The 72,089-nt window shown below is 38.7% G+C and overlaps 1 long non-coding RNA gene across 1 annotated transcript; it reads right to left on the bottom strand.

Moving 5' to 3' along the window:
- Positions 1 to 63,202: 63,202 nt before the first annotated feature.
- Positions 63,203 to 68,933, bottom strand: LOC122429383. The gene is made up of 3 exons (XR_006265967.1): positions 68,869 to 68,933; positions 67,958 to 68,063; positions 63,203 to 63,258 (listed from the first exon to the last, which is right to left on the bottom strand). It is a non-coding gene; the product is annotated as an uncharacterized LOC122429383 (long non-coding RNA).
- Between the last annotated feature and the right edge of the window lie 3,156 nt (positions 68,934 to 72,089).

Raw genomic sequence — 72,089 nt, 5'->3', positions numbered from 1 at the left:
CAAAACATACCTTCAGGCAAATGTTCAACTTCTGACCTAAGCATTAACTAACCCTGCAGCTCAAATCCTTACTGAATGCACCTACAACTTTTTCCAGTTACAATGAGGAAATCTTCCACTTAGCAATAATGATCACGAGAGATTTAATTTGGGATTTGGGTGAGTGAAGCCAGAGATCCCTGAAGAAATATGGGATGACAGTTCTAAGAAATGGAAAATGCAAGATTGGTGAACAAATGTGCATCCTGCTTACCACGCAGAAAGGAGACTCCCTGGATGCCTGTAAGGATGGTTACCAAAATAATAGCTGGCAATGCACAGTCAGATTCTATTATAGTGTGCTAAAGCACATTCAATTTCTGGGTCCCCAAGAAGCCTTTTCTTTCATTGTTTCTACACTACAGGTTATTTCTGAAGCTTTCATGCTATCCTATTAGAGAGAAAAGTGTATGCTTCATGAATACTGTGTGTTTAATTCACCTTTGAACCCTTCATGGTGTTGAGGGTGTTATTCTACACATGATGCTCAATAAATCTTGTTGAATATGGAATAAGTGTGTAAAATCTATATATATCAGACATAGTACATTTTCTGAAGATCATGTGGTAGAGTTCAAAACAAAACCAAACAAAACTGAGGAAGGGAAAGAATGGGAGAGAAATCTACAAATGTTGTTCTGCTATAGATTCTACAATAACATAGTTGAAGGATCTTGAACAAATCACTTCAAAATTCCAGAACTTAATTTCAACATCTGTTACTTGCAAAAGTTGAGTTAGATACTAACTTCCCTTATGGCTGTAGCCGTCTATGATTGTCTTCTATCCTTGAAATCAACAAGGATACCCATGGGATATTTTTGGAAGACGTTTTAGAAAAATTAGAATTCTGCTTCATTTTTGTCTCTAAGAAAGCCTAAGCCAGACTCTTCAGCCATTTTTTCGTTCTCAAGCTCATTTTATGATGCTGGCTTCAGATGAAAAACAATTGCTCTGCCCTTTAAAATTTATTTTCAAAGAGCTCCAAGGTATATTTCCTTCTATTTCGTCTATGGACATAATGATCTAGTCAAACAACACTCCAACCCAGTTCCAGCTACTCAAGAGGTCAGAGGAAGTACAATCAAACAACCTCTTAATGGGAAATTCCAAGAAATAAAACCAGTTTCTTGAGCTGCTGAGATAAAGTTAAGGTTGAATTGCATTTCCTCATTTCTGCTCAGAAATAGAAGAGAAAAGCTACCCTGGAAGTCAGGAGACAGGTGTTCCAGGAATTTCGATAGATGCCTGACAGGCCTGCATTCATCATTCAGTCCACCATGAGAAATGGTGATTGGAAACTGATGTTATCAAACTACTTAATCTCACTCTCATCACACTGCCTTTCCCTGAACCCTGCTACACAATGTTCCGGAATAGACAGTCATGCATTTGCCTCTGATGGCAGTTTCTGATTATCAGCAACCAGGACCAGCCTGAATCTACTTGTGGAGAAGTTTGTCTTTAATGTTAAAGTTACTTTATTTTGGTCATTCATTTATTCACTTACTTCGACATTTATTTATTCATTCTTTCAACAAACATTCATTGGCCACCTTTTCTAGCCAGGCATGGGTCTGTTCCCTGGAATCTAAACACAAGTCACACATTTGTTGATTGAATAATGAGTGAGTGAGTGAATGAATGGATGAATGAGTGAGAAACATAGTTTCTCATTTACAGTTTCTTCAGGGCACTCCCAATCCAGTGGGGAGAATAGAGCAGTAAATAGATCATACTAATTCTTCATGGTAAGTGCTATGGTAGAGACGGACCATGTGTAATGGAGCCCACAAAGGGAACACTGATGCTCGCTGAGAGGCTCACAGAGACTTCTCCAAGTGGAGAGATTTTGTACACAGTTGTCCTTAGCAGCCAGCCTCTAGGAATGGTAATCTAGCCCAGAAAGTGTGATACCCTCAGCTGGTAAGCGGTTCAACTTTGAAGTGAATGAGATCACCAGGAATGAGAGGAGGAGGACCGGATGGGGAGTCAGAGAAAGGCATGAGATTCATTGCAGCAGACACCTTGGGATGTTAGTCTCCGTGCCTAATGAAATCTCTTTGGGTGTTTCTAATGTTCAAGTGAAAAAGACGGATATAACCTAAATGACTACCCATCAGTGGTAAAGCTGGGGGAAGTTTCAGAGTTGCAGCGTTATTCATAACAGACAATCAAGTCTGAAATTATGACAGTGGAATTTCAAATATGAAGCAAAAAGTGAGAAAGGATTTTCAAGGGAATGAGTTTTCTCTGCTGACTATGATATTATACCTGTTTTTGCCTCTGCTTGCGAGTCAAGCCTGGATCATCCACTGAATCTATAAACATTTTGTGTGTGTATTTTAAAAAATTAATTGTTTCCTGGTAAATATGTATATATATAATATATATACACACATATACTTGCTATTTTTGATATTATTATTAATAAAGCTCTTAGTAAGTCAGGCACTCTGACAGGTAATTTACATATCAATACATTGTCTCATTTAATTCTCAAAACAAAGATTTAGGATAAAGGAGCAAGAAGCAGAATGGAATCATTTAGTTAGACTTATATAGGAAAACATTTAAAAATAATGCTTTAGGAAATGGAATATATATTAAAACTATTAGGTAAAAAGGCATGATGCATAATAGTTTATAAAAACTATAAGTTTATTAATATGACTGAAAGAACATGGGTACATTTTCTTAAAATGAATGAATTTATTATTGAAGAGACTGGAGTAACCAGCAAGTAGCTGGTATTCTTCTATCATGTCATGATAATAATTCTGATGGCTTTCTTATTATATTGCAAATATAGGCTCCATGCCATTTGAAAAAAATCCTACTCTAATGCTCGACCAAGATAATTTTTGTCATCTTAAAAGGATAAATCAAATAAGTGAATTTTCATTTGGAAGTCCATCTGGTAGGTTGGAGAAGAAACCAGGTAAGGATTTGGAGGTTCCTTGTCCTTCTGTGGCCACTCCCCCAGGTGACCTTGTGCAAGTCCCTTACTCTGTTTGCATAGAGTCCTCTGAAAAATGAAGATTGAGGTCCTATAATCCTCAAAGGAGAGCTCTCAAGGACAAGGAAACAGTACCTGACATTTCCTGCTCCTCATTCCACTCCCACTCTTGCCCCTCCTCCCTTTAACCAGGCCCTCCATGTCAGTCATATGGTGGGGGAGCTTTCCAGCTGAAGGCAGTCTCCCTGCTGAGTACAATAATCATAGACAATCTTAATTTATTGAGCCTATGCTATGGTCCAGGTACTGTACTTAATGATTTACCTACATCGAATCATGTAATCCTTACAAAAACCCTATGAACTGCAGATGTTATCATCTGCGGTATACAGAAAAAGAAACTGGGCACAGGGCACTTAGGTAACTTGCACAAAATTATGCTATCTTTAAAAGGCCAAGGTGGGCTTCAATCTCAAGCTGTTCAGTCCATCTTCTACCTTTTAATATTACCCAAATTGGTTTCTACTAGGGTGAACTGCTCTAATAGTATTCAGAAGATCTTGCAGCATTTCTGATCATTTTAGAATTTTCATACCCTATTGTGAATTCCTTTGTGAAATCAAATATATTTTATTTACCTACTTTCTCAGTTCATGTGTCTCAGCACAGCATCTGACACATGGAAGGGCCTTATGATAGTTGAATGAATTGTAACCATGTTCATTAGGAACATGATTTAACTTCAGAGACTTCACTTAAAGCAGATGTTTGAAATCTAAGCCCCTCCAAGGTCAATGAATGGGTCTCAGTATTTCCATGACTTCCTCACTTTCAAGAATTGTAGACAATATATCATGGGCATTTTTTGTTTTTCTTCACATAGGGATAGACTCCATAATCTTCAACAGGATTTAAAGGAGTTGCTGTTCCCCCAAAATTTGAAGTTTAACTGGAAGCATCATTGGCTACTGGAAAAAAATTTTTTTTGATACCTGACTTGACTACAAATAGAATTGTGTTGATTGTTATTACAGGAGTTAGTGACTAAATCATCTTGCTCTTAGCAGTATTGAAGCATAACAAAATGCCAACTTTAATTGCACATAGAGAATGTTATTTGTTTCTATAATCTTTATTACTAAAATAGAAGTATTAAAATATTATAACACTAAGTTGCAATAAATAAAAGTCAGTCAATGGCACTTAGTTAAATGATCTTTTTTCAGAAATATTGTGTTTTTTATGTGGGCCAATTTCCATGAAATTTTTTTTGGAGGGTCTATGCTAGTGATTAATTACAAGGAATAAATGAAATTGATCAAGTAACAATGTACATTAGTCTTTTAGTTGAGTAAAAGCTCAAGAATAACTCTGAGATTACCTGTTCCCTGGACATAACCTCTGTAGTATATAATCTTTGTTGATATCACTTAGCAATGGTCCTGTGGTGTTGGAGAAGACTCTTGAGAGTCCCTTGGACTGCAAGGAGATCCAACCAGTCCATCCTAAAGGAGATCAATCCTGAATATTCACTGGAAGAACTGATGCTGAGTCTGAAACTCCAATAATTTGGCCACCTCATGCGAAAAACTGAGTCATTGGAAAAGACCCTGATGCTGGGAAAGATTGAGGGCAGGAGGAGAAGGGACAACAGAGGATGAGATGGTTCGATGGCATCACCAACTCAATGGACATGAGTTTGAATAAATTCTGGGAGTTGGTGATGGACAGGGAGGCCTGACATACTGCAGTCCATGGGGTTGCAAAGAATCAGACACGACTGAGCAACTGAACTGAACTGAACAATGGTTCTTTTTTGGTGCTATATACCCTTCTTACGGGCTTCCCTCATAGCTAAGTCGGTAATGAATCCACCTGCAATGCAGGAGACCCTGGTTCAGGGAAGATCCGCTGGAGAAGGGAAAGGTTACCCACTCCAGTATTCTGGCCTGGAGAATTCCATGTACTGTATAGTCCATGGGGTCGCAAGGAGTTGGACACAACTGAGCAACCTTTAGAGACCTTTCTTATAGTGATTTGTTTCTCATTTGAAAGGTACTATATTTGTTTTCTCAAATTGGAGACTTTAAGTGCCTAATGATAGATGAAAGATTCAGAAGCACCCATTAATTTAAATTCAACATACATTTACTGATCACTTCTTGTTTGCCTAGGACTTTGCAGAGATTCTTGGCAGTATTTAAACAGCAGAAGATACAGCTTTGCCCTAAAGAAACTTATATTTCAGTGTAGTTTACGAGTGTCTTAAATATTAGGCTCAGTGGTTTAAAGTTGATGTATAGGCAAGAAATATCTCTGGTGAAAACTTGAGCAGGGGAAGATAATGATAAAAATGGAAAGCTTAATATGTCATATTTCTAAAAGCTGAATGAAAATGTGATGAAGCTGGATGAATGAAAGTTATTGTAGAAGGCTTTTGTGTTACCTACCAAAACTTGATAAATATGGGGTGTCTCTCTGGAAGTAGAAATAAAGATTAAGAAATGGAAGTAAGAAAATGCCTGGGGAAGATTTGGAGTCTTAGAGGACTGTTACTCCTATCAGTCATGAAGCTGCCCAGACTCACAGCTCTTTCCAGGAGAAGTGTCTTGCTCATGCTTTTACATGAAAGAATAGCCCTGGTGTTTATTACCATATGCATCTCACCCCTTCCTTTCTGGAAGTAGTTAATTCATCTAATAATATACTTCTTCCAGCAGATCAGTCAATTTATATCAAGGTTATGGATTGATCTGGTATGAAAGGATAGGCTAAATCAATCAAATTCTCTCTCTCTGGAATTTAAAATGCCAGAAGAAAACAGTTAGGTGGAAAAAGTGAAACTAGAAAGATACATCTAAGATCAAAACAAGTAGAATAGGAGTCATATTAGAATATTAGTCATATTAGAGTCAGGGGCGTATTAGTTAGATAAATTTTGGCCACGATTATAATGGCATTAATAAATATTTATTTCTTTTGTATCAGAAGAGAACTAGCAATCCAAAGCTAGTATTTAGTGAATTTCAGAGGAAGTAAGACATGGAAAGAAACAAGACATTATAAGGATTTATTACTGATGTCACCATTGCATAAGGTCTGGACTTCACTGGGACCACCTGAGGAACTTACAGAATACCTTTCAGAATTGTCTAGCTGAAGAATGAGAGGTGGGAGAATTTATGTCCATTTCTCATAATTTCAGGATTACACTCAGGGTGATAACTTTAGATTCTTAGGAGTAGAATGTATCCTGCCAAAGTAAATTCCCACATGTCCTAGGTGTTGGGGAGACTGCAGGAGAGGAACCAAAGACATGTGGAGCATTCTTGATAGGAAGCATTGTCAGAAAGAGTTGAGTTTAAACCAATATGAAGCTACCCATGGGCAGCTGTCACGGCTGGACTCACAAGTATGCTGAGATGATGAAGGCTGGGGCATGGACAGAACTGATAGAGTCTACCCTCTCACTGTCCATCTTTGTTCATGCTTGCATACAGTCCCATCCATCAGTGAGTCTCCAAGGTCGAGGCTGGCTGCAGACATTTAATAAACAAAGGGGAGTGAAGCAAATTATAATCTCATTGCTGATCCCACAAGATTACTGGCCCAAAGGACTTAATTGATATTAAAAATCTCTTTCTTCCACCACACATTCTAGATTTTCCTTACTCTTGCCTGACATTCTAGTTGATAGGCTGCTTGCTTGGTGGGCTGACAAAGGCCTTCATTTCTGAGTTGTTTGAGTCCACAGTTTGCCTTTCCTTTATTAGATCACGGCTGCTGAAATTGTCCATTCACCATAGTGATCAAGCATATGAAGAGCAATTCTCAGCCACAGACATCATGGCCCTTCTCCAGAACCCTGAGGATGTGGCCTGACTCACTTAAAACTGGCAGCTTCATGAGCCACTCAATAATTAGGTCAAAGCAATGTTCCCAGGCAAGGCATATGCTACTTTCAAAATCCAAAAGGCCCAAAGTATAGAGCACACAGAAATGATGCTCATTTGTACTCCAGACTTTTGGATCCCTACAAACTACTGCTAATGTGTCAAGTCCTTACAATTTGGAGGGACTTATCTCCCACTGTGCTGGCATGTATGTGTCTGGCATCTATATATGTGGATACTAGAGTATCTGGAGTATTTGCCACTTTCTGTCCACTAGGTCCAATTAGCATCATCATTAGGCATCAATATAGGAACTAGCATGATGTTCTAAGACATGTCAAGATGATTAAGGTCCCTGAATATTATATTGTGGCAGAGAGCAAGAGAGTTAATCTAGTGCTTGGACCAGAGAATGAATCTGTACAGCTGTTGTCTCTTTGCAAACGGGAACAGTTTCTGGTAGATAGAAAAGAACACATTTGACAGACTAATAGGTGCATATCAAGAGTCAATTATAGTAAAAACATCACATGCAGGACAGGAGCTGCTATTGAGGCTCCCAAGTAATAAAGTTTACGGTGATTCATAATTAATTGCTTCTGGTTATGATCTCTATGGGTATTTCAGGGTTTCACTAGGGGAACTGAGGACCACCTTCCCGTCAACTTTATATTTGAGAATGGCACTAATCTTTACAATTTTTCAAAAGATGAATACTTACTTCACTATATTTACTACTATTTATTTACTATATTTACTATGAATACTGTGTTTTACTATAATGGTAAGATGGGGTTTGTAGAGACTGTTTTACGAGTTTCCATTAGCCCTTTTTACCATAAAGCTTCTAAACTCACATTTTGCTAGCTACTAGTATATGCATTTCAATTATGCATTTGGAAAATAACTACAGGGTGTACATAGCCATATATCTCATTCCTTTCCCCAAGTCTAACTCCTTGAAGATCAGCTGTTTGTTTCTATTTAATAGTCAAGTACAAAAATAATTTTGACTGAGAAAACATAAGCTTTTTTCTCCTGGGACATGGACTAGGCTTCCTTGCTTAGGGCTTATTGAACTCTGATTTCAGTTTTTCATCTGGAGACAGTAAGGTTATGCAGGGATAGATGGCAAGCAATATCTTTTGAAGCATTTGCCTTGTTCATGTACTTGCATAATCTGTTAATAAAGGGTGAGGCTTGTCTCCAGCTAGGATTGGAGTGTTTCTGTTGGTTCAGAGGTCACAAGCGAGCACAGGTGTGCTCAAATTCATTTGTCCAAATGTCCCCATTCCTGGTCTCACCATCTCATTTATTTCTTTTACTATCAGCCTCATCTCTGACAGAAGTGACCCATTGTAGCTACAAACCTGTATTGTTTGTGTCCCCTGCAATTACACTCTTACAAAAAAAAAAAAAAATCTGATCATGATTTTGAATGCCCTCTGACCTATGGATTCAGGAGGTGAGTGTTGCTTTAATCACACACATGGAAGCCTTTTGTTTTATCCCTATACCGTAAGTTGGTTGTTTACTTTCTTTAAAATATCCACAGTAGTTAATAAAAGCTAAGGGCACCAAGAGCTGGATTCTGCATGGACCACATGAGAAGGGTCCAGAATGTCTATCAGAAGTGTCTACATTAAAGGAGAAAGCAGGAAAACGCATCCAATGTTACCCATTCCCAACTGGTTGACAGTTTTCTCTGAGGATATAAACACACATGCACCTCCCAGTTATACATACACTGTCTGAGCAAGTTCCTTCTGGCATTCAAATTATAAGAGAAACCAAGTGGTGGAAAGTGAGCACACACCAAATATACTTAATACAGAATACGGCCAGTTTGAAATGAGTCAAAGCCCTCATGAAACTTTCCACAGCAGCTGCAGCTGACGGCAAAGATAAAGAGATGTGAGGCTGGACATCAGGGGTGTCTGACACCTCAGGCAAGGCAATCCCGCAGTCTCAAGATTCAGGATCCTTTTGTCTCCTTACTTTCTATTCCTAAACTGACGCTCTCATCCTATGGTTAAAAAAAAAGAAAAGAAAAGAAAAAAAATGTCTCCCATTGTATTTTCAATTCAAAGCAACAAGACTGCAAAGAAGAAGGAGAGGACACACTTCTTCCTTTTAGAGCAAATAAAAAGTTGCACTCACCATTGTCTGGAACTTAGTTACGTGACCACATTTAGCCACCATAGAGGCTAGAAACTATAATCTTATATGTTCCGAGCAGCTGGATACTTTGTTAGAAATAAGGAATTCTATTCATAGAAAGGGATTTCCAGGTGGTGCTAGCGTAAAGAACCCGCCTGTCAATGCAGGAGGTGCAAGAGATGTGGGTTCAACCCCTGGATCGGGAAGATCCCCTGGAGGAGGGCACGGCAACCCACTCTAGTATTCTTTCCTGGAGAACCCCATGGACAGAGTTTCGTGGCGGGTTATGGTCCATAAGGTCGCAAAGAGTCAGACATGACTGAAGTGACTTAGCACACATACACATTCAAAGAAACAGTAGTTTTCAACTCATGTCTTAGGTAAAATTTTAGAAACATGTATGATGGTGTTTTTGTTTGACACAGTGACTGGAAAGTCTTATCACTTAATTGGAAGATCTAAGGAGGTTGGGTGAACTGCAATGTCCAGAAGAGCCTTACACAATAAACAGTTGGCTTGTATTCTTCACAGATTTTAAAATTCCTAAAGGATGCTCAGGTAGGTGGGAAAACAAATTGTAACTTTCTAAGTGTAGAGATTAACTCCATTTTCTGTATAAATGTGCAACTGTAGCATACACTGACTTTTTTAGAGGTGTAGGGAATCAAGGGAGAATTGTATATGGTTAGGTTGCATCTTCAGTCAGAAATGTTCACTATTTCCCAAAAAAAAATCATCTGCAACAGGGCTGCTCATGGCATCTGCGTCCTTGATATAAGACAATATGAGACATTGTGTCAGTCACCCTCTGCATCACAGTCATCCTGGTTTAAGGATAATCATCTTACTGCTTTATTTCAAGTGTAGCTATGCCTGAGGTTTCCCATATTAAATTATATATTTTAAATAAAGAATGTAAATTATTTTATTTTAAGTCATTTTTATTTTCTCCTTTTCTTGATATAGGTACTTGATATAGGTAACATTTTTCAAAGTAATTATTGGCTCTTTGCAAAGTACTTATATAATAAGGTATATTTATAAATTTCAGGATAGTAAAGGTGACATTGTAAAGCATTTAGAGTAACAAATGAGTGTTTCGTCTGATAGGGTTGAAAGCTACTATCTCCACAGAAGGAGAGAAGGGAAACTGGGGAATAACATGTTCTTTCACAGAGGAATGTGACAAGTCAAATCAGGGAGACTAGGATGATGCATAAATTGAGACATCAGAAAATATGTTTAAGCAGAAACTTTGAGACAAAAAAAATATATACAGTTTAAGTATACAAGAAGTCAGTTAATTGTACAAAAAGAATGGAATAGATACATGGCACATGCTAAAGTGAAACACTGTACCGTGTATTCTTAAAGGAGAATTCCTCAGGCTGTATCAGTTTTCAGGTCCACTTTCCTGTGTGACTGCCCTACTCTAATCCCCACTTTCACAATAGTTACTTCTCACTTGTTTACTGTTCCTTTGCTGTCTGATATCTCTACTTTTCCTGGGTTCTTGGGCACTCGAGCTTACTCAAGTATGCATGCAACAAAAAGAACATATTATCAGTGAAGATGGAGAAGGGGAAGAAGTGGAAAGAGCCTCAAGTTTTGCCAAATTGAAGAGTGGGAACATGGCAAGAGTGCTAAGAAAATGATGCTGCTGACGGCCGAAATGATGAGTGGTTTGAATTACTGGGAAAGGTGAGATGCTAAACTTTGATGCCAATCTCTATCTTATTTAAATTTTAATTACTTGCCCTTACTTATTTCTTAGCTCATCACTCACCACTCTTGTTTTCTCTACCTCTCTTTTTAGTATTTACCTATAAAGTTCCCTTTTACATTTTATTCTAAATGCTCCACAATTACAGAAGTGGTGTTAATTTCTAAAGCTTTATCTTTCTGATCAGCCTTGTATGTGAGATCAAATTAATTAATTCTAATTGCACTAAACACTATATACACCAGAACATGAGGAAGACAGACACTGAAACATTTCTTTTCATCAAAGTTCTGTTGATGTGAAATTGTTTTAATAAAAGTAAAAAGAAGCATAAATCTTCACCTGGCATGGTGGAGAGGACAGATACTCTGATTAACTTTTTCATTAAAATACAAATTCCATATTACCAATGGAAAAAGGGTTCAGAATGAGGAAAGGAGTATGTCAAGGTTGTATATTGTCACCTTGCTTATTTAATTTCTATGCAGAGTACATCATGTGAAATGTTAGGCTGGATGAATCACAAGTTGGAATCAAGATTGCCAGGAGAAATATCAAAACCTCAGATATTCAGATAACACCACCCTTATGGCAGAAAGTGAAGAAGAACTAAAGAGTCTCTTGATGAAAGTGAAAGAGGAGAGTGAAAAAGCTGGCTTAAAACTCAACATTCAAAAAACAAAGATCATGGCATTCAGTCACATCACAACACATAGACGGGGAAATAATGGAAATAGTGACAGACTTTATTTTTGGGGGGCTCCAAGATCACTATGGGTGGTGACTGCAGTCCTGAAATTAAAAGACACTTGCTCCTTGGAAGAAAAGCTATAGCAAACCTAGACAGCATATTAAAAAGCAGAGACATCACTTTGTTGCTAAAGTCCATATAGTCAAAGCTATGGTTTTTCCAGTAGTCATATATGGGTATGGATGTGAGAGTTGGACCATAAAGAAGGTTGAGTGCTGAAGAATTGATACTTTCAAATTGTGGTGCTGGAGAAGACTTTTGAGAGCCCCCTAAACAGCAAGGAGATCAAGCCAGTCAATTCTAAAGGAAATCAACCCTGAATATTCATTGGAAGGGCTGGTGCTGAAGCTAAAGCTCCAAAACTTTGGCCATCTGACGTGAAGAGCCAACTCATTGGAAGAGACCATGGTTCTGGGAAAGACTGAGGGCAGGAGGAGAAGGGGATGACAGAGGATGAGATGGTTGGCTGGCATCATTTACTCAAAGGACATGAGTTTGAGCAAGCTCTGGGAGATGGTGAAGGAGAGGGAAGCCTGGAGTGTTGCAGTCCCTGGGGTTGCAAAGAGTTGGACACGACTGAGTGACTGAACACCTGAGCACAAGGCACCATAGGATCTCAGATAAAATGATTTTGCCTGAAAATTTGGGCAATAAAGAGCAAATACGTAAAATGAATTTTAGAGCAAACATTCACAGCATAAAGAGGAAATGAAAAAAAAAGGCAATACGCATAGAATAAGAAGCATAGAATCAAAATCTTGTTTACACTTGGGCAAGGAAAAAAGAAATTAGACTATGTGAGGATAGATGGGAGTTAGGACAGAAGGGAGACAATCAAAAGTATGAAAATGAAGTTTGATATAAAGCTAGACTAAGACAATCACTATATTCTCAGCTAAAAAATTTGAACTTAGTACATATATTCATCTATTGCTATTGATAATAAGGCTAATATATATCACATAGAAAGGAACTTTATCAAGTAATAATACAATTTTTGTAGCAATCTAAGCAACACACTCGAGACTGGTGAGTTTGAGGTGCCAATATGATATTCAAATGAAAATAACTAGTTGGCAGCTGGAAGTATAGAGTTTGGGCAATGGAGTGAGATCAGAACTGAATAATAATACTGGCCAAGTATTGGAATTTGGATCCTGTTTGAAGTTATGTTAAGAATACGTTGAACAAGCCAAGAAGAGGGCAAATGACAGCACATTGGGTAACACCAAAATACAAGGTATGGGTTAAGGAAGAGACGACAATGAAAGACATCGCAACTAATTGTAAACCAGGATGAACTGGGGTCTGGAAGCTGAAATAAGAAAGATATCCAGGAAGGGAGCTGTTACTAAGCCAAATTCTACAGAGAACCTCAGGTAAGGATTAAAATCCATTCTTTGCATGGGGGATCTCAAATCTTTCCCTCATCCAGAGATTAATTAAAATTTTAGGAATAACTCAAAACCAGAAAACATATGAATAACATGTATCTATCTATAATAAGTATCATGTGTGCATGCTTAGTTGTGTCTGACTCTTTGGGACCCCATGGACTGTAGCCCCCCAGGCTTCTCTGTCCATGGGACTTTTCAGACAAGAATACTGGAGTGGACTGCCATTCCCTTCTCCAGGAGATCTTCTCAGCCCAGGGACTGAACCTTTGTCTCCTGCATTGCAGACACATTCGTTACACCTGAGCCACCAGGGAAACCCTTACCTGAAAATATCCCTTTATGGAGTTTAAAGTAGGACCAATGCTCTAAATTCACTTCCAGCATCCCACCCTTGCAGGTTAATTCTCTCAAGCATAGATTGGTGCACTATGGCATTTGGAAGTGGGATAGCAAAAAGGCTGAGTGCATAGGCTTTGCTTTAATAAGCAACTTGGTTTCAAATATGGCTTTACCACTTAAATGATTAGAGCAACCATTGGAAGTTGCTTGACCCTCTGAGATTCAATTTCCTGATCCATAAAAGAGAAAATATACTAATTTCATAGGGTTGTAGATGAGAACGAAATGAGATAATTGTATATAAAGCACTTACTCTGGCACATAAAGAGGGTTCAATAAATAAGAGCTATTATTATTATACTGGGCTGCTATGTGATGAGAACCCTGCTGTTGCTTGACTTTTCGTTTACCATGCAACACTGGGGAGTTTTTGGCAGCAACCACTAAGCAGTTTGTTGGCACACAACCTTTCAATTATCTGCACTACTGATCCCCTCCATTAGCATGGATAAGAGAAAGTGTATGACATAGATAAGCCAGAGGGATGGAAAAACAACATCGGCAACAACAACAACAAAACAGTCCAGCCATATATCTATATAAATTCCTATTAGGAATTTAGGAAAGCTTTCTCATACCTACAGATTTATAGCTTTGAAGAGAGGAATCCAAGTTCCTCTGCGCACCAGTTCTTTAACTTGCTCATAATGAATGTTAGCTCTTCTTTGTCGTTGCTTTATTTTTACACAACAAATCTCCATTTAAAGAAATACACCAAGAGGTTTTTTTCTTTGTGTTGTAATGACTCACCTCTGATTCTGTTTTCAATGCTGTGCCTCTGTCTAGCTATGCTAAGAGCTCCTCAAGTTATCTGAGAGTCAATGGAATAGTAATAAAAAGTTCCACCTTGACACTGGATCCTCTGCCTTTGAAATATGGAGATGACTTTTTTCCCACAAGGCTAAAGAGGTTTTACTTAGAGGTGGTATAAATTTATCGGTTTTATTTTTGGCCACTGGAGGGCTCTCATATTTTTCCACTAATGAAATAGAGACCTTGAGCATGACTAAAAACTAGAAATCAGAGATGAAAGTTAAAAGTAACTGTTCCTGTGGTTTGTGCCCAAGTCTAAATGCAGACAAATTTGAGTGCAGGTTAGTCTAATGCTGTAGAGTGGTGATCTGGCTGCATGCGGCGAATGTTGTATCACTGACATGACTTAGATCTCCAACTTTAGGAAAAAGTGGACTGTCTTCTTCATTTCTTTTATTTTAGTGATTATTGTCTTTTTCCCTTTCTGGTTAATAATCTCCCAGAACCCTGTCCTTTCAATGGAGGTCCTATTAAATAATGCTGACCCTTGGTTCTTTTTTTTAACTTTCCCCCTTTTTTTTTATTATTCCTAAACCCTGTCTACCACTCTAAAGTCTCTCTTCATCAATGACCTTCCCTAACAATTATGCTTCATGGATTCTTTAATGAACTCCCCACCCCTTGCCACACACACAACCATTTGTGCTGACCTCAATGCTTCTCCAGGAGATGGTGAAGAATAGGAGAGCCAGGCATGTAGCAGTCCATGGGGTCACGTAGAGTCGGACATGCCTTAGTGACTGAACAACAATAATGCTTCCAGATCTATTTAGGTCAACCACATAGTGCCACGTACTTGTGCTGAGACATCATATTTTCCAGAAATGCTCACATTTGTACACAAAGGCAGGCAGCCAGCATTTTGGAATATGTGGGTTGCCATTCCTTTCTCCAGGGGATCTTCCCTAACCAGGGATCAAACCTGGGTCTCCTGCAATGCAGGCAGATTCTTTACTGGCTGAGTCACTGAGGAAGACCATTTTTGGACTATGGCACCCAAATTAGTATGGTGACCTAAGGTCTGATCTTAGCTGTTACGAATATACAAGGAATAGGTAAGAAATGATAGCAAATATCTTTGGAAGTGGTGATATCCATACTCAGGAAAGTATTGAAATTGAAAGTCTATCTGATTTGAAATGGTATGCCAAAGAAGTAGATACAGGTAGGGACAAAGTCTGGCTGTTTGGTGAGATAGCTGGAAACGTCCATTACATCAATCAGTCAAGCAGCCTGGAATTTCAAGAGACAACTGGAGGTAAATCGGGGAAGATCTTTGGTATGTCTGAAGAAAACTGAAGTTTAGAAGATACACGAATATCCAGAGATTCACCTGAGACTGTCAGATACCCAGCCCCTGAGAAATTCTAGATCACACATGTGGGAATAACCTATTGAATTCATTACTAAGCTTATTTAAGAGACACCCAGGAAACATAGGTTGGAAGTCTCCAGAACCAGTAGATAAGTCTGACACATTCCTTGTTGATGACTAGTTATGGGTTGTTGTTGTTGTTGTTTTTGTTTCTGTTTTGCTTGTTTGTGCGTTTTTTATGAACTCAAACATTTGAAATTCCTGTTAATTCCATTCTACTTTATTGATTTTGAATTTTAGTGCATACATGAAATGGTGGCAATTTTGGCTCCAGAGACCCTTTTGTGATTTTGTTGCTGTTTGCCTACCAGAGATATGGTTTATGAAATGTTCTGCCCTTTCAGTGTAAAGTTGTATTGTTTCAAAACTCCTTTTATTTTACTTATGAACATACACTGTGACCATTGCCAATCTGTAAACCATACACAGAAATGGCTTTAAAAAATTGTTATTCTTTAGTTTTTTAATTGGAAAAAAATTTAATTGAAGTTATAGTTGATTTAAAATCTGTCAGTTTTAGGTGTTTAGTAAAGTGACTCACATGTATGTATATGAATATATATTCTTTTTTCAAATTCCTTTCTATTACAAGGTATTGAATATAGTCCCCTGTGCTATACTATAGATTTTTCCTGTTTATCTATTTTATATATAATAGTATGTATATATTACTCTCAAACTCCAAATTTATCCCTCCCTCACCTTTTCCCATTTGGTAACCATAAGTTTGTTTTCTATTTGTTTATAAGTCTATTTCTGCTTTACAAATAAGTTCATTTGTATCATTTGTTAGATTCCACATACATGTGATACCATATATTTGTCTTCCTTTGCCTGACTGACTTCATTTTGTATGATAGTCTCCAGGTCCATCCATGTTGTTGCAAATGACATTATTTTATCCTTTTTATGGCTGAGTAATCTTCACAATCCAGATAATCACAATGGTGTGATCACTCACCTAGAACCAGACATCCTGGAATGTGAAGTCAAGTGGGCCTTAGGAAGCATCACTACAAACAATGGTAGTGGAGGTGATGGAATTCCAGTTGAGCTGTTTCAAATCCTGAAAAATGATGCTGTGAAAGTGCTTGCACTCAATATGTCAGCAAATTTGGAAAACTAAGCAGTGGCCACAGGACTGGAAAAGGTCAGTTTTCATTCCAATCCCAAAGAAAGGCAATGCCAAAGAATGCTCAAACTACTGCACAATTTCACTCATCTCACATGCTAGTGAAGTAATGCTCAAAATTCCCCAAGCCAGGCTTCAGCAATATGTGAACTGTGAGCTTCCAGATGTTCAAGATGGTTTTAGAAAAGGCAGGGGAACCAGAAATCAAATTGCCAACATCTGCTGGATCGCTGAAAAGGCAAGAGTTCCAGAAAAAAAAAAAAAATCTATTTCTGCTTTATTGACTATGCCAAAGTCTTTGGCTGTGTCGATCAAAATAAACTGTGGGAAATTCTGAAAGAGATGGGAACACCAGACCACCTGACCTGCCTCTTGAGAAAGCTGTATGCAGGTCAGGAAGCAACAGTTAGAACTGGACATGGAACAACAGATTGGTTCCAAATAGGAAAAAGGGTATGTAAAGGCTGTATATTGTCACCCTGCTTATTTAACTTATGTGCAGGGTACATCATGGGAAACACTGAGCTGGATGAAACACAAGCTGGAATCAAGATTTCCAGGAGAAATATCAATAACCCCAGATATGCAGATGACACCACCCTTAATGGCAGAAAGCAAAGAATAACTAAAGAGCCTCTTGATGAAAATGAAAGAGGAGAGTCAAAGAGTTGGTTTAAAGCTCAACATTCAGAAAACTAAGATCATGACATCCGGTTCCATCACTTCATGGGAAATAGATGGGGAAACAGTGCCAGACTTTATTTTTTGGGGCTCCAAAATCACTGCAGATGGTGATTGCAGCCATGAAATTGAAAGACGCTTACTTCTTTGAAGGAAAGTTTTGACCAACCTAGATAGCATATTAAAAAGCAGACATTACTTTGCCAACAAAGGTCCGTCTAGTCAAGGCTATGGTTTTTCCAACAGTCATGTATGGATGTGAGAGTTGGACTATAAAAAAGCTGAATACTGAAGAACTGATGCTTTTGAACTGTGGTGTTGGAGAAGACTCTTGAGTCCCTTGGACTGCAAGGAGATTCAACCAGTCCATCCTAAAGGAAATCAATCCTGAATATTCATTGGAAGGACTGATGTTGAAGCTGAAACTCCAATGCTTTGGCCACATGATGCAAAGAATGACTCATTGGAAGAGACCCTGATGCTGGGAAAGATTGAGGGCAGGAGGAGAAGGGGATGACAGAGAATGAGATGGTTAGATGGCATCACTGACTCAATGGAGATGAGTTTGGGTAAACTCTGCAAGTTTGTGATGGACAGGAAGGCCTTGCATGCTGTGGTCCATGGGGTCACAAAGAGTTGGACAAGACTGAACAATTGACTGACTGAACTGAACTGAATATTCCATTGTGTCATACACCAATTAACAATAATGTAGCACATTGGCTCATTAGTGGTGACAAATGTACCATACTAGTGTAAAATAAAAATAATAAGGCAAACTGGCAGTGGGATATATGAGAATTCTCAGTGCTATCTTCTCAACTTTTCTGTGACTCTAAAACTGTTTTAAAATAAAAATAAAGACAAAAAAGTGACCAGACATTCATCTACTATAAGCCTGCTGTGAATTACATCTAGAGGGTAAATGATGGTGGGATTTATGTTAGAATGGCAGAGATAAACCCTAAGACTGCCTAAGTGCACAAGTGAAGAGTCATCAGGAAGCTGGAGATGAGTGGATAACCATCTCCCTTATATGGGATACTGCTAACACTAGCATGCTAGATCCCCTCTAGGATCAGTAGGCTCTTCTCTAAACTAAAGCTTCCCTAAACCTTCTTCAAAGACTTTTTCCCCTAAGACATATCCATCTGCTCTCTCCTTCACCCCAGAATCTTGAACTGAAATCAGTTTAAAGCCATTTCATATTATCCTTGCTTTTTCATTTTCTCATCGTGATCTCTCCTGATACTCAGACATAGCCTTCTATTTTTACTGACCTATCTCCTTTCTCAAACTCCAAACTGTGACACAGTTTCAACTGTTTCATTTCAGCCTGCCTTCTTTTCTGTATTTTACAGAATGCTTACTCTAATACTTTCTCAGAATCTTTTAACTGTTGATTTAAAAATTGCCATCAGATGGTTTGCTTTCTGTTGATTATAAGTGTCACAACCTAGTGTTTGAATATGAATGACTTGATGCTTAAATGTGAAAGAGCCAAAGCTGGTACCAGGTATGTGCTCCTTTTTCTCCCTTTTGGGATCCTTTGTCTCTATTTTTGACATATCTTCTTTATCTGGGAGTTTGCTGCCACTCGAGTATCAGTGTATTGAGAAACCCATAGTGATGACCTGTCAGAGCTACCTCAACCTCTGTTCCCATCCATTTCATTAACAAACTTTTTTCAATTGCAGTCTAATTTTTCTTCATTGAATTTTCTCTTTCATCAACGTGCCATGCATATTTAGCCCAACTAACACACAATTCCTCTTCTGGGCACAAGAGAGGTTGATAGTTTACTGCATTTCTTGAAGCTATATATGGCCATGTGACTTTTTTTTTGGCCAATGAAGTGTACACAGAAGTGATGTGTATCACTTTCTTGTAGGAATATTTAATTGCCAGACTCTCCTGTCTTTTCTTCCACCGTGGTGATCATGGGACTTGTGTTGATATGGAGGTGCATGAGATCAAAGGAGCCAATACATGGTAGACAGTTGCCCTGGAGAGTTGCCTGGACATGCTGCAGACTTTATATAAGTCAGTAAGTGTAATTTCACTAAAAGGAACTAAAATTGTGGGAATATTTTTAGTACTGCATAATGTAGAATATTTTGACTATTGCTATTAGAATATTTGACTATTGTTGAAAAGTAATCTCAAGAGTATAATACACTGTTAGTAATTGATGATATCTTAATGTAATACCTCTTCCAGAGTATTTCCATTGTGATAGGAGATCCCAAGGGACAAGATATCTTAACTGAGAAGAATGAACTACTAATGATGGAGTTGAAGACTCTTGGGAATATTAGAGAAGATAACATTTTGGAATAAGAGAGTCTGTTTGCACTTTAATCACACCATGATGGTATATGGTCAGATGACTACATACATTTACATTTTAGGAAGTACAATTTGTGATAAATGCAGAAACTGTGGAATCTAGACTCTTGTTATAAATTTTCTCCTCTAGTTCATTTTGAATATCATTATCATAATGTTTTAGATCATTCACTGTATCCTCAACTTTACTCATGTCTTTAATTTTTACCAAGGTTCAAATACCTTCTTTTGTGATTAATATTAATAACAATAACTTCTTTTATGAGTTCTAAGTAGAATACAAGCTTTTTATGTATGTTATCAGTATTCTCTTCAATGACTCTGAGAGGTATCGCCCCTAAAAGGACGTGGTTAGAAAGTAGGTGACAGAAGCAAGATTCAAACCGAGATCAACTTGAGACTACATGCTCACTTTGCCATGAGGTCTCTCTCTACTTAGATGAAATTCACATTTACTCCAAGGCCCAACTTAAGCTCCCCCACTCCAATGAAGTGTCTTCTCTGACAGTCCTCTACACAGTGGCCTCTTCTTTGCAACCTTCATTGTCATTTGGAACCAAGATGACTTGTCTCCAAAGATGACCCTCCAGTGACTCATGCATCCTGATGCTCAGGCTCTGAACAGGCTGTCCTTATGACTTGCATTTTTACCCATAATATGTGATGGAAGTGACATTTCATGACTGGTGAATCCTCAGAAGCCTTGCAACTTTGTCCTCAGCCTCTGGAAATACTCCCTTAATTAATTTATTAACTTGGTAGCTCAGTTGTGTCTGACTCTTTCCAACCCCAAGGACTATACAGTTCATGGAATTCTCCAGGCCAGAATATTGGAGTGGGTAGCACTTCCCTTCTCCAGGGGATCTTTCTAACCCAGGAAATGAACTGGGGTCTCCTGCATTGCAGGCGAATTCTATATCAGCAAAGGCATCAGAAGCCAAATAGCATATGAGATGCCTAAATCATCTGAGACTACTGGGAGAGAGTGCAGGGTGGCCATATGAAGATGACATGTGGAGACAGACATGTGTCTGGGTCGCCTCTATCTGTGTCAGACATTCCGTCAGAGTCACCACACGCTGAAATAAAGGCGTATTCGGGATGTTCAGCCCAGGTAAGTCTGCAGATAATTCCAGTTCCAGGTGCCATCTCTCAACTGCCTGAGAGACCCCAAAGGAGAATCACCCAGCTGGACCCAGTCAAATCAAGAACCATCAGTTATAATGATAAAGGTTTTTTCTTTTTTTTTTTTTTTAACCTATTAACATTTCGAGAGGTTTATTACACCTCAAGGGATTAGATCTGACAGACAGAGTGCCTGATGAACTATGGACAGAGGTTCATGACATTGTACAGGAAGCAGTGATCAAGACCATCCCCAAGAAAAAGAAATGCAAAAAGTCAAAATGGTTGTTTGAGGAAGCCTTAAAAATAGTTGAGAAAAGAAACAAATCTAAAGACAAAGGAGAAAAGGAAAGATATACCCATTTGAATGCAGAGTTCCAAAGAATAGCAAGGAGAGATAAGAAAGCCTCCCTCAGTGATTAGTGCAAAGAAATAGAGGAAAACAACAGAATGGGAAAGACTAGAGAGCTCTTCAAGAAAATTAGAGATACCAAGGAACACTTCATGCAAAATGGACACAATAAAGGACAGAAATGATAGGGACCTCAATAGGTATTTGAACAGGAGCTTACCATATACTGTCCGTCCTCCCCACTACTGGCATGTTATATCTCTGTGGGCTTCTATTCTACTCATTTAAAAAATGTTAATACATAATATGTTTTATCTATCACCGTCATCTTGACTAAATGCTTTCTGGAGTTTTCTTTTGTTTTATTTTTTATTTGAGATGAATCTCCAGCTTAGCACCTGGGGTATATGAGAACTCAACAAGTGTTTATTCATTAATTGATAAGCTCCTTAAGGTCATAGACTATGTTTTCATACTTTTATATTTCTTGCCATCATGGAGCTTGTTTGTATACCTTCAAGACCTTTTTGGCAAGCCTCATGCCAGGCAACATACTCCAACATGCTCTAACAAGTGATTGGTTCCTTCAGTGATCACTTTCCACAATCCCCCTCCTTGATCTGTCAGTGTGTCCTAGGCTTCAGTCTCATGGGTCATGCTCCCAAATTTGTGCCCTTAATCATGCTTTTACCTCTGCTTGAAGTGTTCTCCTACCCTCCACCCACTCATTCCATTTTATGAAAGCCTATTCCTTCTGCATACTGTGTGGGGCCATCCAAAACGGTAGGGTCATGGTGGAGAGGTCTGACAGAATGTGGTCCACTGGAGAAGGGAATGGCAAACCACTTCAGTATTCTTGCCTTGAGAACCCCATAAACAGTATGAGAAGGCAAAATGATAGGATACTGAAAGAGGGATTGGGGGCAGGAGGAGGAGGGGACGACAGAGGATGAGATGAGATGAGAGGATGAGAGGATGGCATCACCGACTCAATGGGCATGAGTTTGAGTAAACTCCGGGAGTTGGTGATGGACAGGGAGGCTTGGCGTGCTGCAATTCATGGGGTCGCAAAGAGTCGGACACGACTGAGTGACTGAACTGAACTGATTCTTTCTGCAAAATCCAGCTGAAAGATTACCTTCTCTTTAAACTGCACCTACCCCATTGCAGTAGAGTAATAATTCCCTTTCTTGAGTTCATGGGGCCTGTTGAGTATTCTATAGCTTTCCTCTTATTGCTGCATAGTCTCTGTAAGCCAGTGAAATTTTCAAGGACTGAGGCAGCACCTTATTTAACTTAGACTCCCCAGCACACAAAATGGCACAGAGGAGGTGGTCAACAAATGACTGTTGGATGAATGAACACATTTTACAAGGAAGAAGGACCAGTGAGAGATAATAAAAAACAGTGCTGAGTGTTTTGTCACCACAAAGTGCTATTAATATACAATTGGCACCCAACTCCCTGGCTGCCACTGCCTATCTCATGCCTTTCATCTTTCACCACAAAGCCAACAGCCATTTTTTAATCAATGCAATTGCCTTTCTCTGAACTCTCTTTAGTTCGTACTTTTTTTTTTTTTCCTTGTCCTGAGATGCCTGAAGGCTCTTCATATTTAGCCCAAAATAGCACTGACCTTTCAGCTGCTATATCACCTGGCAGCTTATATCTAATTTCCTTTTGCAAGATCCTCTCTCACTTGCTTTTAGAATTTTGCTTTCCAGGTTTCTCTCACTGTTTGCCTGTCGCTGACTGTGTTTTTTCCTCAGAGAATCTGGTTTCCACTTTTTTTTTTCTGGTTTGAACTCTCCCTGGCTGTTTCTTTCCCCCAGGCAATCAGTGGTACATGGTACACAACCTGGGAAATTTGGAAGATGTGGAAGGCTATGTTTTGATGATTTCCCTTCTGTGGGGGAGCCTACCTAAGACCTGGAAGAGAGCACTGATCCAGTTCATTCCACCCCCAACAGTTTGCTTTCAGCTGAGGTCTTTGCAGGTTTCCCATGAATTCAGGGGAAACATTTCATTGGTTTGGGGTTTTCTTTTTATCTTTCCTTTTTTTATTTTTCCTTTCCTTTTTTTTTTTTTAAACTAAATGATATCCATCCTAGGTCAAATGTTAAGGAATCTGGGTGACATGTTCAGAAAATTCCTTCCCAGCAATTCTTAGAAGCCATCTTTCTCAAGGTCAAACCTCAGATTCCAGCTGATATTGTTCTCTATGAAATGGCTTCCCATAGAGAACCAGAAAGACATTTTTATCTCCAGACCTCCTGTGAACTGAAAAGAGACTCATGGAATTCTTTGAGTTCCAGGAATGGACTCCATAACTCAGATTCAAAGAAAGAAAGAAGTTGCAAAAGCAACCAACATACAAGCTTAGAAAAGTCACAAATTAAAATTTACAAATATAGTATTTCTAGAAGATGCTGCAAGTTTTTATGCCTTTATGCTTATATGTGCATTGTTTCTTCAGCTTAGAATAACCTGACTTATCTTCTCACTTTATTGAAATCTGACTTGTCTTTCAAAGTACCAATCAGATGCCACTTCCTTCTTGAAAAGTCACCTTATCACCCACATATAGGTCCTCATTCTTTCCTCCAAATTCCTGCTGTTTTTTGTTTATGCTAGTTTTCTAGCTTATAAAACTGTTAACATTATGTTTCAGTTTCTTATAGAGGTATCATTTCTCCCTCAAAACTGTAAATTTCGTAGAGATAGGAGAGAGCTGGATTATTTGTTCCTGTGACTCCTACCAAGAAACCATGTCCTAGAATTGTTCACAGTAATTTTGTTTTCAGGGTGAGAACCACATACAGAGTTCAGTCCTATTGTAATTCTCTGAGGGCGAGCACCTTTCTGAACCACTGCTGCTTGGGGGTAGAAAAAGCCTCTCTTGATGCTTTGGAGTTCACTCCAATGTAGCATATTAAAAATGTTTGGGGGAGTGTGTAAGGGAGGGTCTGAATAAGGAAAAGGAGAGGGTGGTGGTGGGAGAGAGGAGATTGACTTTTCATCAGTATATTTTTCCCAGTGTGACTTCATGATCCTCTCTAATAACAATAGCATAACTAATTATTTTCACAGTCACCTTTTGAGAATTTTTTTTAAATGCCAAGCACTTTGTCCAGTGTTTTACATGCAGTAACACATTTGCAAGCTCCAGGAGTTGGTGATGGACAGGGAAGCTTGGCATGCTGCAGTCCATGGGGTCGCAAAGAGTCGGACACTACTGAGTGACTGAACAGAACTGAACTGAACACATTTAATTCTCAGGACAACTCTAAGAAACAGGTATTATCATTATCCTCATCTAACAGGTAAGGAAACTGAAGTTCTGACCAGAAAGGTTAAATAATTCCCCCAAAGACACACTGTTAGTAAATGGCAGTGGTCGCATTCAAGTCCACACTAGGCTGAGGGCAGGACCCCTGCTATTATGCAATATATTAATCTGTCTCTCTCGACAGGTAGGAACTCCTGTGTTTTCCTTGGGTCATAGTTCTTTTCCCATGATCTTTAATGAATATTGAAGATTTTTGAGCATGAAAGTCACATGATGAAAGGCTTGTAATTTACACTGCCAAACAGAATAATAACTTTAAGAACTATTATTTATAAACCATTCTTAGATCATTTTATAAATGACTCCTATATTTCAGGGACCTCAACACCTCCCACACAATCATCTTCACTCTTCACAACTCTGCAAGGAAAGTGTAATTATCTTCATGAGACAGACAAGGAAACTGAAAGCCATGGAGGTGAAGGAGCTTGCAGAAAGTCCTAAACCTGTGAGAAATAAAGCCAGCATTTACCTGCTGTTCTGCTGAGGGTGACATCCTAGGCTTCTTGCACGGTCTAGAGAACAGGATGAATTTGCATTCACTTTTCCCCTCCTCCAATTCAAGGAAGACATTATTACTGTTGTTATTCTTATATCTCAGAAGCTCTTTAAATTTCATGGTACACATGTTAAGGTTAAATTATATTTACAGAATTTTCCAGTTAGTACTGAGTATAAGTGTGTTGAACATGAAATCGTAATCTTTTTTTTTTCCTGCTAAACTGTAAATGACTGAAAGGCAAGGGAATTTCTTATTTACCTTTGGAAACTCAATTCCTGGAAAAGAGTGGATGATAAATGAAAGTCAAACTGCTGGGTCATATGGTAGTACATATATACAATAGAATATTACTCAGCTATAAAAAGGAATAAAACTCTGCCATTTGCAGAATATGGATTGACCTAGAGACTGTCATACAGCATGAATTAAGTTAGAAAAAGAAAAACAAATATTGTATGCTAACACATATACATGGAATCTAGAAAATTATATAGATAACCTTATTTGTAAAGCAGTAATAGAGACACAGATGTAGAGAACAAACATATGGATATGGAGGGGGAAGGGGGTGGGATGAATTGGGAAATTGGGATTGACAAATATGCACCATTAATATTACGTATAAAGCAGATAACTAATGAGAACCTGCTGTACTGAATAGCACAGGGAACTCTACTGTCTGCTCTGTGAATCTAAATGGGAAGGAAATCCAAACAAGAGAGAGAATATATGAAGTTGATTCACTTTGCTGTACAGCAGCAGCTAACACAACATTGCAAAGTAACTGTTGTTTAGATGCTAAGTCGTGTCCAACTCTCTGCGACCCCATGAACTGTAGCCCACCAGGCTCCTCTGTCCACGGGCTTTCCCAGGCAAGAATGCTGGAGTGTTCCGCCATTCCCTTCTCCAGGGGATCTTCCCGAACCAGGGGTAGAACTTGTGTTTCCTGTACTAGCAGGCAGATTCTTTACTACTGACCATGTAAAGCAACTATACTTCAATTAAAAAAAAAAAAGAAGAAGAAAAAAAGGAACTGAATTGTTTCCCCTACCATTCTCCCTGTTTCTATTTACCTCTTTCTTTCTGCCTGTGCTATCGTTTCGTCAGTTAGCTTATTTCACATCCAGTCTTGAGACTGCAGTGACACCCATAGTTTCTCTGGACCCTAGAGGTTCCCCTCAAGGAAGGGAATGTGGCTGAGCACTGCCAAGGCAGCCACAGCTCCAAGTCAGCCAAAGGGTCCGGAGCAGAAGCAACCATTCTGCATCCATACAGCCATTCTGTCTTTCACTTTCAGCACAGTACTCAATAGATTGTTGCTATTCAGTCGCTCAGTCACATCCAACTCTTTCTGACCCGTGAACTGCAACATGAAAGGCTTCCCTCTTCTTCACTATCTCTCAGAGTTTGCTCAAACTCATGTCCGTTGAGTTGACAATGCCATCCAACCGTCTCACCCTCAGTCACCCTCTTCTTTCACTGCCCTCAATCTTTCCCAGCATTGGGGTCTTTTCCAATGAGTTGGTTCTCCACATCAGGTGTCCAAAGTATTGGAGCTTCAGCTTCAGTATCAGTACTTCCAATGAATATACAGGATTGATTTCCTTTAGGATTGACTGGCTTGATCAGTGTGCTGTCCAAGGGAATTTCAAGAGTCTTCTCCAGCATCACAGTTCAAAAGCATCAATTCTTAGATGCTCAGTCTTCTTTATGGTCTGTACAACTCTCTCATCAGTACATGACTACTGGAAAAATCATAGCTTTGACTACATGGAACTTTGTTGACAAAGTGATGCTTCTGTTTTTCTTTTTTTTTTTTTTAATTTAGTTTTTATTGAAGGATATTTGCTTTACAGAATTGTGTTGTTTTCTGTCAAACCTCAACATGAATCAGCCATAGGTATACACATATCCCCTCCCTTTTGAACCTCCCTCCCATCTCCCTCCCCACCCCACCCCTCTAGGTTGATACAGAGACCCTGTTTGAGTTTCCTGAGCCACACAGCAAATTCCCATTAGCTATCTATTTTACAGGTGGTAATTTAAGTTTCTATGTTACTCTTTCCATACATATCACCCTCTCCTTCCCTCTCCCCATGTCCATAAGTCTATTCTCTATGTCTGTTTGTGCACTTTTGTCTGTAAGTAAATTCTTCAGTACCATTTTTCTAGATTCTGTATATATGCATTAGAATACTATATTTATCTTTCTCTTTCTGTCTTACTTCACTCTGTATAAAAGGTTCCATGCTCATCCACCTCATTAGAACTGACACAAATGTGTTCTTTTTTATGACTGAGTAATATTCCATTGTGTATATGTACCACTCCGGTTTTATCCACTCAATTGTCAATGGGCATCTAGGTTGCTTGCATGTTGAAACTATTATAAATTGTGCTGCAATGAACATTGGGATACTTGTGCCATTTTCAATTTTGGTTTCCTCAGGGTATTTGCCTAGGAGTGTGATTGCTGGGTCATATGGTGGCTTTATTCCTAGCTTTTAAACTAATCTCCATACCATCTTCCAAAGTGGCTGTATTACTTCTTTAAATTCTCACTAACAGTGCAAGAGGGTTTCCTTTTCTCTATACCCTCTCCAGCATTTACTGTTTGTAGACTTTTTGATGATGGCCATCCTGACCAGTGTGAGGTGATTTCTCATTGTAGTTTTGATTTGCACTTCTCTAGTAATGAGCGATGTTGAGCATATTTCATGTGTTTGTTAGCCATCAGTATGTCTTCTTTGGAGGAATGTCTATCTAGGTCTTTCCCCCACTTTTTGATTGGGTTGTTTGTTTTTCTGGTATTGAGTTATATGAACTGCTTGTGTATTTTTGAAATTAATCCTTTGTCAGTTGTTTCATTCGCTATTATTTTCTGCCATCTAAGAGTTTCTTTTCACCTTGCTTATAGTTTCTTTTGCTGTGCAAAAGCTTTTAAGTTTAATCAGGTCCCATTTGTTTAATTTTGTTTTTATTTCCATTACTCTAGAAGGTGGGTCATAGAGGATCTTGCTTTGATTGATGTCTTCAAGTATTCTGACTATGCTTACCTATAAGAGTTTTATAATTTCTGGTCTTACATTTAGGTCTTTAACCCATTTTGAGTTTATTTTTGTCTATGGTGTTATGAAGTGTTCTGATTTCATTCTTTTACATGTAGCTGTCCAGTTTTCCCAGCACCATTTATTGAAGAGGCTGTCTTTGCCCCATTGTATATTCTTGCCTCCTTTGTCAAAGATAAGGTACCCATAGGTGCATGGGTTTATTTCTGGGCTTTCTATCTTGTTCCATTAATCTATATTTCTGTTTTTGGGCCAGTACCATACAGTCTTGGTGACTGTAGCTTTGTAATATAATCTGAAGTCAGGAAAGTTGATTCCTCCAGCTCCATTCTTCTTTCTCAAGACTTCTTTGGCTATTCAGTGTCTTTTGTGTTTCCACATGAAGTGTGAAAATTTTTGTTCTAGTTCTGTGAAAAATGCCATTTGTAATTTGATAGGGATCACATTGAATCTGTAGATTGCATTTGGTAATATAGTCATTTTCACAATATTGATTCTTTCTACCCAGGAATATGGAATATCTCTCTATCTTTTTATGTCATCTTTGATTTCTTTCATTAGTGTCATATAATTTTCTGTGTACAATTCTTTTGTCTCCTTTGGTAGGTTATTCCTAGATATTTAATTCTTTTTGTTGCAATTGTATATGGGATTGATTCCTTAATTTCTCTTTCTGATTTTTCATTGTTAGTATATTGAAATGCAAGTGCTTTTGTATGGATTTTGTATTCTGCAACTTTGCTAAATTCACTGATTAGCTCTAATAATTTTCTGATACTATCTTTAGAGTTTTCTATGTACAGTATCAAGTCATTTGCAAACAGTGAGAGCTTAACTTCTTTTCGTATCTGGATTTCTTTCATGTCTTTTTCTTCCCTGATTGCTGTTGCTAGGACTGCCAGAACTACGTTGAATAATAGTGACAAAAGTGGATACTGTTGTCTTGCTCCTGATCTTAGGGGGAATGTTTTTAGTTTTTCATCATTCAGAATAATCTTTGCTGTAGGCTTATCATATATGGCCTTCATTATGTTGAGGTAGGTTTCTTCTATGTCCATTTTTTGAAGAGTTTTAATCATAAATGGGTGCTGAAATTTGTCAGAGGCTTTTTCTGCATCTATTGAGATTATCATATGGTTTTTATCTTTCAAGTTTTTAATATGATATATCACATTGATTCAGTTGCATATATTGAAGAATCCTGGCATCCATGGAACAAACTCAACTTGACCACGGTGTATGAGTTTTTTGTTGTGTTGCTGGATTCTGTTTGCTAAAATTTTGTTGAGGATTTTTGTATCTATGTTCATCAGTAATATTGGCCTGTAGTTTCCTTTTTTTGTGTTGTCTTTGTCTGGTTTTGGTATCAGGGTGATGATAACCTCATAGAATGAGTTCGGAAGTGTCTCTCCCTCTGCAGTTTTCTGAAAGAGTTTTGGAAGGATAGGCATAAGCTCCTCTCAAAATGTTTGATAGAATTCTCCTGTGAAGCCATCCAGTCCTGGGCTTTTGTTTTTTGGGAGATTTTTGATCACAGCTTCAATTTCAGTGCTTGTAATTGGGTTGTTCATTTTTCTACTTCTTCCTGGTTCAGTATTGGAAGATTAAACTTTTCTAAGAATCTGTCCATTTCATCCAGGTTACCTATTTTATTGCCATATAGTTGTTCATAATAGTCTCTTATAATCCTTTGTATTTCTGCATTGTCTGTTGTAATATCTCCTTTTTCATTTCCAGTTCTGTTGATTTGATTCTTCTCTCTTTTTTCTTGATGAGTCTGGCTAAAAGTTTGTTGATTTTGTTTATCTTCTCTCATAATCAACTTTTAGTTTTATTAATCTTTACAATTGTTTCTTTCATTTCCTTTACTTTCATTTCTGCTCAGATCTTTGATTTATTTCTTTCTACTAATTTTTGTTGTTGTTGTTGTTGTTGTTGTTGTTCTTTTTCCAGCTGTTTTAGGTGTAAAGTTAAGTTGTCTATTTGATGTTTTTCTTGTTTCTTGAGGTAGAGTTGTATTGTTATAGACTTCCTTCTTAGAACTGCTTTTGTTGAATCCCATAGGTTTAGAGTGGTCGTGTTTTCATTGTCATTTGTTTCTAGAAGATTTTCAAATTTTTCAGTAACCTGTTGGGTATTTAGAAACTCATTGTTTAATCTCCATGTGTTTGTGTTTCTTACAGCTTTTATTTTGTAATTGATATCTACTCTCAAAGCGTTGTGATTGGAGAAGATGCTTGATATGATTTCAATTTTCTTAAATTTACTGAGGCTTGATTTGTGACCCAAGATATGCTCTATCCTGGAGAATGTTCCATGTGCACTTGAGAAGAAGGTGTGTTCTTCTGCATTTATATGTAATGTTCTGAAGACCTCAATGAGATCCATCTCATCTAATGTATCATTTAATACTTGTGTTTCCTTATTAATTTTCTGTTTTATGATCTGTCCATTGATTGGTGTGAGTGGGATGTTAACGTCTCCTACTATGATTGTGTTGCTGTCAATTTCTCCTTTTATATCTGCTAGTGTTTGTCTTATGTATTGAGGTGCTTCTATGTTTGGTCCATAGATATTTACAATTGTTATGTCTTCCTCTTGGATTTATCCCTCAAACATTATATAGTGTCCTTCCTTATTTCTTGTAATCTTCATTTTAAGGTCTATTTTGTCTGATATGAGGATTGCTACTCCAGCTTTCTTTTGCTTTCCATTTGCATAGAATATATTTTTCCATTCTCTCACTTTCAGTTTATATGTGTCTTTTGGTGTGAATTGGGTTCCTTGTAGACAGCATATTTATTGGTCATGTTTTTGTATCCATTCAGCCAGTTTGTATCTCTTGGTTGGTGCATTTAATCCATTTACATTAAAGTAATTATTGATATATTTGTTCCTATTGCCATTTTCTTAATTGTTTGGGCTTGATTTTTTAGATCTTTTCTCTTCTATTTCTTGGTTATATTTTCCCTTTAACATTTGTTGTAAAGCTGGTTTAGTGGTACTGAATTCTCTTAACTTTTGCTTATCTGTAAAGCTTTTTATTTCTCCATCCATTTTGAAAGAGATCCTTTTCAGGTACAGTAATCTTGGTTGTAGATTTTTCCCTTTCAGTACTTTAAATATATCCTGCCATTCCCTTCTGGCCTGCAGAGTTTCTGGTGAAAGATCAGCTGTTAAGTGTATGGGGTTTCCCTTGTATGTTACTTGATGCTCCTCCCTTGCTGCTTTTCATCGTCTTTTTTTTGTGTTTAGTCTTTGTTAGTTTGATTAGTATTTGTCTTGGCATGTTTCCCCATGGGTTTACCCTGTATGGAACTCTTTGTGCCTCTTGGACTTGATTGTTTATTTCCTTTTCCATGTTGGGAATATTTTCAACTGTAATCTCTTCAAAATTGTTCTCATGGTCTTTCTTTTTCTCTTCTTCTTCTGGGACCACTATAATCCAAATGTTGGTGTGTTTGATATTGTCCCAGAGATCTCTGAGACTATCCTCAGTTCTTTTCATTCTTTTTACTTTATTCTGCTCTTCAGAAGTTATTTCTCCCATTTTATCTTCCAGCTCACTGGCTCGTTCTTCTACATCAGATATTCTGCTATTGTTTCCTTCCAGAGTATTTTTAATTTCAGTAATAGTGTTGTTTGTCTCTGTATGTTTATTCTTTAATTCTTCTAAGTCTTTGCTAAGTGATTCTTGCATTTTCTCCATTTCGTTTTCAAGGGTTTTGACCATCTTTACTACCATTATTCTGAATTCTTTTTCAGGTAGTTTGTCTATTTCTCTTCATTTATTTGGACTTCTGTGTTTCTAGTGTGTTCCTTCATTTGTGTAGCATTTTTCTGCCTTTTCATAATTATTATTATTTTTTTAACTTATTGTGTTTGAGGTCTTCTTTTCTCAGGCTTCAAGGAAAGTGGTATTCTTTTCTTGAAGAAGGTTGAATTTTTTTCTTCCTTTTGATTTCTGCCTTCCTAAGGTTTGTCCAGTGGCTTGTGTAAGCTTTGTATGGGGTGAGATTGTGCTGAGCTTTTGTTTGTTTGTTTGTTTGTTTTTCCCCTGATGGGCAAGGTGAGTGAGGTGGTAAACTTGTCTGCTGATAATTGGGTTTTTTATTTTGTTTTGCTTGTTGCTTAGATGAGGTGTCCTGCACAGGGTGCTACTGGTGGTTGGGTTATGCTGGGTCTTGTATTCAAGTGGTTTCTTTTGTGTGAGTTATCACCTGATGCTGGAAATGATTGAAGGCAGGAGGAGAAGGGGACAACAGGAGATGAGATGGTTGGATGGCATCACTGACTCAATGGACATGAGTTTGAGCAAACTCCGGGAGCTGGTGATGGACAGGGAGGCCTGGCATGCTGCAATCCATGGGTTCACAAAGAGTCTGACATGTCTGAGCGTCTGAACTGAACTGAGGGTTCATTGTCTGGTAGTCTAGGGTCTTGGAGTCAGTGCTCCCACTCCAAAGTCTCAGGGCTTGACCTCTGGTCAAGAACGAAGATTCCACAAGTGGTTTGTTATGGCATTAAGTGAGATTAAAACAAATATCCAAAAACAAGAAACCAAAGATGAACCCCAGACAAATGGCAGTTGCAAAATCAGGCAAATAATAATTTATAAAATAATGGAATATACACATATACATATACACCTATGGGCAAAGTCAGAACTGTCCAACAAAAACAAAGTACAGTAGATTGACACAGCAAACAAAGGAAGTCAAAAATTATATTTACCAGTTAAGAACAAAACTAATTAAAGCACAAACTGGAAAACAAAACTAAAGCAAGCTGCCAAGTGGGGAATAAAGCCATGAAAACAAACCTAACAAATATGTTGAGAGGAAAGGAAAGAAAGAAAATAAAGAAAGAATAGATGTGCAAAGTTAAATAGAGGTAGATGAAGAAGATTTATATACATCAAAGATTAACTAGAAAGGAAAAGAACAGTAGGAAAAGAGAATAAAGGAATAAATGTAGAACAAACATAGTAAGTTTAAAATATTAAAAATTAAATTTATCAAAAAGAGAAAAGAAAAAGTTAAAAGAAGAATAAAGAAAAAAGGAAAACTCCACAGAACTGCAAAAAGCAACATAGAGACAGAGGTTTATAGCAGCAATAAAAAAGTGTGACTAAATATACATATATACACATATACTCATAATCAAAATCAAAACAGTCCAACAAAAATAAAGTACAATAGATTGACCCAGAGAACAAAGGAAACCAGAAATTATATCTACCAGTACAAAACTAACTAAAGCACAAACTGGAAACCAAATCTAAATCTAGGTGCCAATTGGGGAATAAAGCAATGAAAATAAGACTAACAAATATGTTAAGAGGAAAGGAGAGAAATAATAGGAAGAATAGATATGCAAAGTTAAATAGAGGTAGATAAAGAAGATTCATATACATTGAAGATTAACTGCAAGGGGAAAAGAGCAGTAGGAAAAGCAAACAAAGGAATAAATATAGAAAAAATATAATAGGTTTAAAATATTAAAATTTAAAAAAAGGGATAGAGGAAAAAAAGGATAACTCCAGAGAAGTGCAAAAGATCAGCATAGAGCCAGATGTTTATAACAACAATAAAAAATGTGACTGAGGGAAAGAAAGAAGCTCCAAAGCTTACTTGGATTTCATACTGCCAATGAAATTGACAACTACATGTCTTCTTTGGAGACCAGTGTTCATCACAGCACTGTTTATGATAGCCAGGACATGGAAGCAAACTAGATGCCCATCAGCAGACAAATCGATAAGGAAGCTGTGGTACATATACACCATGGAATATTACTCAGCCATTAAAAAGAATTCATTTGAATCAGTTCTAATGAGATGGATGAAATTGGAGCCCATTATACAGAGTGAAGTAAGCCAGAAAGATAAAGACCATTACAGTATACTAACACATATATATGGAATTTAGAAAGATGGTAATGATAACCCTATACGCAAAACAGAAAAAGAGACACAGATGTACAGAACAGACTTTTGGACTCTGTGGGAGAAGGCGAGGGTGGGATGTTTTGAGAGAACAGCATCAAAACATGTATATTATCTAGGGTGAAACAGATCACCAGCCCAGGTTGGATGCATGAGAAAAGTGCTCGGGCCTGGTGCACTGGGAAGACCCAGATGGGTAGCGTAGAGAGGGAGGTGGGAGTGGGGATCGGGATGGGGAATACATGTAAATCCATGGCTGATTCATGTCAATGTATGACAAAAACCACTACAATATTGTAAAGTAATTAGCCTCCAACTAATAAAAATTAAAAAAAAAAAAATTGACAACTACAACAAAAGGGGGGAAAAGAGGAGAAAAGGAGAAAAAAATCCAAAAAATTCTACAGAACAAGTCAAAAAATAAGAATAATAAATGATTTTCTTGTCAGAGTCCTTTCCCTCGCTGAGAGTCACAGTCCACCTCACCTCCCTAGGGTGCCCTCCAACACCCATGTGCTGGTCTCTGGACCTGCTGTGGGGGCAGCTCAGATGCTAATCTGGTCTTACTCACATATATGCTTGCCTCCAATGTCCACAGCCATCAGAACTAGTGCGTTTTCTTTTGTGGGCGCTCTCAATGACATTTTATATATTCCATAGACACAGAGTCTGCCTAGTTGATCGTGTGGATTTAATCTGCAGCTTGTACAGCTGGTGGGAAGGTTCTGGGTCTTCTTCCTTAGCCACACTGCCCCTGGGTTTCAATTGTGGTTTTATTTCCATCTCTACATGTGGGTCATCCACTGGGATTTGCTCCTGAGGCTGCCCTGGAGGATTTGGGTCTGCCCCAGTGAGGGCCAGGTGTGGAGGTGGTGCAGCTGCTTGGGTTGTGGGGGTTCTAGTAGCCCCTGGTACTCAGGGGAGTTGGTGGTTAGGGCAGTAGGAAGTACAGTGCTGTAGAAGGGTATGGTCAATATGCTCCAGTATTCTTGCCTGGAGAACCCCCCTCCCTGACAGAGAAGCCTGGCAGGCCAAGTCTACAGGGTTGCAAAGAGTCGGACACAACTGAAGTGACCCTGTGCACATAGACACAAGACTTTTTCAGCCTCTGGGTCAAGAAGATCCCCTAAAGAGGAAATGGCAATCCACTCCAGTATTCCTACCTGGAAAACATGGACAGAGAAGTTTGGCAGGCTACAGTCCATGGGGTTGTGAAGAATCAGACATGCCTTAGTGACAGAGCATGGCATGAGTACCAGCCAGCCATAAATAATATTAGATTGCAGAGTATTCTGTGGTTTATATCCCACTGATGACAGAACAAGAGGTTGCTGTTGTTGCTCAGTCACTCAGTTGTGTCCAACTCTTTGCAACCCCATGGACTGCAGCACGCCAGGCTTCCCTGTCCTTCACCATCTCCCGGAGCTTGCTCAAACTCATGTCCATTGAGTCAGTGATGCCATCCAACCACCTCATCCTCTGTCATCCCCTTCTCCTTCTGCTTTCAATTTTTCTCAACATCAGGGTTTTTTCTAATGAGTTGGCTCTTTGTATCAGGTGGCCAAAGTACTGGAGCTTCAGCTTCAGCATCAGTCCTTCCAATGAACATTCAGGATTTATTTCCTTTAGGATGGACTGGTTTGATCTCATTGCAGTCCAAGGGACTCTCAAGAGTCTTCTACAACACTGCAGTTCAAAAGCATCAGTTCTTTGGTGCCTAAACTGTTCAGGTGAGGAAATATGACCCCTATACATTATTATTATTTTTTTTTTCATTTATGCACAACCAACAAGTATCCTGTGAAACTCTCCTAGATTTTATGCTGTAATATAGACCAGGGTGCTTCTCTTGCCATGAAATTGAACACTGTTATAATGCAGAGTCTCCACCTTTAAAAAAAAAAAAAAAAGCCATCTCCTGCACATCACACTGAGTGACTGCTGTCAGGCTATTGATACAGTCCTCTTTTATTGAAGGCTTCTTTGTGGTTCCTTGAAGGACCACAACTTCTAGAAGAGGTAAAGAGAAGCAACAGCATCTCTTTGGTTCCAGGGAAGGAAATAAAGTGTCATGGACTCAATCTCAGATTTTCTATCATTTATAATTTCCTGAATATTTTGTATGCCCAATAAAGTCCCAAGATAATCAGTAGTTAATAGTAAAAACTTTCATTATGCTAAGAAATTAGGGAGATAAAGGAAAAAAGGAAAGTATGAGTGTTTGTGTTTGTTTTTGTTTTTAACAAAATAGCAGCAAAAGGGTTTCCTTGTGCCTCTACCCCTCTGATATAAGTGGAGTCCCAGAGTGGGTAGACTAGAATCCTGGGGCATGTGGTGTAGTGTGCCTTGTCTGTGACCTTTACTATGAAGTTAAAGGGATACCATTGGTGGTAGAATAGCAGGAAATTACCCAGGTGAAAACTTGATGGACAGTTGATGGACAATAACTGAAGATTCCAGCAGAGCAGTGGAAATGAGGTGTGAATCCATGGGAGGGCAGAGGAGAACATGAAAGACAGAGAAGATTGAAAGACAGAGTAAGAAGCTGTAAGAGAGCGTTCAGAAAGTTTTTATAAGAGGTCATGAACTCAGATACTAGAAGAGAGAAAGACATTGAAAGTATTCACCAAAGGGGACTTTCCTCATGATCAAGTGGCTAAGACTTCATCCTCTCAATGCAGGGGGCCTGAGTTCGATCCCTGGTCAGGGAAATATATTACACATGTCACAGCTAAGAGTTCACATACCTCAACTCAAAGATCTCACACACCTCAACTCAAAAAGATTCGGCATGCTGCAACTCAAGATCCTGTGTGCCACAATTAAGATCTAGTGCTGTGTGTTTAGTCGTGTCCAACTCTTGCGACCTCATAGACTGTAGACTGCTAGGCTCCTCTGTCCATGTGATTCTCCGAGCAAGAATACTGGAGTGGGTTACCATTTCCTTTTCCAGGAGATCTTCCAAACCCAGGAATTGAACCCGGGTCTCCTGCATTGCAGTCAGACAGTTTATTGACTGAGCTATAAGGGAAGCCAAACAAATAAATAAAATAAATATATATATTTTTAAAAGTATTCCCCAAAAGGAGATAGGTACCATGCAAGGGTGTCTAGTTTAGATGTTGAAAGTTTTTGCTGCTGGAAATTCAGTTAACCATTATCTCCCTCAACAATCATTCTCCTTTATGTAAAGTGTAATGTAACCATCCTTGCCTACTTTCTTCCTGTCTTAGGAAATAAAACCAATCTCTTCCCATTCCCCATAACCAATCTATATGTCACTCCATCCCATATCCCTTACCTCCTTTAAGATATCTTCTCTTTTTCCTATGGCTTCTTTTATCTCTCTGTTGGCTTTATCCTTAATGTATAAACGTTCAATTAGCCTCACACTCTATTTGACCCCAAGTCCTGTTACAGATATTCTCCAATTTTATTTCTTTTCTTCCAATCCAAGTTAGTTATCTTCAGGTCCTCATTCCCTGTTCACTCTCACCATGCTCTTTATTCCTACCAATACGTTGAAAATCTCTCAACAGCATCCTAAAATTCAGCATGGTGACACTTTCTGAGCCTCCTTCTCAATTCTTGCTTTACTGGATTACTGCTTTTTCTTCCACAACATACTCACCTTTTTGATCTTATAGGAATTGTTAAGGTCACAAGATTAAGGTGTGCAGGTAAATACCTTTCTGCTGTGGCAGAGAACTAAAATTTATCAATTTGTATAAGCCATCCTTTTTGACTTAAAATTGAATTGGTTAACTACATTTCTTGTTTCTTGTATTCTTTTCTTTTCTTTTTTCCTGTTCTTTTCACCAGAATAATAATGACACCAGGGAAAAGGATATCTGGTTTGATGGGTCTCAGCATGTTTTGATTTTGGGTGTCGGTATTCATCTTCACTGCATCCCCTGATGAAATATCTGAGTTCCACCATGGTCAAGGTCCAAGTTTCTGGGGTCTCTTTGTCCAAACTGAGAAATCATTATAGAATGATCAAACTGTTCTCAGCCACTCTATACAGTCCTGCGAGCACATTTTGTTTGCTTACCAATCCCATGCTAGAGTACAAAGCAGTCTGTGAAATTGCCCATCCATCTAGACCTTCCCCAGGTATTGATATTCATCCATTCACCTCTTGCATTAGAATCAGAGCTACTTTGAGAGACCTGGCATCTTCAAGACCACAATGCTTTTACTCATTTCAGAGTTAATATTTGAAAAAGCTGGAGTTACACGTGATTTGACCTCAATAAACCCCATACCAGAGCTCACCTATTCTGAGAGTCATACCCTCAGTTCTCACTTTATTTTGTTAAGTACTTGACCATTGCTGGATTGGTCTCCCTTCACAATGATGTTAAAAGCAATTAAAATAACAAAGCTGAAGGTATGCTTCATAGTTTCTCAATTTATCACCTGTTTCTTGACCTCCATACGACATTCCATCTCTCTTGGGATAAGTGCCAAATCAGAGGTTGTTTTCAGGATTGAGACCCAATTAACTTTATCAATAAAAGAAACAAAGAACCTCAGGCCATGTAGTGCCAGTTACATAAAAGAAAAGGAATTTAACTCTTGATTGAAAAAAGAAAACTAACATTCAGACCAACTAACTTGTCTTGAGTAGGTTTGTACCAGGTATGGTCTCAAGAAGATGCTGTAAATCCCTCCTAATTTCCCACTGGTTCAGGCCCAGGCTTATGTCTGATTAGCATATGGATTTGTAATAAAATTTTATGGCAGTTCCAGCTCAGAGAAAGTTTAAGGAAGGGTCAGGATTTTATATTCTTTTTTAAACATAGGGAACCCTCATCTCAGATAAGAATTCAGATAGCAGAAATTGATAGGCTTTCACAGATATTTACCCGGTTAAGGAAGGTAGGTTCTTCCTTCATCAAACAGGTTATTATCTGTTTACACCGGGCAATGCCCCAAATTCTATACCTTTAAAAGTAAAATTGGGCCTTTGTCTAGTAAACTAAGACAGGCATGCCTGGAAAAAAAAAAAAAAAGTACAATGTCTGCTTTCCAACTTGTCACATCCCAGTTTGGAGAACTGTGCCCTCACAGTTTGTTATTTCTGGGGCTGATCAAAGAGGCATCCTCTGGGAGCTGGATAAATTTACCCTGAAGTGCTGAGTCACCTCGTCTCTGAAAATAGAAATAGCTGAGATCTTGGCCCCTCAGCTTTTGTCATATTCAAGTCAGAAGTTGAAAATACAAGACAGATGAGGATGGATTGAGTTGCTTTACCATCATCATCATTATCATCACAGCTGTTGCAAATGTGAGTTGATTACATAACTTCAACCTGAAACACGGTGTTAAACATTGGCCTATCTTAAGCACAGGTCTGATTTTAAAAGGCATGAAAGCAGATCAGAATATACCACTCCAGAATACACCACTTTGACATAAGGATTATTTGGGACTAATGTGATTTAAGCAGGTGCAGGAGCAAAATTATCTTCTTGGGCTCCACTTATCTGCCTAAAAGCTGGGCACAAATTTCCTTTTGTGAAGTTGATCCCTCTCCCTTCTCCTCTAAGAGGAGAACAAACTTACCACTGGAAACTGAAAGTAAGCATCAAGATGGGTTTGCACATACACACACACACTTATTATTAAAATCATCTTCATTTTCTATTAATTTCCCCCACATATTTACCTTCCCATAAGTTACCATCCCTTGAAGAACAAACCCCTTTTCCTTCATCTAGTCACTTCTCCACAAATTTATCTCCCTTTACTAAGACAGCACATCGGCCCCAAATTCTGAACACCTCTTTGAATTACTCATTGCTGAATTCTCCTGCAAGTATCACATTGTATGTGTATATTTTCCCCTCCTGTTAATCTGTCTTTTGTGGGTCTAATTCACACAGTCCATCCTTTGAATCTAAGGGAGTAGAGAAAAAAATAATTTGTTTTCCTCCCTTACAGGACTAAAAGGAGGACCAGATAAAGAACTATTATTGTCAAAGAGTGTGTATGTTACTCAGTCATGTCTGTCTCTTTGCGACCCCATGGACTGTCGTCCACCAGGCTCCTCTGTTCATGGAACTCTCCAGGCAAGAATACGGGAGTGGAAAGCCATCCCCTTCTCCAGGGGATCTTCTGGACCCAGGGATCGAACTTGAATCTTCATCACTGTGGGCAGATTCTTACTGTCTAAGCCACCAGGATGCCCCCATTGTTAACATATATGAAGAAATAGTGAAGCCTACATCTGTGGTGAAGCTCAAATTCCTTAAAAGCAGGTTCAGAGCCTTGCCACTTTTGCTGTGTGTTTGCGAGTTAGTCACTCAGTCGTGTCTGACTCTACAACCCCATGGACTGTAATCCACCAGGCTCCTCTGTTCATGGAATTCTCCAGGCAGGAATACTGGAGTGGATTGCCATTCCCTTCTCCAGAGGATCTTCTCAACCCAGTATCCAACCAGGGTCTCCTGCATCACAGGCATCTGTGCCATCAGGGAAGCCCATGGTACACAGATGAATGCATGATGACACCAGGAAGTTCCAGCTGAAGCCTCAGGTGTGGCAGGAAACGCAATGCTGCTGCTGCTGCTAAGTCGCTTCAGTCGTGTCCAACTCTGTGCGACCCCACAGATGGCAGCCCATCAGGTTCCGCCACCCCTGGGATTCTCCAGGCAAGAACACTGGAGTGGGCTGCCATTTCCTTCTCCAATGCATGAAAGTGAAAAGTGAAAGTGAAGTCTCTCAGTCCTGTCCAAATCTTTACAACCCCATGGACTGCAGCCCACCAGGCTCCTCTGCCCATGGGATTTTCCAGGCAAGAGTCCTGGAGTGGGGTGCCATTGCCTTCTCTGAGGAAATGCAATAAATCCTCAATTTTCTATGTAGATTCCAGCTTCCCCCAAGTTCAACCTGAATGTTTTCCCATGAAGCAATGGGTCATTCTTGGCCTAGGAATCAAGGTATCTGTTTAATCTAGAGAATAGATTATAGCAGAGGTCCCCAAACTTTTTGGCACCAGAGACCTGTTTTATGGAAGACAAGTTTTCCACAGACTGGAAATGGTAGGGAGAATGGTTTCAGGATGATTCAAATACATTACATGTATTTTTTTAAAATTTTTAATTAGAGAATAATTGCTTTACAATGCTGTGTTGGTTTCTGCCTTACAACAACATGTATCAGTTGTAAGTATACACCTATCCCATCCCTCTTTGCTTCCCCCTTCCCCACACCCATCTCACTCTTCTTGGTCATCACAAAGCACAAGGCAGATCTCCCTGTGTTATATTATGCACTTTATTTCTAATCTAATGTTGTTGCTGACCTGACAGGAGGTACCAATCCATGGCTCAGAGATTGGGGACCCTGATTACAGCCAACACTTTACCTTGATTGTATCAGATATCTCCTGTAGAGATTTCAATGTAATTTTTAAAAAGTAAATAAGAGTGCTACTATTTTTGCAAATTGGAAATTTATTCAGACAGTATTTATTTTGGATAAGTATACCTTGCAAAACTTGGGTTATACCATGCTGATAAAGCATATTATTATTATAATTATTTTACCAAATGCAGAGCCTTAGTCTAAGAATAAAGCAAGAAAATAACACAGCATATGGCTTAAAATAGAGGCACCTGACAAAATACAGTGTTAAACAATGTATGTTATCATATAAAAAGGGTGAGGAAAAGAGGATCCGGGATTTCTTAGTTAGGTGACAGGAGCACACAAGGCAGTGTCAGTTCTCAGCAGAGTAGACAGCAAAGAGTTCAAACAGTAAGGGGAAAAGGTGAATAAAATAAAGAGATAGAGTAAGCAGAAGGCAGAGGTCAAAACTAAAAAAAAAAAAAAAGTATTAACAAAAGTTAAAGGCGATACATTGATCCAAGTCACTATTTAACTGCCTCCACCCCCAAAGTTTAGTTTAAATCTACTGTGAAATTTTATATTACTTGTGATTTTATAATGTAATATGATGCAAAAAAACAACAATGTATTTAACTTGCTTTCAACCATCTTACTAGAACTAGAGCAGAGTGCATGAAACATATCAGCATTAGAATATCTCTGTAATCCCAAATCCTGAAGCACAAATCTTAAAGTAATGACCCTTACTGAAAAAGGTCAAAAGTTCTACCATTTTCTTTTGTTTGACAGCAGGAAAATGGTAGAAGATGATCTTATGGATCTTTATTTCATGGGGTTAGAAAGCTTGGCCTCTAGTTAACTCAAGGTTTTTGCTTTAAAAAGTTCGCAGAGTCCTCTATGCCAGTGGAAGATGGAGGGCTCAGCTTCCCCACCTCCCTTTCTGGTGTTTGTATGGAATAATGAGTCCCATAAGCTCAAGCCTGATAATGCTCTTATAATGTAAAGGAGGAAAGCCAAGTGAAGTGGATTTGTGCATCCTTCTAATGAAAAGTTGGCCTGTCTGTTTTTATCAGACTAATGAAGCCCCTACACCATTCTCTGGCCTGGTGTAAGCCTCACAATGGAGACAGTGAGCTCTCTCCAACACAGCTCCTCAGCAGATGCTATCTGCCAGCTCCCTTCACTGAAGAGTTCATTTTAAAGGGATCCTGGCTTGATTAAGGCTTTGTGAGCCTCCCAGCCTCATTACAAATCAATGGAGATGAACTGAGTGCTTAATACTGAAAAGCCAAGCTAACAAAAGCTGACTTATTACAAGCTAAAGGGCTGGGACTCTCCTGGGTGTTTCAGCTTTGTTTTATTTTGTATTTCAGCTCTCTCTCCCCTCTTCTCTCCCCAGCCACCCCCAAACAAATCCAATCCATTTTCAGCGGCAATAGTCAAGTGCCTCAAAAGATCTTTCCCTCTATCTAAAATTGTAAACTCTAAAAGAATGGTATCGTCTTAGTGTGACCACAGTTTTCTGACTAACAGTGAAAAGTTTTACCTTCTCTATGTCACTTATTCACAGATAAATTATGTTTCTAGTACTTTTGGAAAACCTCCTGCTTACTGTTTACCATTTACTAACTCCCCCTCCCCATACTCTTTATAGTACAAGAATGTAAAATGGCAAGGGGAAATTGGAAACATTTGATCATCCATGAAGAAAAGGCAGCAGTTGAAATAAACTTCCTTCCAGATCCTTCAGGGGTTACAGACACCTCTGCACTAGATCTGTAATAAGATGATGAGAAACCTCATATTGGGGGGGTGGGGTGGGGGAAAGCCACCCAAAACAAAGGAAATTTCAAACCACCATAAAATCAAGCCTCATTGTCCTAGAGTCTGGGGCAGCTCCTTTGCTGATAAAGATTGGAAGGATCTGTCCTTATGGATATGACTCACCTATCTTTCCCTGAAGAAATAACAGCAAACATTGATCATGCTATCATTCTGTCTCAATCTTGGTGTTAAGTACTTTACATTTAAGCAGTATTTTATTTAATCATTACAGTAATTATATGAAAAAAAGTTTTCATTAATATTTGCACTTTACAAATGTGGGAACAAATAAAGAAAGAAGTAGATTTATTTTCCAAGTTACACACAGAGTATGCAGGCACTGCATGGAACCTAGGTCTCACTCTGACTCCAGAGCCCATCAACTAAATCACTGCACTGATCTGCCTCCATAAAAGACTGCAAAACAAACAAACAAGCAGAAAGCCTTAGGAAATGAAAAGAGAGAGATTTTGCTGAAATAAACCCAGTAAAGACTTTGAGATCCAGCAACCTTTGTTTACAAAAGGCGACTCTTTGCTGTCCAGCCCCAGCCCTCCTGCCCCAGTGCATTCACTATGCCCCATTTGACTGGCAACTCTGTGTGGTCTAGGCTTGCTCTAACCTAACAGCCCAGACTCGGGAGTCAGATGCACCAGATTTAAATCCCAGATTCCTTTTTACCAGTGAGTGTCCTTGGGCAATTTGCCTAATATTTGTGAGTTACCATGTGCACATCTGAAAAATGAAGCTAGGGTCATGTGAAGATTAAATGTGAAAACATGTAAAATGCATTGCGGATGCGTCTTCCTTGACTGTTCATCTCATTTTTCGTTTTTCCTCAAACCCTCCAAAAATGTCTGCTAAACTAACCCACAGTAATGGCTTCTAAAGCTTAATATGCTACTTCTCCCAGGGGCAATTCTGTTTTAACAGACTAGAATGCTTTAGGACAAAAATGGGTTTTTAATTATGGGATTAGATTTATTGCTGAGGTGTGAGAGAGAGGTCTCTACTTTAAAATCTTTCAAAGAAATAGGTGCTCTTCTTCATTCATGCATGGATAACAGGTCCACAATGAATCTCAAAACTTTGAAAACTTTTTGCTGTTTTTATCAAACATAATGTAGCAACAACTATCACCTACACAGGACAAGGAGAAAAGTAGAGATATTTAACAAATGCCTAACCGTGGCTCCTTCATTTGAGATTCTGACCTCCATTCCATATTCTAAGTCTCACAGTTCTTTTTTTAATTGTTTTATTTATTTATTAGCTGTGCCCACAGCATGTGGGATCCTAGTTCCCTGATCAGGGATTGAACCTATGTGCCTTGCATTGGAAGCATGGAATCTTAATTAAGTACTAGACCACCAGGGAAGCCCCTCAGTCACTCAATTCTTTTCCTTTTTCTCCTTGCACAGAAATGTAGATATTCTTACCATTGACCATACAAAAGAGTAGCTTCAAAGGACAGAGCTACAAATGGCAATGGCAGAAATTGTCACAGATTATAGGTTGTCACAGAATTATTTTTTTTTTCAATAGCTTTTTTAACTGCAAAGATGTCAGGAAATAGGCCTATACAGCAATTTGACTTTTGTGAGTTCCAAAGGAATTTCTTCCTAGAATTATGGTACTTTGTCACTACCCTTCATGACACACATGCATATGTAAAGTTGTGTTGTTAATACCAGATCGAACTTTCATCAGCCAATTGACTTTCTCCAATTTAAGACAAGAATCAAGATGCTTGAGAAACTCTTCCTTTCTGACCCCAAAGTATTATTATTCTCTCTGGAAAAAACAAAACAAAAACAAAAAACTTGCCTCTTAGGAAGTTCATGGGTAAAAAAAAATTCAGTTCCTTGCACAAGACAATATCCAGTGGTGAGTTATAGTTATGTGAGCATAGGACAATGTTCAGGGATCAGGTCTGGGTCAGGGATGGGGCATCTGGCAGATCAGAGCGGCAGAGGCCTTTGGTCTCTGCTTCTACTCCCAGCTCACTGTTCGATCTAATTTATTCATCCGGCAACATTTTTGAGCAATCACCATTTGCCAGGTCTTTAAGGTGGGCTCAAATTAGAAGTCCCCTGAAGCTTGTTCTTACCAAAGTAGTCTGCAGCTGTCAAGAGAACTAGGTGTCCAGACCATGACCCAGACAGCACCTGTAGCTACTCATGGAGAAAACGTGAAGGGGATTCTAGGTCAGGTACCAAGGGGAGCCTGACAAATGGCTTTAATGTCCAAGAACCAATGTCCTTGACCTTTTCGAGAACTTGACTTAGATAGCAAGAGGAAGGGAAGCTAAACTTGAGCTTTTGTAGTTTGCTTTATTGCTTTTTCTCTTTCTTTGTTTTGCTTGCTTTTTGTTTTAATACAAAATGTCTCCTATACATATATTATTGATATCTACAGAACTGATTGCCTAATTTTTTTTATTATTAATTTCTGCCTTTGGGAAAAGAAAGAATCAAATTAAACCATTTAAATAGAAGGGATGAATGCTGCCAAGGGGAAATAACAAAGAAGTGATGACAGCAATCACATTATGTCCTCTGCTTTACATTGCTCATTTGACTAAAACAAAAAAAACAAAAAAACTTTTTATTTTTGAGTATTTTTAGATTTACAAAGAAGTTGCAAAGATGGTACAGAGTTCCCATATACTCTTTATTCAGTTTCCCTTATGTTAATATCTTACATAAGCACAGTGCGTATCTCAAAACTAAGAATTTAACAATGATACCTTACTATTAACTAAACTATAGGCTTTTTTTTTTTTTCACCAGTTTTCCACTTTTTTTTTTTTTGATTCCAGGATTCAATCTAGCATATCAAGGTGCAATTAGGACACCATGTGCTTTAAAATTATGATTAATATTGTTAATTATTAAATTTAGATTTCTCACATCCCATGAGCTCAAACATTTAAGCAACTTACCCTTAATTTCAATGGAAACTTTCTTTCTATCTGAGATAGAATCAACAAATTAAACATGGACAAGCTTATCAGATTATTGCCAATTTATCACCTATTGCCAATAGGTCATCAAGATCTACTAAAGTAAGAAGCAAAAGAAAATAATTTCTATAACAGGGAACACAGTCATTTAAAAATTGTGGTACTGATAATCATGCTCTTAGAGCACAAATGGACAAGAAACTATGTTTACAGCTAAAAGTTATCTTGGGCTTCCCTGGTGGCACAGACAGTGAAGAATTTGCCGCAACGCTGGAGAAATGGGTTCGATCCCTGGGTTGAGAAGATCCCTTAGAGGAGGGCATGGAAACTCACTCCAGTTTTCTTCCCTGGAGAATCCCCATGGACAGAGGAGCCTGGTAGGCTATACAGTCCATGGGGTCGCAAAGTGTCAGACACCACTGAGCAACTAAGCACAAAGGTTGTCTTGTAAAATTGCCATATGGGTACAGATAAATTTCTAGTTTAAATGTAATTGTGCTATTCTTCTGCACTTCGTCAAGGAAAAGTCAAAATTTTCCAGGCATAATCTGTTACTGTAAGGCATATTCATGTTGTTACTTTGCAAGAAATTAAAACATTGAACAAGTAGGCTGGCACATATTTCAGGAAATATTTTTTTAAAAGTTTAAGTGGTGTCAATTGCCAGATAAATTAATACCACAGAGTGATGGCTACATCTAGGTTACTGTAGAACCTATGGAAATATTTCTATCCCTAAACTTATTAATCCAAGGCATTTATAAACTATTCTTTCTATTGATCAGCTATTATAATCTCATAAATTTATAGGATTTATCTAATAATATTTAGTATCATATATATGATTCCATTTATTACCCTAAGGACAACCTTCTTCTTCTGATCCCATAACAACTTCCTATCCATTTTAAAAACTCTAACTTCTTGCTTTTAGCTCTGCTTCCAAAATAAAATCTTTTTCTTGTCTCTCTGAACTCAATGTTGGTATCTTTCTTCTTAGCTTGATCGTAAGATTCCTCTGAAGGACTTGGCTTTGAATCATTTTTTTTTTTTTTCTAGTTTGAGTTACTGTTATTTGACTGGGTGGATCACAACAAACTGTGGAAAATTCTTAAAGAGATGGGAATACCAGACCACTTTACCTGACTCCTGAGAAATCTGTATGCAGGTCAGGAAGCAACAGTTAGAACCAGAAATGGGACAACAAACTGGTTCCAAATTGGAAAAGGAGTAGGTCAAAGCTGTATATTGTCACCCTTCTTATTTCAATTATATGCAGAGCACATCATTTGAAATGCTGGGCTGGATGAAGCACAAGCTGGAATCAAGATTGCTGGGAGAAATATCAATAACCTCAGATATGCAGGTGACACCACCCTTATGGCAGAAAGCAAAGAGTAATTAAAGAGCCTCGTGACGAAAGTGAAAGAGGAGAGTGAAAAAGCTGGCTTAAAGCTCAGCATTCAGAAAACTAAATCATGGCTTCTGGTCCTATCACGTCATGGCGAATAGATGGGGAAACAATGGAAACAGTGACAGACTTTACTTTCTGGGCTCCAAAATCACTGTAGATGGTGACTGCAGCCATGGAATTAAAAGATGCTTGCTCCTTGGAAGAAACACTATGACCAACCTAGACAGCATATTAAAAAGCAGAGACATTACTTTGCCAACAAAGGTCCATCTAGTCAAGACTTTGATTTTTTTAAATAGTTATGCATGGATGTGAGAGTTGGACTATAACAAAAGTTGAGCACTGAAGAATTGATGCTTTTGAACTGTGGTGTTCGAGAAGACTCTTGAGGGCCCCTTGGACTGCAAGGAGATCAAATCAGTCAATCCTCAAGGAAATCAATCCTGAATATTCATTGGAAGAACTGATGCTGAAGCTGAAGCTCCAGTACTTGGCTACATGATGCAAAGAACTGACTCATTAGAAAAGATCCTGATGCTGGGAAACATTGAAGGCCGGAAGAGAAGGGGATGACAGAGAATGAGATGGTTGGATGGCATCACCAACTCGATGTACATGAGTTTGAGCAGACTCCAGGATTTGGTGATGGACAGGAAGGCCTGGCATACTGCAGTCCATAGCATCGCAAAGAGTTTGAAAGGACTGAGTGACTGAACGGAACTGAATTTTCTCCATTCCCATGATCAAACAAATGATGCTCCATGTTGCTATTTGATAACCTAAAATATAATGCTGCCTAGAATAATGAGTCAATGCTCTATCACAGTCTGAGAGTTATTATCAGAACTGACAGCATTTCTTACCGAATCCTACCTAACCACCCAGTGTTTGTCAGCTTCATGAGCATGGTACCTCTGTTGCAGGTGAGAAGAAGATATTCAAACTGGTATTCTCTACCTGTTTGTGAAAGTGAATAAGTATTCTAATAGTATCACAGAAGACTAGAAACAGAAAGTGGAAAATAAAGCAAAATAGTGGAGAAAAGACAAAATAAGGAAACAGTTTACCCAGGAAGGGACTTGATTAATTTGGTCATTCCCATATTGAAAATATAGTTTAAAAAAGTAGTCTCTTTTCTTTTTAGCTCTTGTGGGATAAGTCCCTTAACTTTTAAGTCAGCCAGCCATAAGTCTTGTGGGCTGCATATCTTAGCCCCAAAGTAGCCCTTTAGGCAGTCACAATGGCCTCTGGTGATGCCAGACCCCTGATGCATACTAAGTAGGCTTCTCTCTGGACACCATAAACTCCTGAAAATTGGTGGTGGGAGATACTGTCTGGGCTTTGGGGCAGAGGGACTTATCCTGGCCTGCTTATGAGGCCAGTGTTTTGATCTAACAACTCAGACTATAGGAAAGATCCAAAATAAGCAGTTGACAGTTCTTGAAAATAGTGCTATTATAGGTTCACAGAAAGCTACAAAGACAAGAGCCACTGGGGCTGCAATCTAGAGGTCTGAGAATGAAAAAATGTTTGGGGCCAAAGTGGAGGAGAGGGTTACAAATGGTTTCAGAGCATAAACACAGCTGGAGACATTTTATTTAAATGAACTGAAAGGGCAGCTTTAAAAAGCAAAGCTCATATCTAGATTCATAAAACTGCACCCATTGCAAAAGCCTTGGCCAGCAAGCACGTAAAACATTCAGGACAGCTGGGGTCAAAGAGTCTTTCTCAAATATATTAAGGAAGAAAGGCATGCTAGAGAGAGAGTAGTCTGCTAATAAATCAGAAAAGGGATGAAAATCATGATAGCTCAAAAATGACTGTTACTGAACTGACGTATGGTTAAAAAAAAAAAATAGATGTTAGCAACACAGCTAAGGGAAAGGAGTCTGAATTATTAGAAAGTAATGAATAGTTTGTACATATAAAACAGCTATTGATGGAAAGCTCTATTAGAGAATATTTGAAAAATCTCAGGCATAAATCAGTATCTGTGAGGAAATATTCCCCGGCTCAAGCCCAAGATGATATGGTTCTTTACCATGAAGTGATGCTAACTGCAATTCTTACTAAAAGAAAGTGAGGGGGTATCGGCAACTGTCATGAAAAGAGCTATGGACCCAAAACCAAAAAGCAATCATGAAGTAAAGAGAGTGGGAATGGGGAACAATTTTTTGATAAAATTGTAAAAGGCTGATGTCATGGAAATAGGGTACACCTAATATGTTGCACTCATCTCACACAGTAGTAAAGTAATGCTCAAAATTCTCCAAGCCAGGCTTCAGCAATACGTGAACTGTGAACTTCCAGATGTTCAAGCTGGTTTTAGAAAAGGCAGAGGAACCAGAGATCAAATTGCCAACATCTGCTGGATCATTGAAAAAGCAAGAGAGTTCCAGAAAAAAACATCTATTGTCTGCTCCATCACTATGCCAAGCCCTTTGACTGTGTGAATCACAATAAACTGGGGAAAATTCTGAAAGAGATGGGAATACCAGATCACCTGACCTGCCTCTTGAGAAACCTATATGCAGGTCAGGAAGCAACAGATAGAACTGGACATGGAAGAACAGACCGGTTCCAAATAGGAAAAGGAGTATGCCAAGGCTGTATATTGTCACCCTGCTTATTTAACTTATATGCAGAGTACATCATGAGAAATGCTGGGCTGGAGGAAGCACAAGCTGGAATCAAGATTGTCAGTAGAAATATCAATATCCTCAGATAAGCAGATGACACCACCCTTATAACAGAAAGTGAGGAAGAACTAAAGAGCCTCTTGATGAAAGTGAAAGAGGAGAGTGAAAAAGTTGGCTTAAAGCTCAATATTCAGAAAACTAAGATCATGGCATCTGGTCCCATCACTTCATGGCAAATAGATGGGGAAACAATGTCAGACTTTATTTTTTTGGGCTCCAAAATCACTGCAGATGGTGATTGCAGTCATGAAATTAAAAGACGCTTACTCCTTGGAAGGGAAGTTATGACCAACCTAGATAGCATATTAAAAAGCAGAAACATTACTTTGCCAACAAAGGTCCGTCTGGTCAAGGCTATGGTTTTTCCAGTGGTCATGTATGGATGTGAGAGTTGGACTGTGAAGAAAGCTGAGTGCCAAAGAATTGATGCTTTTGAACTGTGGTGTTGGAGAAGACTCTTGAGAGTCCTTTGAACTGCAAAGAGACCCAACCAGTCCATCCTAAAGGAGATCAGTCCTGTGTGTTCATTGGAAAGACTGATGCTGAGGCTGAAACTCCAATACTTTGGCCACCTCATGGGAGGAGTTGACTCATTGGAAAAGCCCTGATCCTGGGAGGGATTGGGGGCAGGAGGAGAAGGGGATGACAGAGGATGAGATGGCTGGATGGCATCACCGATTCAATGCACATGAGTTTGGGTGAACTCTGGGAGTTGGTGATGGACAGGGAGGCCTGGCATGCTGTGATTCATGGGGTCGCAAAGAGTTGGACACAACTGAGCGACTGAACTGAACATGTTGGAAGAATTATTTTAAACAATAATTTTTAAGATAGATGCCTTATAGAGAAAAGAAAGAAATTGACCAATAACTTTGGAATATGCACTTCAATGTGTCAGTTCCTTTTTGCTTAAAGGTAGAACACATTGGAAATGTACTTACTATTTGCAAATCATACACAAACCTTATGAAAGATCTTGACCAAAACTATATTGAAGCCACGAATACAAACTACCCCTCACAAGTCAAGTCAATTTTTGTTTATTTGAATGTGAATGGCAAAAAAACCTGATTCAGACTAGGTTCAAATTTAATGGCTTAAATGAATGAAAGTTCCAGAAGTAGGTGTAGAGTCCCGTTTTGTTTCAATTTCTTTGCTCTGCCTTACCTGCTGTGGGCTACATCACATGCCTGACTTGCTCGTCGCTCCAAGAGAGATGCAACAGAGCAGATGGAGGCTTCCCTGCTCACATCAGCAGAAGAAAGATGATACCTTCATCCCAGCATCCCCAGAAGAAGTCCTGAAATTCATTCTGATTGAACTGCTCTAGGGCACATTCCCAGGCCTAAAAGTATCTCTCTGGCCAGGATATGAGAGAGGAAAGCAGTGCAATGTATTAACTGACTCGTGTACTTCATTTCTGCAGCCAGAGGTCAATCCACCCTCCGCACATCTGTGTGTATGGGGCAAACGAGGGGTTCAGGGGAGTTGTTGGAGACAACTACCAAGTATCTACTGGGAGGCTAAACAGAGGCATGTATATCTAGAGGTACAAAAAGCTGTGAGCAACTAGGTTCCCTTTGATCTCAATGCCTTAAAGTCCAACTTCCAGTCATTCATCTATCTGAATGTTTCCTTTACAAGAGCCCTGGGACTAGATAAACAAACCAGACTAAAGGATTTATACTAGGTATAATTTGAAAGGGAAATGAAATTCCAAAACTTGAGAAGAGTCATGCCACAGTCACTGATGGAAGATAGGTTGCAAATATAGAGCAATCTAGTCTAAACAAGAAACTCTTGCTAGCAGAGGCAGGGGAAGTAGAAGTCAAAGGTGGAGACTGATGTCCTGAGCTATGTGGGGACAGTCCAACTAATCCATACACTCACAGTGAGTTCTGCACTTTACATAGACAACTATAAACATTTTCATATCAGTCACCTTGGAACCTGCCTTATTCACTCTAATCATGCTTCCTAATTGATCTTGTTTCCACTGAACAAGAGTCATCTTCCTAGATTTCTGAAAATTGTTTTAGTGTTTGGCTGGTGTATCCTAGAATCTAGAGGCAAAGGGCTTCTCAGGTGACTCTAGTAGTAAAGAACCTGGCTGCTAATGCAGGATATATAAGAGAAGCAATTTCAATCCCTGGGTCAGGAAGATCTCCTGGAGGAGGGAATGGAAACCCTCTTCATTATTCTTGGCTTGGAGAATTCCATGGACAGAGGAGCCTGGTGGGCCACAGTCCATAAGGTCACAAAGAGTCAGACATGACTGTAGCAACTTAGCTCGAGAGGCAAAAGTCACATGAGAGGCACATGCTGTGGCTGATAAAAAGGCATGTCATTAACAATAATCATTAAGGGATCTTACATATATCCTTGTATGGTCAGCAAGAGTGGTCTACACGTCAATATAGGTTCTTGGTCAATGTCAAGAGAGGAGAATCTAGAAAATGTTTTCCCCTGAAAGCTGATTCTTATTCAATGTGATGAGATCACTGATAGAACCTAAAGACTGGCTTAGTTTTAAATTTATTGATTATTTATGCTTTCTCCCACCCTTTGGTTTAGATTGCCTTTGAATTTACAGCAATAAAGAGAAAAGCACCATGATATTAAATGTAATAAGTACCCTAGAGACGTCACTTATATTTATAATTCTGAGTGAGATCTTTATATCTTATAGTACATTTATACGGTTTTCTGGGGATTTTTTTGTTTGTTGTTGTTACAAGGCTATGTTAAATTTTCACTATATGCAAATATATGTAGATGTGTCTGGTGCATTTTTTTGTTTTAAATCCCACTGGGAGTCTGCTGATTGTCTGCTCCCTCTCTCTTTTTTTCACCTTTCTATAATCTGTTGCTTGTGGTTTTTTTTTTTCCCTTCCTCCCTTCAGTATGTTTATGCATTCAGAGACGAGTCTTCTAGGAAAATAATGGAAGGGAAAAGCTTGTGATTTATCATTACACTATAATGGGTGCCCTGCTTCCGTTGAAGGAGGTCAACGTCTCTTAGAGATACCACAGTCCCTCCTTATTAACGTTCTGTTCCCACTAATGGCTTGGGGTAGGGCAGCCAGGTCTTACAAGGAAGGCATTTAAGAAGAGCACTTTGTTTAATGGAAGCTGGGATGTTTTACGGGGACACACACAGCACCAGGCTCTCTGGTGAGAGTGACACAATTCACAGATAAAGAACACCCTTTCCCCTCCCTAGGTGATAAAAAGGAAAAAAAAAACAAAACAGGAATGGGCTTTTAAAAAATCTGGGTGCCCTTTCCCCTCACCCCTATGTTCAGTTGTCTCCATGTCCTTCTGATTCTTATTCTGAAAAACCTCTACAATTATTTCTCCTTTCCATTTTCACCAGCCTTCATCATTGCAGGCTCTCCATCATCTCTCTTGTTTTATAATAAAATTCTTTCTCCGGTCTACTCTACTGCCAGTTCACAAGTCCCCGGCTTCATCACATCACTGCCATGTTCAACGCTTTGCACTTATAATATATATTTTAATTTCTTTAGTGAAGCCCTTTCCAGTCCCCATCTTCCTTGAACTACCTGCTACCTCTTAAAACTGAAGTCCTAAAGATAAGAGCATGGTTGAAAAGTGTAAGGCAGAATAATCTTAAAAAAAAAAAAATCAGGATTAGTTGTGTAAAACGGCAGAGAGAATAAATACTAGTTTGCCTTTTTGGAGTGCTTTTTGAACTATGTGGAGATACAGACTATTTAAGAACTGTTAATATTTATATTTCTACCCTTGACATGGTGATTGGCCCATAGTTAGCATTAAAACCATATCTAGTGAATGACTGAGTGAATTGGTCAGTGAAATTTCAAGGTAAATAAGAATAAGAAAAGAATTGTGTAAGGAACCTTAATTTCAAAGTATAGAATCTAGGGATAAATAGTTGTTTTTTTTTTATCTCAATGCTATGTAATGTGTATAACAAGCTTCAGAAATTGGTGCCAATGACATTGTCCATTTAATATCATGCAAGCTCATCTTAGTTATTCTCTTTAATATAAATGAGGCATTATGAATGCAAACTGTGTAAAACGTCACACAGTGATGTTTATAAGATGATGTGATTTATTATCACTTTCCAGAAGGGAGTAGAAAGAGGCAGCGCCTCGTCAAGGTCACAAAGGAACTGTACCAGTGTTTATAGATAGGAAGCAGAGTTACCATTCTTGAATTTTTTTTCCAATTATCAGCCTTAAATGTTGCTATCAGTTGAATCACCTCTATTGCTGTCTTAATTGACTGCTGGGCAAACAAAGAACATTAATTCTCTTGTTTTCACACTTGTGTTTATTATTACATGTGCTGTGCTGTGCTTAGTCGCTCAGCCGTGTCCAACTCTTTGTGACCCCGTGGACCATAGCTTACCAGGCTCATCTGTCCATGGGATTCTCCAGGCAAGAATACTGGAGTGGGTTGCCATTTCCTTCTCCAGGGGATCTTCCTGACCCAGGGATTGAACCCAGGTCTCCCGCATTGCAGGCAGACGTTAGAGTTAATTTAATCACATGATTAGAACTTGCTCCATCTGTACAGGGTTTGTGTTAAGCTTCCACTCTTCCATTTATAATTTGCCTTCTTCCTCCTCCTCGCTCTCTTTCTACTCTCTCCTCTAGGACACTCATCAGTCATACTTTGAGGCTGAACTCACTGTACTGAGTGGAGAAGGTTCTGTGGCAACCCTTGCTGCCAGAGGAGAGCATGGACCTCTGTCTGAGGTTTCTCCTCCCACATGGATGCACAGGTCTGTCCCACATGGATGGCCATGCAGTGTACGGACAGTGCCAAGAGGAGATGCAGTCTTGCACTTGGGAGACACTGCAGTTAGATGAATTTTAAGATCCAGTCCAATTCTAGTGTCTATGATTCTCTAAGGACTACTGTTATCAAGGGTAGGACCATTAGTGAAGGAAAGATGGAAAGTTTTCCCAACGTGGAAAATGAGAATTTGCCCATGAAAATACTTCTTGTAACTGGGAAATGCTTAAGGGAATTATACCTCAGCCTGTCTGGCTCATCAGTAATAATTAATTGTAAATCCCATTCTTTGTTAGCCTTCACCAGACTCACAAAGGAATTCAGGTTACATGCCATTCTCTTGCTTGCACCCCTACGTAATGGGGAAGGACCCCTGTTTTACTGCATTGACAAAAGCCAGGCAGGGTTTATGCAATATCTTTCAAACTTTTCCCCCTCCTGGGAAAAAATGTGTTTACAGGCACAAAGCTGTATTCTAACTCATTTTTTTAAAGTAAAAAAGAAATTATTTTTAACAGACTATTTTTATATATGATTTATTCATCTTCTTGATTTAATATGGATTTTTATCCCATGTAGTATTGCTTGCTGAGTGTGAAGTTCATCTATTACTTTTCAATCAGTTATTATCTTATTATTGAATAGAATACAATTAATTGGACACTTAAATAATTTATTCAATCATTGTAGTTGCCAAAAAACATAAACTATTCATCTTTGCATATAATTAATAACTATACAGCAGAAAATAATTTGACATTATTAAGCAATTACCATTTAATTATTTCAGTTAGCAAAATCCATTAAGTGCCATTCAATTTTCCTACTATTATGTTATTTAGTAAATTATATTTAATTCACCTTAGAAATCAAGATGAATTTGAAAAATCAGTTTTCCCAGCATAATCATAAGAAAATTAAATAGTTAAATATGCTAACATTTTTTAAAGATTGGAACTTCAAATAAGGTAAAATTTGATATTTAAAAAATTGTAATTTCTGATAGATCTATGTCACTTTTCACTTTTCATATAGTAACCACAATAAAATATCAAATCTTCTTCAAAATGATGGTGTTTATGCATTTAAAAAATATTAACTTGAGCCAATTTCAATTAAACTTTTCCAATTTTGATTTCTTCTATCTCTGCCACCCACAGAATTTGTCTTTTGCTATACATTTTGGCACTGATTTCATTCAATTCAATATTTTATCATATAACACTCTCTAATTTTCTCACGTATACAAACCCTTCTATCAAAATGTTAACTTCCTTAAGAGCATAAAACAGTGTGTGCGTGTGTGTGTGTGTGCACACAAGTATGTGTTTTCCATTTATTTAACAGATTATTGCCCATATGATGAGAACTGATTAGTGGAAACAAAATGAATTGGGTTGATTATTGGCATGGAGTTTTGGCCAAGGCTTCAGTCAGTTCAGTTCAGCCACTCAGTCATATCCGACTCTTTGCGACCCCATGGACTGCAGCACGCCAGTCTTCCCTGTCCATCACCAACTCCCAGAGCTTACTCAAACTCATGTCCATCGAGTTGGTGATGCCATCCAACCATCTCATCCTCTGTCATCCCCTTCTCTTCCCAACTTCAGTCTTTCCAAGCAAGACTGAAGGCAAGGCTTACAGAGTTCTTTCTGAAACAGCTAAATCTTAGTGATCCCTTAATAAAGATTATAAAAGCAACTATATTCCACTTTTTGGATTAGTTGTTCAATCAGATCTCTGCCTCTAAAGTCTATTTTATTTATTAAGAAGAAGAAAGTAATTGAAAATTGAAATAGTCAATCCTGCCATTTAAGTCCCTTGAAAGGATATATGAATGGCTTACAGTGAGATATAATAAAATAAACAACTTGGAAAAGAATGGAAACAAGTCATGATTCTTTTGGTTGAGTTTAATAGACCTGTCTTTTGCATTACCCCTTTTAGTTCTTTCAATGATTTTACGTTTAAACATTATTTTCAAAGTACCTCAGTCTGCTTTTCTCTCTCCATCAGGTCCAACAGTTCGAATTCTACCTTTTTTTTTTTTTTTTTTAAGCTCTAGCTCAAATATTTGGTCCTTTTGAGGTTTTCCTAACCTACTTCAGAGGAATTTTTCATCTCCATGCTAGAGGGGATCACTTTCTGTCCCTCTCTATGGAAGCATTTATCACTTGGAAGGGCAATTTGTAAGGTAGATGTCTTTCACTTCTCAAATGCAAGTTCTTTCAGAAGAACAAACACTTTCTATTTTATCCATAACATGAACATACTAAAGACTTGATATTTGCTGGATGAATTTAAATAACACCTCAAAGACTGAAAAATAGTAAATGTAGAGTGATAACTACACCCTGGTGTACACAGTGGAACCTCATCTCAGCCTCTTATTGGCTACTGCCTTTTTATATATAACTGATAAAAATGGGAGCAGGCATGGAGGTGGGATCCAGTGAGGCAGAGCAGAGTGCCCCAGTCTCTCCATCTCTTACTTCGTTCCTTCCCACGGCTCGACCTACTCACTGCTCTCCTAAAACTCAGGTTATCACAGCCAATGTACCCAGGTCTGATCCTGGCACTGTTGCTCTGGAGTTCATCATCTCAGATTTCAGAATCTCTCTGGCTTTCCCCAGCACTCCACCCATCCCAATTCGATGAAGTCAGGTCTAGAACTTTCCCACAGCTGTGCAGATCTGAGAGTGCCAGCGGCCCTCCCTGTTTCAATCTGAAAACTCCTTTTCTTTTCCAGTGCCTGTGTTGACTTGTCAACATTGATGGGGTTGGTTTGCTTCCTGCTCTTCATTCAGCTAGCCAGGAGCTGCAAGCGAGTTGTAGCTGCAGGCTGGCTCCTCTTGAAATTTCTAAGACTGCTGTAACGTACTCTGCCACTGGAGTCAAAACTCAGCAATTAGCAAAAATGGAAATAAAACTCTCTCTACCCCACTAGTCTTCCTTTCCAAGTTGAAAGGAAAGGAGGTTTCAACCTATTTGCATTTTAAATTCAAAATTTGTATTTAAAGCACTTACCAGGGTCCTTTGCATGTTGACAGCTTCCTTTTCAACTTATCCTTCCTCGACTGGGCTGGGTAATGTGTTGTGTCTTAATTTGCAGAATATGTGCACTGGCATAATGTTTAATTAGGCTTTGGTGTCAACTTTATATCTAATACCATCAGCATCTCATGAAAACCCAGGAGCACTTGGCTTCTGCATGACAGATCTCTTGCGAGAAATCTACTTCCTCTGACTGCATCACAAAAAGAAAGTGGGGGCAGGGGAGGCAGCCAATAAGGAGAATAAGTGAATAAGTGACACAGTTTCAAAGATGAGATGCTCCTATAGTCATAGTCACAAAACAGAAGAAAATACAGTGGAGATGACTGTTTAGGGAAATCAGATGCACTTTCTCTTATGTAATGAGCAGAATTCTGAACAGATGGGTGTGGATTAAATTTCTACATATAAAATTATTTTCTCATTGGCTAACATCATGGTTTCAGGTGGGTTTCATTTTCATTTTCATTTGAATTTAGAGACTCTGATAAGAAGTGATTGGAATACAGAAGGTTAAGATACAAACTTTGCCTTCAAGAAGGCTACAACTTAATAGTTGGGGTAAGACAGATACAAAAAAAAAATAAATAAATAAAACCAGAAATGTTATTATCTGTTGGCCTTGGGGAAGTTTCCTAGCTTTTATTAACCTCATTTTCCTCTTCTATAAAATGTTAATAGCACTAATCAATGCTGAGGCTTTATCAGGCAGATAATAATAATCATATGTAAATATTATACTTAATTTTGTGCCCACACAGTAAGTGCTCAATATATTTTAGATATTATTATAAGTTACCTGTTGATAATTTTTAAGAGAGTAAAAATTGATGAAACTGGTATTTATATGTTTCCTATTGATGCTGGGCAATTTATCACATACGTGGTGACTTAACACAAACTTATCTTACAGTTTTAGAGTTTAGCAGAGCAAAATCAGTTTCACCGGGCTAAAGTCAAGGTGTTGGCAGTTCTTGTTCTTTCTTGCATTTCTAGGGTCTGGAAACTGCCTATATTCCTTGAATTCTGATCTTTTCCTTACATCTCACCAACCTCTTGTTTCCTTTGTCATCACATATCCAACTTCCTTTTAAAGACATTCAGGGGCCATCCAAATCATCCAGGGTATTGTGTCTATATCAAAATTCGTAACTTCGTCATACTTGAAAATTTCTTTTGTAATATAAGGTAATATTCACGGGTTTCAGAAATTGTTTCCTGGTATTTGGGGGTTATTATTCATCCTATCATATAGTTTTAATTGAAGAAGATTAATTGGGAGGAGGTGTGCAACTCCACCTCACGTACAAACCTACTCAATTTCTTAGGAGCTTCCCGGGTGCCCTGGTCCTTTCAGAGCAGTTCATTTCTTATAAAGTTCACTGACATCTTAGAGAAATAACTGGAGCAGGTAGAATTTCATAGACCTTATCTATCACGTGGGTTTCCCTCATAGCTCAGTCAGTAATCTGCCTGCAATGCAGGAGACCTTGGTTCAATTTCTGGGTTGGGAATATCCCTGGGAGAAGGAAATGGCAACCCACTCCAATATCCTTGCCTAGAGAATGCCCACGGACAGAGGAGCCTGGAAGGCTACAGTCCATGGGGTCGAAAGAGTCGGGCATGACTGAGCGACTAAGCCGCCGCCACCACCTACCACACAGTGTAAGTTCAGAGAGCAGGGATGCCCTTGCCACGGGTTGGTTTTGGTTTTATATGATCCAAATGACATCATCAGTATCATTTGGAAAGAATAGAGATAATTCACAGGACTCTGGGTGGTGTTCCAGTAATTGTGTCTACTAATGTAATTTATATCTCTAAATCCTAGATCTTTGATCTTAAGAGGACCTACAATGATTATAAAGTTTATTTTTCTTTCTTTAGACCCCATCCAAAGCAACTGGTATTCTCTTTCCTCCAAAATTGTACAATTTTAGGTGTATTGTGCATTTTTATACAAGATGAATTTATTTGGATAGAAATAGCTTTTCTACTTAATTCATGAGAGCTATCCTTAGTTTACCAGAGAAGATTCCTTACTGGATTTCACACGTAAAATAGAGTTTACCAATCTGTGTTCTATAAATGAGTTGCTGAACTATAAATGCCTCAAGAGTCTGGGTGACAAGGGGAGCCTTTAACATCTGATCCTTGCAACAATCATTATAATCCCGTTTTACAGATAAGGAAATGGAGGCTTAGAGAACTTAAGTGATTAATGCAAGTCTAGGCCACAGAAGAATAGGAACCTGAATTTTTGTCTTTCACTTTTTTGGTTATATCTTATATATCATAAATATATTTAGATACTCAAAAGTCACCTTTTATTCCCCTGAGAGTTTGAGAATCGGGATATAATATTTCAATTCTGATGCATATGTTTAAACATGCTGAGAGAAAGCTAACGAATCAACTTAATATTGGGAAAGGCGTGGCATACAGACTAATGTGCTTCCTTCAGCCTGGATACTATTCGGAAATTAAAGGGAACTATGATCAGCTGTTAAAACTATAACTCTCTGGTCCCTCAGGAGTCCCTGCACCAGCAGCCGTCAGGACGGTACCACTTTGCCAGCTATTTGGGGTCACTCTTGTTTTTGGTGAGCACGTGCACACACATGCACAAACACACACATACACAAACACACACATGCACAAACACACACACGCACCATACACACACACAAACACACACACACACATGCACAAACACACACACATACACAAACACACATACACACACATACACAAACACATGCACAAACACACACACATATACAAACACACACACATACACACACATATACACACATACACAAACACACACATACACAAACATACACACACACACAAACACACACACACACAAACACACACATACACAAATACACACATACACAAACACACATATATACACACATACACACACATACACATACATAACACACAAACACACACACATACACAAACACACACATACACACACATACACACAGTTACACAAACACACACCTACACAAACACACATATACACACACATACACAAACACACACATACACACACACACACACACACACACACACACACACACACACACCCTCTGTTCAGTTGCTGGCAGGTTCCTAGTGCTCTCAGGCACCATGCTACAGGGCTCACCCTAAATGTTCAGCCCATCTGCTCAGGGAATGCTGCCTTCACCACAATTATCTAATCATGTTACAGAAAATATCAAATACAACATGAATGACAAGGGTGAGGCTGCTCAAGTAAAAGGAAACAGGAGGATCCGGCACAGGCTTCGTGCCAAACAAGTGTCCTAAGTGTAAAATACACACATATATCTATGGAAAGCAATGGAAGAATTAAAAAAAAAAAACAAAACATAAAAACGGATTTGACATCCCCATTTACTGAGAAACATCTTAGTTCTGAAAAGAAAAAAATGTACAAGATAAGCAGGTGTCTTGGGGAATAACCATGGGTATGTAATTGCCTCATGGATTATGCCAAAGCACAGGTTGCAAATTGGTGACCCATTCTTTTTTTTTCTGTCCAGTACAACCCAGTGTTTTAAAAACTGAATTTGAATCTCTTTAGACAGGGCATGCTCTTTCTGTTTGCCAGTAACTAGCTTTATCCTCTTATATCAGCTCTCTCCCACATTTGGGTTGACTTCCTGGAACCTGGATACATGTGTTTGCAACTGCAGTTCCAATCTATACTGTATCTTCCGTTGCCCTGTTATTTATCATCTGTGAACTTGAACAGCTTCTATGATTGTTCCCAACTGTTGTCTCACCAGGGAGAGGCCAGACTGGTTCAAGTCACCCTCCAATCTCTCAGCTGCGAAGGATTCATGCTGTATGTCAGGCAGGACAGACGACATGATTGACAGGGCTTAGGAAAAAATGAAAAATTGTCCAAAAATTATTAAGAATCTCAACAGAGCATTAAATGGAGTAGTGGGTGCTTCTAACTGTGGGAAACAATCTGTCCACATTTGAAATCCATGAAGCTAGGCTTGATACCCAATGCTAAGAGGACATTCTTGGTTTACATTTTCCAGCAAACCGAGACTTCTCTACCACCTAGTCACTCCAACTCAAATGGAGTGTCCATAGAATGGGAGAAAATTTTATCTACCCAGAAGACTGAACAAATTTGGTGAACTGAGGTTTCACTTGCTAGGGTAAGTAAGAACAGCAGTCTTTATTTTCAATGATTTCTGGCAAACCTCCTGATTTGTTGAGACCAAAACCCTAAATAGATTCAGTTCATTTCAGTTCAGTCGCTCAGTCATGTCTGACTCTTTGCGACCCCATGAATCACAGCAGGCCAGGCCTCCCTGTCCATCACCAACTCCCAGAGTTCACCCAAACTCATGTGCATTGAATCGGTGATGCCATCCAGCCATCTCATCCTCTGTCATCCCCTTCTCCTCCTGCCCCCAATCCTTCCCAAGATCAGGGCTCTTCCAATGAGTCAACTCCTCCCATGAGGTGGCCAAAGTATTGGAGTTTCAGCCTCAGCATCAGTCTTTCCAATGAACACCCAGGACTGATCTCCTTTAGGATGGACTGGTTGGGTCTCTTTGCAGTCCAAAGGACTCTCAAGAGTCTTCTCCAACACCACAGTTCAAAAGCATCAATTCTTTGGCACTCAGTTTTCTTCACAGTCCAACTCTCACATCCATACATGACCACTGGAAAAACCATAGCCTTGACCAGACGGACCTTTGTAGGCAAAGTAATGTCTCTGCTTTTTAATATGCTATCTAGGTTGGTCATAACTTTCCTTCCAAGGAGAAAGCGTCTTTTAATTTCATGGCTGCAGTCACCATCTGCACTGATTTTGGAGCCCAAAAAAATACAGTCTGGCACTGTTTCCACTGTCTCCCCATCTATTTCCCATGAGGTGATGGGACCAGATGCCATGATCTTAGTTTTCTGAATGTTAAGCTTTAAACCAACTTTTTCACTCTCCTCTTTCACTTTCATCAAGAGACTTTTTAGTTCATCTTCACCTTCTGCCGTAAGGATGGTGTCATCTGCATATCTGAGGTTATTAATATTTCTCCCGGCAATCTTGATTCCAGCTTGTGCTTCTTCCAGCCCAGGGTTTCTCATGATGTACTCTGCATATAAGTTAAATAAGCAGGGGGTGACAATATACAGCCTTGAGGTACTCCTTTTCCTCTAGATTATCATCATCTAAAAGACAAAGACTGTGTAATACATCATTTCTTTTTGTCATTTCAGTGACAACATTTTAAAAAAGCCTTAATTCCATGGATCTCATATTTTGCATTTGTTATAATAATTGGGATCTGAAATAAGCCAGAGAACAGTGAGCTGTGCTATGGAAAGACATTCTGTGTGGCAGAAGAGCTCAGTAGCTTTTCACATTATCAGAAATCTCAAAAAAAAAAAAAAAAAAAAACCTCTACCATGGAAAACAGTAAAGAAATCTCCAAGTAAAGCTGGACAATGGATTGCAGATGATTTCTGTTCCCTCATGAAACTTTGCTAAAATTCTATGGAATAATTTTTTATAAGATATGTTGATAAATTCAAAAGAAGAGAGAACACAGTAGCAGATAGAGATAGCATTTTGGAAAAGAGCATGGATATGGACTGTATGTAACTTACTTAACAGAGCAAAAATATCCAAACCCAAGCCTTCAGAGCAAGGACCAAGGAGAAACAACCTAATTCAAGTTTTAGAACTCTGGAAAGACACCTGATATCTCTGAAGAGGGGAAGAGGAAGAGATGGAAAAGGGACTGAAGCAGAAAGATTGCTTGAAAGCATATTTGAAGTCCAACTGGTCTCCCATGCTCTCTTCTACCCCTATTAGGTAGGTGACGGCTTTCTCCCTATATTGCGAGAGGTAAGACAGAAGTCACCTTCCAAATATAGATATTGGTGTCTTCCTCACTGGGCTCATCCCCATTAGGTCCATAGTAGCTTGACATGGTACCAGTGAGACAGTCAACAGAATTGCTAACATGGGCACTGAGATCATATTGGGTGTGTGCATAATCAGTCACTTCAGTTGTGTCCAATTCCTTGTGACGCTATGGACTGGAGTGCCACCAGGCTCCTCTGTCCATGAAATTCTCCAAGCAAGAACACTGGAGTGGCTTTCCATGCCCTCCCCCAGGTGATCTTCCCAACCCAGGGATCAAAGATAACGGATCCTGCATTGCAAATGGATTCTTTATCCACTAAGCCACCTTGGACATCCATGACCAAGATATACGGCCACCCTATTTAGGTTATCTTTATATTGACTATTTTTAGATTGACATCAAAATAATAGCATAAAGAAATTTAAAAATTCTTGTGGAAGATTTTTACAGAAAATCTACATTTGGCAAACAGCATTCTAGAGGTTATTGCAGCATTAAAAAAAGTGGATGAGAAATTCTGAGATTTAATTATCCTGTGAGTGAAAAATAGAAAACAATTGAATAAGTTTAGGAGCACAATTTTTAAGAATACACTCAGCTAAGATGTGGTGTTCATGATAACATTTTCCTCAACACATATAGTGATTTGTATAAATAATTCCATGTCTATATCTGGGTATTGGGCTGAGGTCAAGACCTCTTCCTTCTCCCCCGGCCCTTGATTCTCCACTATATATTTTTCTTTTTCATGATCTTTCATCTTTGTTTAAAGGATCAGTTTTCTCTCCCCCATCAAGCCTACTTCCTGCATAAAACTGGGGCCCAAGGGCCGCAGAAGGGCCAGCACCTCCTAACAGGCTGGGTGAGGGGGCTGCCAGGTGATGAATGGATGCATGTGGAGCGAGGTAATAAACCAGCACCCCAGTCATGTAATCTTCCATTAAAATGAAATGCATACCAGGCACGCGGCGTTTCTGCAGCTTGTACCCTCTCCCATAGAAGATCATGAATAAAAGAGGGAAGTGTACGGCTGACAGATGCCAGCATGCATAAAGGACACTTCCTATAAAGGAAAGGCTCCGGCTAACAGATGGACTAAAGATGTGAGATGCAGAAAGATTTACCAATCTAAATAATTCAAGACAATGTCGTATGGCAAGCTAGCGCTTTTCAGAGGGAGCCGGCAGAAGGTGCAGATGGAAAGGCAGGCCAAGCCTTTCCCATAAACCCATTAAGAACAGTCCTTGTCTGAGCGACAGTATGTTGCAGAAGGCCCAGGGAGAGGCCAGCAAATGAGAAATTTGCTTCCAGAGTTTGTCCCGCAAGGTCAAGAGCATATTTAATAGTGAAGCTTGTGGCATTTAATGAGAGTGAAAAAGGGGTGTTGTATGTTTCGTTGCTTGTCCTCCTGCCATCTTCAAAACTTAATTCCTGAGTTCTTTGTCTTGTCAGAACTAAAATGATGGAGAGTAAAGATGTCCAAAGCCCTGGTGAGAGGTCAAGCAGGCTCCACCTTCTAAGTGCTCAGATGGCCAGATGCACATTCTGGGCCTAAAAGCCAAATCTCAAGTAGCAATACTTCTCCCTATAAATGTTTTCTCAGAAACACACAACTATTCCATATCCCCATGCCCTGTTGATACTTGCTGTCTGCCCATTCATGACGTGTTCAGCCCTCTGTTGTCACACATTGTTAGGTTTATTTGTATGCACTTGACCTCGGTTCCAGACTGCATCATGCTCAGCTGGAGGAAAACAACAACAACAACAAAAAACTCTTCCTCTTTTCTGAGATTTGCTCTGAGCAGGTACCCAATAAATACTTCTTGATAGTGAAACCCTTTTAACTGAAAGGAGTCCTTTCTTAAGAGCCCCCACATCCTGCAGAACTGTGCCAAAATGTTAGCATCTCCGGCAAAGAGATGAGTGAGAGGAACATCGTACAGTGCATTGGCCAGGAGAGTTGACCGAAACTCCATTCAAGCTGCAGGTCACTGGCTATCCTAGGTCAGATAAAGCTTTCCTTTCTTAACTATAAAATGATAATTTAGCAAAGCAATTTCTGAGCCCCTTTCTAGCCCCACTACTTAGTTATAGCAGGACCAAATAGACTTTCAGGTATCTGGTAATGTCTGGATCGGTTGTTCACGAGCTTTCCCCAATAACCATTGCTGTACTATGCACACATGTTAACCTGCGTGTTCCAAGATGAAAAACCTGAAGATTGTGGGTTAGAATCTTTGTTTTAATTTGTTTTAAGCTAATAGAGGACTGCCTTTTATTTGAGACTGTGCTTAATTTTTTTCATATTTCATTATATGAAATGAAATAAATTATTAAGATGGTACATATTGCTTTGTTTAAAGTCTCCATTGTGAAAAAAGGAAAGTTGGTGACCCTGGGTCTGCTCCCACTACCCACCTGCACACAAATCTTTTCTTGCTAGCTGTCTTAACTTTATTGTGATTATTAAATTTAAAGGTGTTAGAACTTGGTATAAACGAAGGAAGAAAATGAGGATTTCCTTTCTTCTGACAAAGTATCATTCATGTTCACAATGGATAACCTTTGAGAAATAAATATTGATTTTACGTGTTTTTTTGTGAATGTAGTTTGCCACTTACCAAATGTCATATTTTTAAAGGTCACTTAAAAATCAAAATTTTGAGACTTCCCTTGTGGTCCAATGGCTAAGACCTCACAGTCCCAATGCAGGGGGTCTAGGTTTGATCCCTGGTCAAGGAATTGGGTTCCATGTGCCACAGCTAAAGATCCTGCATGATACAGCTTAGAATTGGCATAGCTAAATAAATAAATAAAAACAACTATTTTTAAAAAGTCAAATTGTTGCCAGAGTGTCCTGTTTCCCAGTTTCCTAAATTATCAATTCAAAGACTTTTTTTTAATCTCCACCTGGGAGTAGCTGCCCATACTCCTCTTTCCTCAAGCCCAGCTCTCTAACAATTGCATCCGTTAATAACCTGAAACATGTCACTAGCCTTAAGAAAAACAACCCAGGAAAGAAGCTTCAAGACTGATCCTTCTGTAAAGCACATAATCTTTTAAAGTCATCTTTCATTTGTTCACTTTGTTTATAAGTATCAGTTATCTTGTAGAAAGCTCCTTTATCTTGGATTACATTTGAAATCAGTTGTTAGTTTACCTGTTAACTCCTGTGCCACTTACCTTGAATTCTTTCTCTGTTAACACTCAAGTATGTATATATGTGTGTTTGTGTGTGTGTGTCCACCACTGATCTGGGGATTTTTTTTTCCATTTATTCATGTATTTTAATCCTTTTTGACCTTGGCCAATTTAGAGTATATTCCACTGGGGACAAAGACACAAGGTTTGCAGCTTTGAAGTCAGGGGCATAGTCACCCTATCTGTATCCTTGGCATTGGGAATGGCACAATAACTTCAGTGTATTGCCACGTTGGTGACCAACAATGCAGTGTTTCATGGTGTTAACATGAATTGATACCCACTTGCTTATCACATTCCACAAAGAAGTTCTTACTGGCAACAATGTACAATGGTTAATTTTTTAAATGCTCTGACAGTTCTTATTGTTATAAAAGGCTTTTATTCCAACTTCACCAAATCTTCTCCCAGCTCTCATTACTTGATACCTTAGTGAAGGCAGAAATAGCAGATACCAATCTCAGGACAGCTGTTAGGGGTGAAAAGGGAGTGAATTTCTCATTTTTTTTTTTAAAAATCAGGGCACTCCCTGTTTGAGGTCACAAGGGCAGTTCCATTTAATAACTTACTAGAATTAGAACTCTGAGTGGTCTTGACATCTAAACTCCGAAGACTCTCGTGTACTGAAGTAGACGCTGGATTTTTGTTTGTTTCCTTTTCTCCTGCCATCACCAAGGCACTAGGAAATAGCTGTGTGTGCAATTATAAGTGAGTTTACCTGGGTACAGCCAGTCCTGGACTCATGGAGATCCCCCACATTTTGGTTATTTTAAGAATCTTGAAAGTATTGCTTCACATTAGCTCCCATAAATCAAATGAGAAAACTATGAAGACAAAAACCAACTAGTTATCTCATGTAAGAATTCAGTTGTTACTGTATAAACGGCACTTTTTGCTAAGTTTCTGTCGTGAAGATTATGACAGATTATAAATTTTCTCTTCCAGTTTTGCATTTAGATATTTCCCATCGAAACGTCAAGACCAAATTTATAAAGACCTATTACTTTGAAGTGTGAGAGTAAAAATTAAACAACAAAAATACATTATTTATAGATGCCAACTTGGTTTTATTTTCAAGAACTCTGTTGAGTTTCTGAGGAAATGAAGGCAAGAAATGAGACATGTGGAACTCCATTCTGAAGACATACAACAGGGCCACAACTAATAGCACCTCTGTGAGAGACACTAGTCTATCAGCTTTATCCACAAACAGATTTTTTTTTTTTTTTTTGTATTTTACTCTTGAACATAAATGGCTCAGCAGAATCCAGAATCTCTAGACATTTGAGGAAAGCCCTTAACAGGTAAGTTAGTGACCAGTACATACAAACAGGAAAGAAAGACAAAAGAAGAAAGAAAGAGAGAAAGAGAGGAAGGAATACAGGGAGGGAGAGAGGGAGAAAGAAACTTGGAGGAAAACAGGGAAAATCACAGAGGACAGAAGAAAAAAAAATACTATAATTCATATCCTAGTAGATAACAATTCTGTGAATAAAGTAAGAACAGAATTTTATGTACAGGAATTTTCAAAGAATAAAAAGCCCCAAGAAATCAAAAAATAAAAAAGAAAAAGAAAAATGACAAAGGAATAAAAATCAGAGAGAATTTATAAAATTTGAAGATCAATACCTAGAATCTGCTGCTGCTGCTGCTATGTCGCTTCAGTCGTGTCCGACTCTGTGTGACCCCATAGTCGGCAGCCCATCAGGCTCCCCTGTCCCTGGGATTCTTCAGGCAAGAACACTGGAGTGGGTTGCCATTTCCTTCTCCAATGCATGAAAGTGAAAAGTGAAAGTGAAGTCGCTCAGTCGTTTTGGACTCTTAGCGACCCCATGGACTGCAGCCCGCCAGGCTCCTCCTTCCATGGGATTTTCCAGGCAAGAGTACTGGAGAGGGGTGCCATTGCCTCCTCCGACCTAGAATCTAACCTGCATAATAGGAGTTGTAGAACGAGAACAAGAAAAAAAGAAGACATCACCAAAATTCTAATATACTATATGTCCCCAAAGTCAAGGAGATAAGTCTAAACTTTGAAAGGGCTAATTAGGAACCCATCACAGGAGAAGGAAACAGATTTCCATCAATGCCCACTATGGGGAAGCTGAGAACACCAGAAATGACCCTACAGATTTTGGAGAGATAAAAATAGGTCTCATACAAGAGGTTGAGAATCAAGGTGGCATTTTATATCCTACTGAAAGTCAGACACCAATGGAGAAGTTAGAGGACAAAAGAGGAATGTCCTTAAATATCCACCTAGACTTCTTACTCAGCTGAACTGATAAGCTCCTAAGGTAGAATAAAGATCCTGTTATGAACAAAAGGTCTCAATATTTTATTTCTGGTATACACTTTCTCAGAAGTTTCTGGAAGATACCCTACTCCCACACAAGAGGGAAACTAAAAAAGAAGATACGACAACCAAGGAAATGGGCATTTAACACAGGGCAGGAAGCGATCATCTGGGGTGATGCTGGTGTGCTAGTCCAGGAGAGTAATCTTTCTATAGGAACCAAGGGTGGCATGTCTTAGTAAGAATGTCCCCCAAACAAACAAGACAAAACAAATCACAATATATAGGTTACTTGTGGCATTTGACCATTCTGGGGGTACTTTTAACAGTCTGTCAGAGATTTCAACACAAATCTGTCATGTGATCATAGATGAAAAACAAGGCAAATGATCATTAAGAAATAAATACTATACCAAGCGAAAGTGTATTCACAATGCAGTCTGTGGCTAAGCAGTAATTACACCATCTTCATAAACAGTTCCAATAGATTTTACCAAAATTGTGAAGTGCTCGTGTTGGGAAAGATGGAGAATGGGAATCAGGTATGTAAATGTGGGGTCTAGGAAAGTGAACTCAGTCTCCACCTTATACATAATGTGCAAGAATGTGTCCTCAGCCATGTCCAACTCTTTGCGACTGCATGGACTGGAGCTTGCCAGGCTCCTCTGTCCATGACATTTTCCAGGTACGAATACTGGAGCGGGTTGCCATTTCCTCCTCCAGAGGTTCTTCCTGACTCAGGGTTCAAACTGGCATCTCCTGTGTCTCCTGCGTTGGCAGGCAGATTCTTTTTCACTGGAGCCCCCTGGGAAACCCACACACGATGAAGTCAAAGGTAATGCTTAAAAGTGGAAAAAAAAAAAAGGAGAAGAAACACCACAGGTAGGCTATTGACTGAATGGAAATCAGTTCCAAAAGAAATTGCTAAGAAGTTGAAAGTCATTGCTTCTTGGAGGTAGTCTTGGATTGGGACGGTGCTGTATAATACTGTTGTCTTTCATCAGATCTTATAGAAATAAATATCAATATAAATCATGAATTTTATATGTAAGGAGTATATATTTTGGGATCTGTAGGTACACACTGATATATTTAAAATGGATAACCAACAACGACCTACTGCATAGCACAAGGAACTCTGCTCAGTGTTATGTGGCAACCTGGATAGGAGGGAAGCTTCGGGGAGAATGTTCACATGTATGTGTATGGCTGAGTTGCTCTGCTCTGCACCTGAAACTATCATAACATTGTCATTTAGCTGTATACTAGTATAAAATGAAACATTTAAATTTAAAAAGGAGCATTCATTTCAGCTTATATACTGCAGTTTATTACACATCACATGTAGATCAATACATTTTGCTGTGAAAAACAAGAAAATACTGAGAAATAAGAAAAGCTTACTTTTCAAACATGTGGCATAAAAACAGAATGGTTCACATTGTAATTTTCAGTGAAGGGACACAGTGAAAAATGTACACATGACCATGTAAACTTAATTTGCCTGACAAGCATTAAGATGCATCTCTATCTTATACACAAATATAATAATAATAGCTTGTATTAAATACAAATGCCACTCCCTCACATATACACAAATGCCTTTTAGTGCACATATTTAACTAAAACCAAGTAAAGAACTGAGGGTGGCAAGTGACTCACACATATTTCTTTTTTATTATTTATTATTGAAGTACAGTTGTATAATTTTATATGTTGTGGGTGTACAATATAGTAACTCACATTTTTTAAAGATTACTCACTTTTGTTTTTTATTCTTTTCTTTACCAAAAAAAGTACCAAGAAAACACTCTGTGCTTGGCACTGCACTGCATACCTGAAATTCCAAGATTAAAGAATACTTCCTACAAATCTTGATAGGAAGAAAAAAAATGAAGATGAGAGTCTATCAGTGTTTCAAATTCATTCCCAAACCTGCCTGAAGACGTGTAGAATTCAGTTTTCCAGAGCACACGCTGCAAAGGAATGTTGTCTCTGTTGTTAGGGAAGAGAATTGGAAAAGCTTAAACCAGTGTCTACTTTAAAAATTAGAACTAATTTTTTTTCATAATTTAATTTGATTCTACTCTCCTGTGACCTCTATTTTTGTTTGTGGAGGAAGGAACACAGTGAACATTTAAAACTGCTCATAAAAGTTGAGCCTCACCTGTAACTGACAGAGTGGGCACATTTCCTATGTCCTGAATATGCTTTTAAATTGTACTTCATTTTTTAAATTATTTTTAAATATATTTATTATTAAAAAAAATAAATTGTACTTCAGCAATCAGCCCCCATCTTTGCTGAGGCTAACGTCCACATTTGGCTTGACAGAGGACAAGCCAGCTCTTTGACAGCATTCTTCTTGGAGACTTCAGTTGTCAGGCAGCCTGAACTTGAACTGGCCCTTAGGCTAGCATAAAGGGCCCTTCCTAGGCTTCAAAGAACCTCAATCTGTGCTCCAGCTTTTCACTGTGTGTGCTAAAGATATTGGAATCTCAAGTTCTCATGACAGCAGATGAGAGGTTTTCAGACCCTGCTTCCCCAAAGTGAGATT

This window comes from Cervus canadensis, chromosome 2, assembly GCF_019320065.1.
Source record: "Cervus canadensis isolate Bull #8, Minnesota chromosome 2, ASM1932006v1, whole genome shotgun sequence".
NCBI lineage: Eukaryota > Metazoa > Chordata > Mammalia > Artiodactyla > Cervidae > Cervus > Cervus canadensis.
The sequence above is the reverse complement of the archived record's forward strand: the minus strand, read 5'-3'. Positions and strand labels throughout refer to the sequence as shown.